Source organism: Nuphar pumila, chromosome 13 (assembly GCF_984573655.1).
Source record: "Nuphar pumila chromosome 13, dmNupPumi1.hap1.1, whole genome shotgun sequence".
Taxonomy (NCBI): domain Eukaryota; kingdom Viridiplantae; phylum Streptophyta; class Magnoliopsida; order Nymphaeales; family Nymphaeaceae; genus Nuphar; species Nuphar pumila.
The window spans coordinates 80,839,149-80,911,237 of NC_143261.1; the positions used below are offsets into that span (position 1 = coordinate 80,839,149).

Consider the following 72,089-nt stretch of genomic DNA (forward strand, 5'->3'; position numbering starts at 1 on the left):
GACTTTCCAAAACAAGAGGGACTGAACGATTGGGCCACCTTGGAAGCCCAACCGTCCAGCATGGTAAAGAGTCTCCCTTCCATATTCTGGAAAGGGAAGGGAGTTTCTAAAAAATGAAAATGAGCCAGCCGTTTTGAGTGCTGCAATAAAAGCAAGAAAAAAAAATTGAGGAGCCTTGAAAACTCCTCTTCTTTCCTCTCCCACGCCTATGCTCTCATAGCCCAACCGTGTGACCTTCCTCCTTCATCCTTCATGTTTTCCCCTTTTACCCAACCGAGGTTATCCAGTTCGTTCTAGCCTCACCTCCATTACCTCCGGTGAAGAGCTTATACAAGGCTATTAGACGCACACAAGGAGAAGCGAGTTCACCTTCGGATTCGTATCTTCAACGGAGTAAGGGCATTCTATCTTTATGCTTATGCTTAGCGACATGTAGTACTTGTATTAAGCCTACCAACCGAATAGATATGTAGAAAAACACATATACTTAGTCGTGGGTGTTAGCCACGACGGATCAAAGATCAAGCCGATCTTAGGTAGGCGAATAACGTGCAACATATGGGGTCTTGTTGGATGTCAGTAGTAGTACATCGATCTACTTTGTTGTGGTGTGATCGATGACATCTTGAGCATAATATAAAAAAAATAAAAAATAAAATAAAATTACAGCCTATAATGGTATATTTAATGTTTTATGGTGGAATGCATATTTCTGAAGCTCACGGACGAAGTGTTCGCAAGTGGCATACAATGGACAGCAATGAAATTTCAGTATGCTCGAGGACACCTTGAGCCATGTTAAGCCTAATCGACTGGAGGTCATATAGTATCCAGCCACGATATATCATACCTGGTAACGAATAATTACATGGACCAACGCAAAAACATAAGAGTAGACCAAACCAGCTGGGGCTGGAGTGTTGGGCAAGGTCGACATCGTTGCTGTCTCGCTACACTTTGGTCCTGACGTGTAGTGGGTGGTAAGAATTCCTACAAAAGAAAGGCAATTGGAAATGCATGTCTCCTTGTAGTGACGACTTGTAGGGTAAAAAAATAAAAATAAAATAAAATAAAATAAAATATTAAATGTTATCAAATTATAGTAAGAGTGTATTATACAAAACAATGTTATTGATTAAACACACATGCTCAATAGTTTTGCAAAAATACAAATTTGGCATATTGGTTGACACACACTCAATAGGTTAGTTTTTGTTTGGAAACCGGGTTAAATGATACAGAAATGCTTATTTCATGATTCATGTTATTGGAATGAGGGTGTATGTATATGTTCTCACAAAAAAAAATGCATTTTAATCGCATGCATATGAAAATAAGGTTAGGCTATTATTGTGCCTTGACAAAATGAGATGTTCGTGTTATAAATTGTTCGAATATAAGCTAAATATGTGATCTATATATGAATGTTATGATTATGTCCAGCAAATGGATCACCTAATGTAAATGCATGATATGGATATTTGCACAGTTATGATCATTTCATGTTCATGATTATACAAAAATTCAAAAATGAACATGTGGTTTCGCCGAATGCTGATAGTGCCATACGTGCACTTATGAATTGGTAAAGTTGGGTTATGCCATGTTGCGGCATAACCAATAGGGTACGATATGTATACCCTAGCACCAAAATCAAAAGTTAAATTCATACATGATGACATAAATGAAAATTCTAGGCTCTGGGTATACCTGAAAGACGGTATATGTTACCAGTTTCTATTGGGGGGGTTCTGGGTACATCTGAAAGACGATGTATGTTACTAGACCCAATCAAACAAGAATGAAAATATATGCACACCTAAAATAAAAATATGGGATTCTGGGTATACCTGAAATGGTATATGTTACTGGTTTCTCGGGATACTGGGTATACCTGACAACGGTATATGTTACTGGTTTCCCAGGGCTCTGGGTACACCCGAAAGATGGTGTATGTTACTGGACCCATGGTCTACCTTGGAGAGGGTAGATGGTACAAACTCCGTGGGACATTTTAGTTTTGTGAGAGCGAGGCGTCTCACTCGGTCCCCAATCCTCGGAGTTAGGGGACCAGGACTATCAAATCGTCCTAGGTGGTAGATCCAAGTCTTCTGCAGAAGTACAGGGTGCATCCTAATTCTAGTTCTAGCCATTGGGGAGTACTCTCTCGGTCGTGAACCGTCCCCTTTGGATATCCGTACGGCTAGTCATACGGGTTATAAAATAATAAACCTCCGTGTGGTCTCGGTCCGCAACGATGTCGAATGCCTGTGCGTACCCATAGGGTAATTAACAAGATGAAACATAAAGTTAGTGCATTAAGAAAAATCTTCAAGTAGTTGCATACTGCTTGATGTTGAAATTGTTGGAGTAAGTCCTGTAGAGCATGATTCAAATTGGTTTTCCTTTACACGGAAACTGTGATAACTTATGAACAATGTGTTGAATAGTGATATTTATGCTTTATGCACACTTTACATGAAATGCTTTAGTTAAGTCCGGTGTACATCCACATTTGTTTAAAAGTTATTACTTAAATGAATGTGGTTTATGCATATGATGAATCGTGCTTTGATGTTGATGGAATATATCATGAAATGCTTGACTTTATTGACCTGTACATTTATCAATTGTTAAATGGTTATTAGTTCTATCTAAACTTGTTGCACATATACTTGTACCCATGACACTGTGCACATTCATATGGATATTATGCTTCTTACTCAGACGTGGTAGTCTGACTCTTTCTGAATTAATGTTTTTCAGGAAACTGTATGACGAGCAATTGCAGTCGTCGCTACGACAGTGCCATGTGACCATATCTTCTTCGGATGTCCTGAGTAATATGACTTGTAATAAATCATTAATTGTAAATGATAACTTGTAATATTTCAATGCAATAATTTATTTTACTTAAATGCCTTGAGTCTGTTCTATTACTTGTAACCCGCCCAAATAATTTGATGAAGGATTTAATAAAGCTTTTCCGCTGTTGTTTAGAAAAAAAAAATTTTATTCCAAAATTTTCAAGTTAAATATTTGGGGCGTTACAATTATGGTATCAGAGCAGGACAAGAATATATGGTTCATGGCCTTCCAACGACCATGCAAGAGCTCTGTAAGTATATAGTATTTGAATTATGTTTTTAATTCCTGAAGAAATAGATGTATTGTATGAAAATCAGGAACCTAGATATATTGCTAGAAACATCATTCAATATTTGTTGTGATCAAGCTATGTGGGAGACATGTGCTATTTTTGTTGCTCGAGTAGATGGCGTGGGAAGCTAGGCATGAAGACTTTTTTAAACCACTGAATTATCTGAGTCAATTGGGATCTTAGGTCATATATCACTTCCTACTTAATAGATTTTTTTTTAACACTAGAAGATCCAAAAAGGGATTTTATATATATATCCTAAACAGGACTCTATAGACTCTAAATACGACACAAGGTTTAAATTTTCAATTCATTTTAATGTTTTTATTTGGAATAATACATGTAACAGTCACTGGTATACGGATCTTGGTAGGGATTGTGCATACCCTGAATAAGACTATAAATAAGACACACGGTTTTAAATTTCAATTGATTTTGAAAATTTTCATTAAGTATAACACACGTAGTAAGATATCCCAATCCAATTGTTTAATCCTTGTAACGAATTTCGCGGACAAAATTCTTTTTAGGGGGAATAGATGTAAAACCCACAAATTTTTGATAATTATCAAACTAAATAAAGGATAAAATTCTTTACATTAAATACGATAAAATGATATAGAGTCGATTCAAATGGATCTTGAATCCAAACTAGATCAACTAGGATCCAGTATTTGGATTCGGGTGCGATGAATGAATTCGGATCCTGGATGGATCCGAAACCCAATTAGAATTCAATTAGATCTAAAGGGATCCAAATAGGGTCGAACCATAATTAAGATCCAGAAATGTAGTTAGAAAGTTCATAAGATTTAAAACATAATTATTATCCAACTCATATTTGAGATTCATCGAGAATCAATACGTATATAAGAGAATTTTAGTTGCAAGAATGAGCAACTAAAGAAGAGTTGGTGTATTGGTCAAGATGATGTACTCACAGGGAAGAGAACCTTGGTTCAAATCCCTCTGTGCGTCGAGCCATTTTGACAAAAATATTTTTATTACTTTTGCTGAAATTCGAAAAGACCTTAGAACTTCTAATTTAAGAGGGCTTAAATGAGGAATGACATTTTCAAGAGGGTGGTGGCTGACTGATTTTCCAAATTGGAAACCTAATAAAGGACATTGAAGAGGGTGAGAAAAACGTTTTGGGAAGACCACCATGCCCACGATTTTAGAATAGGGAGAAGGAGTCTTAAATGAGAATGGCGGTTCCAAGAAAAGAAATAAATACCATTAGACGTCTATAAGTGGTTAAATAAAATTTCGTTGCAAAGATAAGCAACGAAATTGAGTGTGGCGCACTGGTGGGGCTAGTTACCCCTTGCAAAGGAGGTCCTCAGTTCAAATCCCTTGTGCGCCAGGGAGCCTTTTTTCTAAAAACGACTTTGAAAAATTTTTGTGCCTTTTGAAATTCAAAAGGGAAATAAATGGAGACTTAAATAGGGGGGGGGGGGGGGGCGACTTTCCAAAACAAGAGGGACTGAACGATTGGGCCACCTTGGAAGCCCAACCGTCCAGCATGGTAAAGAGTCTCCCTTCCATATTCTGGAAAGGGAAGGGAGTTTCTAAAAAATGAAAATGAGCAGCCGTTTTGAGTGCTGCAATAAAAGCAAGAAAAAAAATTGAGGAGCCTTGAAAACTCCTCTTCTTTCCTCTCCCACGCCTATGCTTTCATAGCCCAACCGTGTGACCTTCCTCCTTCATCCTTCATGTTTTCCCCTTTTACCCAACCGAGGTTATCCAGTTCGTTCTAGCCTCACCTCCATTACCTCCGGTGAAGAGCTTATACAAGGCTATTAGACGCACACAAGGAGAAGCGAGTTCACCTTCGGATTCGTATCTTCAACGGAGTAAGGGCATTCTATCTTTATGCTTATGCTTAGCGACATGTAGTACTTGTATTAAGCCTACCAACCGAATAGATATGTAGAAAAATACATATACTTAGTCGTGGGTGTTAGCCACGACGGATCAAAGATCAAGCCGATCTTAGGTAGGTGAATAACGTGCAACATATGGGGTCTTGTTGGATGTCAGTAGTAGTACATCGATCTACTTTGTTGTGGTGTGATCGATGACATCTTGAGCATAATATAAAAAAAATAAAAAATAAAATAAAATTACAGCCTATAATGGTATATTTAATGTTTTATGGTGGAATGCATATTTCTGAAGCTCACGGACGATGTGTTCGCAAGTGGCATACAATGGACAGCAATGAATTTTGAGTTACATCCTCTAACGTTATACTTAAGATGTATGGTGGAATGCTAGATTGCTGAAGTTCGCATCAGGTTCCTGGTGCTTACCTGACGCCAAGCTCACATCTAAGCAATTGATAGTTGTTTTATCCAACATTCCTGTTTTATTGGTTGATTAGTGAAGATTTCTGGTGAAAGTTAAAACTGTATGTTTTTTTTTGAGAAAATGCATGTTTTTCCTCTAATGAGTGCTTGTGTCGGAGTAGCATTGGAGCCCATATCTTACCAAATTGATATTTGAAGATAGAGTAGGAGAATGTTGGGCGTCTGTGGGGTATCATCATACTATATTCACTTTTTTGTTGCTTGGCTGTCATTAGGTGTCCTGATGGCTAATTAATTTAGCTAGTTATTCCAATCCCATGTCTCCATGTAGATAATCCAAACAAGGAAGGATGCTTAAATATGGACACCGGATTTAAGCAGATACTTCCTTACGTGCATGCTACCTGTGTGCGTGTTTTATTGCTATGGATAGGCATCTTATGAGCATCATTAATGGTTATTCTTTTCTCTTGGCTGACCTTTAACTATTTATTCAAGTTTCTTATACCATAAGTAGGGGTTTTAAATTTTGCTAAGCGACTGGGCTCACACATAAGTGCAGCCGATGCAACTTAGATAAGTGCAGTAGATCCAGGCTGACAACAATAGTTATGGTAGGGACGCTGAATCCTGCAGGGGACACGGTTATGGTCTGCCCGATAGTGTGGCAGAAAGGAGTTTAGTCAAACCACTTTTGTTGTTGCATCCAGTACCGAGTCAACAGTTTCAGTATGCTCGAGGACACCTTGCGCCATGTTAAGCCTATTCGACTGGAGGTCATATAGTATCCAGCCACGATATATCATACCTGGTAACGAATAATTACATGGACCAACGCAAAAACATAAGAGTAGACCAAACCAGCTGGGGCTGGAGTGTTGGGCAAGGTCGACATCGTTGCTGTCTCGCTACACTTTGGTCCTGACATGTAGTGGGTGGTAAGAATTCCTACAAAAGAAAGGCAATTGGAAATGCATGTCTCCTTGTAGTGACGACTTGTAGGGTAAAAAAAATAAAAATAAAATAAAATAAAATAAAATATTAAATGTTATCAAATTATAGTAAGAGTGTATTATACAAAACAATGTTATTGATTAAACACACATGCTCAATAGTTTTGCAAAAATACAAATTTGGCATATTGGTTGACACACACTCAATAGGTTAGTTTTTGTTTGGAAACCGGGTTAAATGATACAGAAATGCTTATTTCATGATTCATGTTTTTGGAATGAGGGTGTATGTATATGTTCTCACAAAAAAAAATGCATTTTTATCGCATGCATATGAAAATAAGGTTAGGCTATTATTGTGCCTTGACAAAATGAGATGTTCGTGTTATAAATTGTTCGAATATAAGCTAAATATGTGATCTATATATGAATGTTATGATTATGTCCAGCAAATGGATCACCTAATGTAAATGCATGATATGGATATTTGCACAGTTATGATCATTTCATGTTCATGATTATACAAAAATTCAAAAATGAACATGTGGTTTCGCCGAATGCTGATAGTGCCATACGTGCACTTATGAATTGGTAAAGTTGGGTTATGCCATGTTGCGGCATAACCAATAGGGTACGATATGTATACCCTAGCACCAAAATCAAAAGTTAAATTCATACATGATGACATAAATGAAAATTCTAGGCTCTGGGTATACCTGAAAGAAGGTATATGTTACCAGTTTCTATTGGGGGGTTCTGGGTACATCTGAAAGACGATGTATGTTACTAGACCCAATCAAACAAGAATGAAAATATATGCACACCTAAAAAAAAATATGGGATTCTGGGTATACCTGAAATGGTATATGTTACTGGTTTCTCGGGATACTGGGTATACCTGACAACGGTATATGTTACTGGTTTCCCAGGGCTCTGGGTACACCTGAAAGATGGTGTATGTTACTGGACCCATGGTCTACCTTGGAGAGGGTAGATGGTACAAACTCCGTGGGACATTTTAGTTTTGTGAGAGCGAGGCGTCTCACTCGGTCCCCAGTCCTCGGAGTTAGGGAACCAGGACTACCAAATCGTCCTAGGTGGTAGATCCAAGTCTTCTGCAGAAGTACAAGGTGCATCCTAATTCTAGTTCTAGCCATTGGGGAGTACTCTCTCGGTCATGAACCGTCCCCTTTGGATATCCATACGACTAGTCATACGGGTTATAAAATAATAAACCCCCGTGTGGTCTCGGTCCGCTACGATGTCGAATGCCTGTGCGTACCCACAGGGTAATTAACAAGATGAAACATAAAGTTAGTGCATTAAGAAAAATCTTCAAGTAGTTGCATACTGCTTGATGTTGAAATTGTTGGAGTAAGACCTGTAGAGCATGATTCAAATTGGTTTTCCTTTACACGGAAACTGTGATAACTTATGAACAATGTGTTGAATAGTGATATTTATGCTTTATGCACACTTGACATGAAATGCTTTAGTTAAGTCAGGTGTACATCCACATTTGTTTAAAAGTTATTACTTAAATGAATGTGGTTTATGCATATGATGAATCATGCTTTGATGTTGATGGAATATATCATGAAATGCTTGACTTTATTGACCTGTACATTTATCAATTGTTAAATGGTTATTAGTTCTATCTAAACTTGTTGCACATATACTTGTACCCATGACACTGTGCACATTCATATGGATATTATGCTTCTTACTCAGACGTGGTAGTCTGACTCTTTCTGAATTAATGTTTTTCAGGAAACTGTATGACGAGCAATTGCAGTCGTCGCTACGACAGTGCCATGTGACCATATCTTCTTCGGATGTCCTGAGTAATATGACTTGTAATAAATCATTAATTGTAAATGATAACTTGTAGTATTTCAATGCAGGAATTTATTTTACTTAAATGCCTTGAGTCTGTGCTATTACTTGTAACCCGCTTAAATAATTTGACGAAGGATTTAATAAAGCTTTTCCGCTGTTGTTTAGAAAAAAAAAATTTATTCCAAAATTTTCAAGTTAAATATTTGGGGCGTTACAGACTCGCCAGCAACACTCTAGAATGGTGGCATAGGCTAGAGGGGGACATGACGTTAAAGTTGAGAGACAAGTATGGTGTCCATGAGAGTCGAGGGGGGGGGGGGGGTATATGCTACGATTTCAAAGTTATAATTTTTTTTCAGACTTATAAAGACTGACTCATCTAAGTCGCTGCTGTTTCAAGAATAGATGAATTTTTGGATTTTTTACCCAATACTCAACCAATTCAATGCTATATAAAACGATCATAACTTGGCCAAGCGACTCATGATTCATGACTTAGTGGAGTCACCTGAGTTTGGCTCTGAATCAGACAATTTTCGGTATATAATGAGTTAGATTATTTTTTTACTCTAATAGGTTTCGATCTGAGTTGACTCAACTGAATCTCGAGTCAATTCGGCAAGAAATCCAACCATGCCTAACCTTTCAAAAAATTGCTCAGATGGGCTCTTTGATTGTTCTCTATTAGAATTAGAAAAGGAAATTGTCAACTCCAACATAAAATTACCTATTTATCCTATTTTTATAATTACCAAATTGTCTATTTTCTATTTCATTTTAATCCAACCTTCAGAACTCATTTAAGACTTCTGTGTTGGGGCTCCAATCTTCCATCCCCATTGAGGTTTTGAGAGCTTTTCCACCATTGAGATGACTACAGCTAGTAGATATGATTTTGTTAATCTCTCTCTCTCATGTGGTTTCAATATAGGTGATGACAACCACATGGTTAGGGATTTCTTCTATAGGAAGTTTGCTACGCATTTATTTGGTCCCTTGTACAAACAACACTCTACCACCATCGTTGGATCATCCATGCCATGGATGGGTTCCCCATTTTTCTATCATATGGGGGTTGATGACAAAAAACCAAAAGAAGTGTTAGTGGGTTCTACTCAGTGCAGGAATGAAGGGAATCTAAAGTGAATCTCGAAGGTAATGCATGTTGAAGTTTAGTGTTGGCTGGGTCTTTGACCATGTTTATTTTTGTCTTAATTTCAATCCTAATTGGGTTGGTAATTTTGGTATTTTTTATTTTATAATGGTAGTTATTCATTATAGGAATTGTTAAAGTAGAGAATTAGTCACATGGAGTCATGTAAGTCATTTCTCATTTGAGGACATATCCTTTATTGACTTCTACCTAGTGTATGGACCCTTGATTATGAATAAGGCCCTGTACATAGGTTGCCAATATGAATGCAATGAGTGTTCCAAGAAGAACACAACAAGACTAACATTCCTAGAGAATGAGATGGACACCATGAAGTAAGGTAAACTCTTTATTTATCATTATTTTCAAAAGGTAAAGAATTTTTTGATGAGTTAGCTTCATTGGATGAAAGTTTTAAATATAATAAGGATAAGAAATGCCACTTGTTAATTTATGGAGTTAACAAAGAGTACACTGTTTTTTTAATTAGTATAGTGGGTTGGCCTAAACAACCAACTTTGCTTGAATTGAAAAATTTATTAGTGAATCAAGAATCACTCATGAATCAAATGAATGGCGTTGACAAGTCTTCTAAGAAAGAAGATGAAACATTATTTTTCGAAAAAGAAAAAAACCTTTTAATAAGTTTTCAAAAGCAAAGTGGGAAAATAGAGGCACTACAAATGATAAAAAGAGATTTTTTTATTAACGCAATAATAAATAAAAGTCACAGTTTAGAGGAACTTGTTATAGATGTGAAAATAAGGGTCATGTTAAAAAAGATTACAATGTGAAGATTAAATAGGGAAACTATGTTTCTTATAGTACTATTCGAGGGAGAGATACAAAAGGATGGGCATTTACTTCAACAATTATTGATGTATGTTCTTTTGAGTTACTGAAGTCATCAGGCATTGACTTCACTTTTGATTGGATCACTGATTCTGGGTGTTCTGATAACTAAACTGGCCAACAAGAGTTGTTTACAAACTTGCATGCATATAAAGAGATATATGCTATTATTATGCAGATGATACAATCTATCCAAGTTGACAGTGTGAGCGACTTGGTTTTGACTATGTCTTCATATACTTCTTGACCAATGAAAGATATATAGCGACTTGGTTTTGACTATGTCTTCATATACTTCTTGATCAATGAAAGAGGTATACTATGTACCAAGTATGAAAAAGAATCTTATCTCAGTTCCTCATATTATTAATCATGGTTTTCATGTTGTATTTGACCTTAATGATGTGAAAGTATATGACAACATTAGTCTCTGGTGATTTGGTGATATCTAATAAAAAGTTTGATAAGCTGTGTTATGTTTGCTGGTAACTCTTATGTAGATCATACTTTAAAGCATGAGACTACTAACTTATTGCACAACATACATGGTCATGTGAGTTATGATAGACTTAGATATATGCAACATCATGGTTTGGTATGTGGTATGCCATTGTTCGAAGCCAAAATAGAATAATTTGTGTCGGTTGTCAATATAAAAAGTTACATAAATTTTTTTCAATGAGAGAAGCATAAGGAATTTTTGACTATTTGAATTGTTGCACATATGTTTGGAAAGGTATGTACACCCTTGCACACATGTTGCAGTATATGGTAACATTTATTGATGATTTTAATAGATGGACATATTCTCTTAAGGTAAAATTTGAGGTGTTTGAAAAGTTTTCTGATTTCAAAGAATTGGTTAAGAATGAATTTTGTTCTGAGATTGGTTGCTTGAGATCAAATTATGGTGATGAATATAAATTTCACAAGTTTGCCACTTCTAAAAAAAGAGAGATTCACAGGCAATTTTCCTATGCTAATACAACAAAGCAAAATGGTGTGGCTAAACGTCAGAATAGGCACTTGGGTGTAACTATTCGTAACATGGTGTATGCAAAGAATATAAAACATGAATATTGGGTTGAATGCATGCACACTGCAATATGCATAATCAATAGAACACCTCTTAAAACCATTGGGAATACCTCTCTATATGAGAAATTGTATAGTCACAGGCTGACTGTTTCACACTGTGTTTGGTTGTATGCTTCATTCATGTTACAGATTTTGAGAGACATAAGTTAGATAAGAAGGCTGTCAATTGCACATTTGTTTGCTATGATAAAGAAAAGAAAGATTGGAGATGTATTGATCATACTACTTGATGTGCCTATGTGTCAAGACATATAGTCTTTGATGAGTAGTCTTCTTAGTGGGATTTAAGTAGTGTCCTTGCATATGTGTGCGATGCAAATGTCATGTCAGATTCAAATGATGCTCCTTCACTAGAGTAAATAAAGCAGCCTAGTACATGAATCCTCATGTATCTCTTAGTTTTTTTCTAAGAATAATAAAAGTCCATGGAAGTCTAGTATGCATGATTTAGAAGCTAAAGAAAAAGCTAAGGAGAAAGCAATAGTAAAACAAAAATATAATGATACAGTATGCTTCGACACCCATTAAGCCAAAGAGGTTGTTAAGGCTCAAAACACCAGTTAACAAATATGAAGATTGAAATTATTCTAATTTCTTTGTAGTTCATTGTTATATGTCTCATACTATAGAAAAGTTAAAACCTGATTTATTTGAGAAAGCTAAGGGCATTGATGTTTGAGAAGATGCTATGTTCAAAGAGATGAAACCACTTAAGAAGAATGAAGTTTGAGATCTAGTATCTTTACCAAATGAAGTTAAACCCATCTCATGCAAGTGAATGTATAAGGTAAAGCACACAAATGATGACTCTATTGATCGGTATAAGGCAAGATTAGTTGCTAGAGGATTTTATCAAAAAATTGGTATAGACTTTAATGAGACTTTTAGTCCTATTGTTAAATTGACTTTTGTTAAAGTTCTTATATCTTTGGCTGCTAATTGTGGTTGGTCCCTATGACAGATGGAAGTTAAGAATGCTTTCTTATATAGTGATCTTGATAAAGATATTTATATGGAGCAACCAACATGTTTTGTTGACTCTTCTCATCCTAAGTATGTGTGCAAACTTAGGAAAACATTCTATAGTATTAAAGCAAGCACCCATAGCATGGTATAGAAAAATGACAAAATACATATTATTTTGTATTTATGTTATTTCTTCTACTGATTCTAGTTTGTTTGTGAAAAAGATTGTTGTTGTTACTTATTTATGTTGATGATCTTATTGCGACTTGTGATAATGTACATGAGATTCAATTGATTCATGATCAATTGTCTATTTGTTTTGAGATAAAGAATTTGGGTAAATTAAAATATTTACTTGGCATGAAAGTGACTAAAGTCAAGAATGACTATTTTCTTGGCCAAAAGAAATATGCATGTGATTTGGTTGCCAAGTATGGTATGAATGGATACAAGTTTCTAAGAACACCGACGAAACCTAATTTGAAGGTAAGTAAAGGTCAAGGGAAGCTGTTAGAAGATTCTACCATGTATAGGCAGATAGTAGAAATGTTAATATACATGACTATTACTTGGCTCGACCTATCGTATGCAGTTAGGATTATTATTCAGTTTATGCATAATTCAAGAAGACCTCATTTGGATGCAGTTAGAATGATTATTAAATATATCTCCAGCACTTGTGATTAAGATATTTACAAATGGTTCATCTCCCAAGTTAGTAGGCTTCACATATTGTGAACACCCCAAATTTTTCAAAATCTTTTAAATATTCCCTTTTTGCCCCTGATATCATTTTCTGAGCAATTGAACCACTTTTAAAATTTAAATTCCAGTTTATTTCTCAGGTTTTACTGAAATTAAATTTGTTTTATATGTTTGACTCAATTTCGGATCCAGATCCATTGTCCAGATCCAAATCTTAGTCTCGTTGTCCAACTTTTAAATTAAAATTGCAGAAAATACCAAAATAGTTTTTAAATAGCTCGAACAGTCCATCCGACATCCGTTTGGATCCATCGCATTATATTCCTCGATTCGAGGTTTAAGGCTCAAATATTTTCTCCAAACTTGGGTTCAAACCCATCCTTCTGAAGAAATTTCCCCGAAATGGCCTGGAATTCTCGAAAAAACACTTTTGTAAATATTTCTCAAAAAAATACAAAAAAATAGTGTTTAAATCTTTGTTTTCACGTAAAACCTTAGGATTTTATTTCAAAAAAATGGAAAATACAAATAGAAAAGAAACAAAAATTGGTTTTGAAAACCACTTTTTAAAAAAAAAACCATTCTTTTGCAAAAACCCTTTTGAAAAACACCCTTTTGAAAAATCGGGTTTTGAGAAAACTTCTTTTGCAAAAACATATTAAGGAGCCCCCTCTTTTGCAAAAACTTGAAAATAAAGGGCCCCCCTTTGAACTCGTTTTTTTAGGGTTTCAGTAAAAACCCTTCGCAAGAGGATTGAATAGGAGGACCTTCTCCTTCTCGCGGGTGATCCATGACGCCTTTCCCCTCCCTCGTCCATCACCAAACCCTCTTCCTCCTCCACTCATCCCTAACAAACTCCAACCGAATCCTCCTTCGCGAACCTCATTCTCCCCTATATAAGAACAGTGCATGAGAACCCTAAAAGGATCGCTTCCACCCCTCCATCCTCCTGTGTATACAACTCTTCTTCATTTCCTCTTCTCTTCTGTCCTATTTTCCCTTCCTGCTTTATTTTCTCCACCATGTCTTCATTCAGCCCCAGCAATACAGGTTAGTCCTGCAATGAAGGGCCAAGGTAAGTGTCGTCTCCTTCATTTTTGCTTTTTATGTTTCCTTCACCTTAACACAACCATCGTGGTGTCGTTTTGTTTATTGCAAAACTAACCTACGTATATGCAAGATTAACAGGAACGAATGTGTTCCAACAAATTTTTCTTTCTTTCTTCTTTCTTTTTTTTACTTTTCATTTTAATTTATGTTTGTGTTACGATCTGTTCTTTTTTTTGCCTTGATTCCTGTTTTATTTCCAGTTGCTCCGATTCTTGCTTGATTTCTCGATTTTGATTTTGTTTTGATCCCCTGTTTTAATCCCTCCCCATTCCTTTCTTCATACAGGAGTATTATTATCGGTATTTTCGTTTTGGTTTTACATTCTAGGTTATATCCGATTTATTTGAATATCCGAAATCCGCGGTCTATCTCAGTGGGTTTTTTTTTTTCACAGAGGTTTGGTTTCCACCACCAATGTGTAGAGTTAGTATGGCGACTACCTTTGCTTGATTTGGAAATGTATGCATTTCAGAGGTTTCAATAATAAAGATTTTGAGTGTTTTGGTGTTGAATCTCATCCAGAATCGTCCAAACTGCCTCTAGGATTGGAGGCTTTCTTGTTTCTTTTTTTATTTATTTTATTTTCTTGATTTTCGATATTCCCCTTGAATCTGATCCTGTAACATGAGCAGGATCATGTTAGTTCTGTCGCGCAGATTGGCTAGTTGGAATCTGTCTAGCAAATGAGGGTTCTAAATTAAATAACATGTTCTTCTTTGGTTTATGATATGATCTTCTCTCGAACTTGGTATATAATATGAATTATGGATTATATTGTTCTGATACGTGGTTTAATTAACTGGATGGGTTGACAGTTGTGCTTATAATTTCATTTAGACAATAATTGGATTATATGTTGGTTCTGTCTCTCATTCTTGCTTTAATATAGCAAAACCACATCAGTTTAGACATGTAGACTTTTCGGTGAATGCCTCTACGCCTTTGAACATGAGATATCATGCTTGCTGACTTTCTTCTTGTTCCTCAGATCTATTGACACTGGTTTCACTGCCTGCATTTTTTTTAGAGGCAATAAAATTTTATTCTCACCATCTTTTTCTGTGGGTAGCAGAGACAACTTAGAGCAAATGTATAATTGATTCTGTGGAATTGGGCACTTCAGGTTCTATTTGTAAGAATAATTTGAGCAATAGTACCTCGTACAAATCAAACGTAACCATGTCAGTTTCGATGAGGGACCTGGATTCTGTTTTTCAAGGAGCTGGACAAAAAGGTTATTGCAAAATTAACAGAGGGGAAGCAATCCATATAGGGATTCAAAGCTTACTCGGCTTCTCCAATCCTCTCTTAGTGGCCATGGTTTTGTATCTGTAAGTATTATCTTCTTGGATTTTAGTTTGCTATATTCTCCACTAAGGCAGGTCCGATTATGCTTCACTACAATGCTCTCAGAATATCACCTCCACATGTCATTTTCTCACTAATATACATGTCCGGTAACATCCCCCAGCACCCCTTGCTTACAATAATCACACCCTCACCACTGTGATCCCTCACCATCCACAGGTTTAATTTCATAGTTGAAATTGAGCAACACTGATGCAATAGGTGAAAGTGCACTAGGATCGAGGCAACGAGCACTAGAGGGGGGGTGAATAGTGCTTTTAAAACTTTCTGCGGAATATTGAATGATTTTGCAAATCTCAAAGCAAACACACAAAAAACACAAGATTTTATCCTGGTTCGGTCTAACCCGACCTACATTCAGTCCCCAAGCAAAACCCGCTTGAGATTTTCCACTATCAACCTTGTAAACTACAAGATCACACAGACCATAACCGGTCCCACTTTCAGTAACAATCCTACTGAAAGCAAACAACTCCTTTACACCAAGGAGTCCTTCTTTTTACACAAAAGAAATAATAACTTACAATACAACCTATGAGCCTTCCTTTTGAATGCAAATGAGATGCAATTGGCTTTTGAGGTTGTTGAAACACTCTACTCACGAATTCACTATCTCTTAAAGTGATTTGAGTGAAAAACTGAAGTGAAAATATCACGTGAGTGAGAAAAAAATACTTGAATGAATAGGAGTGAAAAGCAAGAAGTAATTCAATATAATTCTATTGAATTTCATATTTTTGAGTGTAGAATGCACTCATATTTATAGTTCAAAGATTCCATACGTTGAGAGTATGAAAGGGTGTCAAAACAGTCCATTTTGAATGATCAAAACATTTGAAAAATGAAAAGACACGCCTTTTTGAAGTTTCAGGAAAACGACAAAATTAGTCGACTGAAACATCAGTTAGTCGACTAATAGTTAGTTATTAGTAGACTGACAGTTATCGTCGGTCGACTGATCTGTTAATCGAGCCGTTTGAAAATCTGAACTTTTGAAACTTAGTTGACTTGAGAAAAGTTAGTCGACTGATAATATCATCAGTAGACTGAAAAACCTTTTAGTCGACTGCTGCTAAAAACTTCTGAAAAACAAACATTCTGTTCGGTCGACTGATAAAAAGCATTAGTCGACTGCTGCTAATTTTCCAGAAAACAGACATTCTGTCCAGTCGACTGATAAAAACTTCGGTCGACTAATTTGACAAGAATGACTTTTTAGAAAATATGGCGCGAAAGGATTAGTCGACTGATAAGTCTATTGGTCGACTAATAAACATGAAAATTTAAGAAAAGAGTTTTCTAAAAAGATTTTCAAAAGAGTTTCTTTTAGAAAAGTTTTTCTAAAGACTTTTAAGGTGAAATGCAACCTAAATATGCACTCTAAGTAAGACTCTTACAAGAATCTAAGACTTTTAATGAATTAAACATTTGCACACTAGTCTTCAAGGATTCTTCACCGAATTCTTCAATTTCTTCATAGCCTTAGCTGAAATGCAGTTGATTCCACTTGGTCATCATCAAAACCTTGTACTTGAAGTACCATGTATGACTTCATTGTCGTAACAATCTCCCCCTTTTTGATGATGACAAACTTAATCAAAGATGAAGCATTTAGATGCATAGATGGAGATTTTACTCCCCCTATCAATATGCTGCAAAATATTAAAAGTTAGCATATTTAAAGCACATATATCACATATTGATTGGTTTGCATTTCCATTCATCATTTCTTCATGCATTTAGAAATACATTCATTCAAAGCTTTCTTTTTCTCTTAATTTTGCATTTCTCATGCAAGATCTCCTGTAATGTAATTGCTATCATCTTTTTCTCAAGATCTCCTGCAATTTCAATGTAATGCTATCTTTATCTTTTTCTACTTGTCTATCTTTATCTTTTTCTCCCCCTTTGTCAGAATAAAAAAGAGTAAGGGCAAAAATAGCATAAGCAAAATAGAGATACAAGTTTAAAAATATTACAACCCATAAAGTATGTTTTTCAAAGATCAAAGATCAGAAAAGAGAGTTTAGCAAATCCTTAATGGCAGTTACATCCTTCTGAATTGAATCAAGTTGTTGAGTCACATCTTCACGAAAAGTGTGTTGATGCAGCTCCAAAGCTTTCAGTCTCTGCATAACTTCATCATGGTCTTGATTTGTCGAAAATTTCTTTCTTTTTGCATGAGATGAAGGTGTCGCAGAAGGTGAAGGTTCAGAAATAGATGGTTCATTAGGATCAGATGGTTCAGTTTGATCAACATTTAAGGGAGGCAGATATTTAATTTTCATTCTTTTAAAAATTGTTTGATCAAAGAACTCTTTTTGCTCAATGTACTTTTCATTTGTTAAAGGAACTTTAAAATGTCTAAAAATACGGGTTAAAAGACAACCATAAGAAAGAAATGGTTTTTGTTTCCACAAGTTTGTAAAATACACATTGGCCCAGTTGACAGAAATATTTCCAAATAAAACATAAAGAGTCGTAGATAGATCTGTGAAATAATAGTCAAAAGAACCAGTTTTGGGTAGAACATTGTGGGCAAGGATTCGTCCAGCAATGCGTGCACGAGTTTGAAGATTAGTATTTTTAAAAGGAGGGAAGTGAGGAGCTTCTGAAAGAAGAATTTGTTCAAAAACTCTTTCATCATTCAATTCAATAGTGTTGAAAAGAGTGTCTGAAAGTGGAATTTCAAGAATTTCTCCAAGTAATTTCGAATCAAACTCAATTTCAACATCACGAACAAGAGAAGACAAAACTCCAGTTTCATGATTCATTTGTAAATTCGTGTAAAACAAGTGAATAAGAAAAGGATAATGAAGGGTATCTGCACAAGCATAAAAAAGATGTGAAATACCAGGAAATAATTCTCTTATTTTGTAACAAGAAAACAAGTGAAATAGAACATTTCGGCCTGGTAAAATAGGTAGTGCAGAAATTGATCCAAAAGTGTCATAGAGAAGAGGATTGCGAAGTAATCTTAGTGAAAAACCATGTCTTGAAGTAGGTGTAGGAGGAGGAGAACCTAAACCTTTTGCAGATGCAGACTTCGTACGAGGCATGGTTACCAAAATGTCGGCTTCCAAATGACGTCCGGCAAAGGGAAAAAGCTTTCCGGCGATAAAAAACGAAGGACAATGTGGTGGCTAACGGCGAGGAGAAGTCGGCCAAAAGGGGATTCCGGCAATGCGCTGTCACGGCAAGAGAGTTCCGGTGTTTCAAGATCACGGCCAGAAGATTCCGGCGTCTCCCTGTTATGGTAAGAAAATCCCGGCGATGATGGAGTCTAACGGCACTCCGAGGGTTTTTCGGAAGAGAGAGAGGCAAGAGAGAAAGAGGGGTTTTCGTTTTTAAGAAAAACGAAAAGGTATGAAATGAAACGATGCCTCTTTAAAAAAAAAACGGGTTTTAAAACACATCCAAGGGGTGTCGGGTCCCTTCATTTAAAATATTTAAAAAAAAATTTAGTCGACTAAAACTTTATCGGTCGACTAAAAAGTGCGACTTTTTCTAAAAATATCATCAGTCGACTGGAAATATATCGGTCGACTAATATGGTGCGATACATTCCAAAATATAAAACATCAGTCGACTAGATTTTTATCGGTCGACTAATATAGTGCGATTTTAAGATTTTGTTCAAAAATCAACATTTTTATAAATCCAAAAACAAGCAAATACCTAGTTCTCTCCTAATTCTCATAAAATCTTCATTTTTAAGAGGTTTAGTGAAGATATTGGCATGTTGTTCTTTAGTGGAAATAAAATTTAACGAAATATCTCCTTTTAACACATGATCTCTTAAAAAATGATGTCTAACTTCAATATGCTTAGTTCTTGAGTGCTGAATAGGATTTTTCGAAAGATTTATAGCACTAGTGTTATCACAATAAATAGTTGTTGTTGAGTAATTCAAACCAAAATCTTTTAAGGTTTGTTTCATCCAAAGTACTTGTGAACATGCTAAACTAGCCGCTATATATTCTGCTTCAGTTGTTGAGAGTGACACTGAATTTTGCTTTTTACTAAACCAAGAGACTAAGGAATTCCCTAAGAAATGACAAGTTCCACTAGTACTCTTGCGATCAGATTTACTTTCTGCAAAATCTGCATCACTATATGAAACTAAATCAAAGGAAGATGATTTTGGGTAAAACAAACCGAAATCTGAAGTATCTTTCAAATAACGAAGAATTTGTTTTACTGTAGTTAAATGAGATTCCTTTGGATTAGCTTGAAATCTTGCACACATACAAACACTAAACATAATATCAGGTCGACTAGCAGTTAAGTATAATAGAGATCCGATCATACCTCTGTAGAGCTTAGTATCTACACTTTTACCATTTCATCTTTATCAAGAGAAGTAGTTGTACTCATAGGATTCCTTCTTGATTTCGATGAGTCCATCCCAAATCTCTTGAGAAGTTCTTTTGTATACTTAGCCTGATTGATGAAGATTCCTTCTTCAGTTTGCTTTATTTGAAATCCAAGGAAGTAGTTTAATTCGCCCATCAAGCTCATTTCAAGCTCTTCCTGCATAGCTTTAGCAAATTCTTTACAAAGAGAATCATTAGTAGAACCAAATATTATATCATCAACATAAAATTGCACAATAAGAATATCTGAATTAAGATTTTTAATAAATAAAGTGGAGTCTACTCGACCAATGGAAAAACCAGATAGTTCTAGAAAATTTTATAGTCTTTCATACCACACTCTTGGTGCTTGTTTGAGTCCATACAAAGCTCTTTTCAATTTGTAGACTTTTTTTGGATATTTCTCATTTTCAAAGTCTGGAGGTTGCTCTACATAAACTTTTTCATTGATGTGTCCATTTAAAAATACACTCTTAACATCAATTTGATATAACTTGAAGTTCATGCAACTAGCAAAAGCAAGCATCATACGAATTGACTCTAATCGAGCCACTGGTGCATAGGTTTCATCAAAATCTATGCCTTCTTCTTGATTATAGCCTTGTGCCACTAGCCTTGCTTTGTTACGAATGACTTCACCATTTTCATCCAGCTTATTTCGGAAGACCCATCTTGTTCCAATTACTGGATGATCCTTTGGTCTATCAACTAGATCCCAAACATCATTCCTAGTAAATTGGTTAAGTTCTTCAGACATGGCTAAAAGCCAAAATTCATCATCACATGCCTCATTGATATTCTTTGGTTCTAATTTAGATATGAAAGCAACATTTGCAATATATTTTTCTAACTGCCTTCTAGTTTAGACACCACTCTTTATTTCACCAATAACTTGTTTATGTGGATGATTAGGAACTTCTTTCCAAACCGGTTGAAGAGGAATATTTTCTTGAGAAGTACTCTCTATCAAGGGTTCTTCTTGAAGTATTGCTTCTTCTTCTTCGCTTAGAGGAATAACCTGCTCACAATTCTCATCAAATGCAACATGTAAAGATTCTTCAATACAAGATGTTCTTTTATTGAAAATACGATATGCTTTACTTCTAGAAGAATATCCAAGAAATATTGATTCATCTGATTTTGAATCAAACTTATCAAGATTATCTTTGGTATTTAACAAGAAACATTTACTACCAAAAATTTTGAAATATGAGATCTTTGGTATACGATCATAATACAATTCAAAACATGTTTTATGTAAAATTGGTCGAATAAGAACACGATTTAAGACATAACATGCTGTATTAATTGCTTCAGCCCAAAAATATTTTGGTAAATTTTTATCTTGAAGCATGGTTCTAGCACATTCTTGCAAAGTTCTATTCTTTCTTTCAACAACTCCATTTTGTGGAGCCGCTCTAGGAAAAGCAAAGTTGTGAGAGATACCATGTAAATCACAAAACTTTAGAAAAGATTCATTTTCAAATTCACCACCATGATCACTACGAATTTTAATAATAGATGTAGATTTTTCATTTGTAATTCTTCTACAAAGTTTAGAAAATTCTGAAAAATCATCATTTTTGCTTTTTAGAAAAATCACCCATGTAAACCGAAAATAATCATCTACTATAACAAAAGCATACTTGCTACTATTCAAACTTTGAATTCTAGATGGTCCAAATAGATCTAAATGTAAAAGTTCAAGAGGACGTTTTGTTGAAACTATATCTTTTGCTTTAAAAGAACTCTTGATTTGTTTATCCCTTTGACAAGCATCACATAAGTGATCCTTTTTATATGGTATTCTAGGTAGGCCTCTTACAAGATCATTCTTGGATAATTTTGAAATAATTTTAAAGTTAACATGTCCAAGTCTCTTGTGCCATAACCATTGAATTTCATTTGAAACAATAAGACATTTTTCATTAAAAGAGGGTAATTCATCTAGATAAAGTTTATACACATTGTTTCTTCTTTTACCTTTAAAAATGATCCTTTTAGATTGAAAATCAGAAATTAAGCATAAATCATTTTCAAAAGAAACATGAAAACCTTTATCACATAATTGACTAATAGATATTAAATTATGCATTAAACCATCTACTAAAAGAATATTTTCTATCAAGGGAAATTTTGGATTACCAATATTACCAATACCTATCACTTTTCCCTTGTTATTGTCACCAAAGGTGACGGTTCCTCCATCCTTATTTTGGAGGGTGGAAAATAACTCCGGCCTTCCAGTCATATGTTTGGAACAGCCGCTGTCCAATATCCATTTGCTCCTTATGTTGTGTACCTACAACAAAATCAGAAAACAGAGCATTTGACCCCTTTCTATTTTCGGGTCCATGAGAGTTAGTCTTAGGAACCCATATCCATTTGGATTTTGGTTTCCTTTGATAATAAGTATTCTTTCTATAAAAGGATTTAGAATAAACATGTCTAGAACAATCATATCTAGATGCATTTCTATTAGAACTAGAAAGTTTAGTTTTATGAGCAAAAGCTTGAGAATAATGTCTTTGATTTTTCACCACATAGTTTGGTCTATTTTGAGTATCAAAGAAGCTATATCCCAATCCGGTTTTATTAACCGAGCATCTTTGAGAACCAAGAAGTTTTTCTAGATTCTCTTGACCATTTGTGAATTTGGTCACTATAGAAAGAAGATCTTTTGACTTTTCTTTAAGACTAAATATTTCATTTTGTAAGAGATTGGTTCTAACTCCAATTTCTTTTATCTCAAGTGCTTGGCAAGAATTTTCCTTCTTGAGATCTTCTATTTCTTGAAGTAACACTTTATTTTGAGAGTCAAGAGTTAAATTTTCAGTTTTTAACTCTTTATTTTTAGAACTAAGGCTCTTAAATTTAGCATATAAATCATTAAATGCTTCAAATAACTCATCATAGTCAAATTGACTTACCGAATCTTCTTTGCTACAAAACACATGTTGGCGACTTCTTCATTTGATTCTTCATCGGAAGAGGAGTCACTATCATCCCAACATGCTTGAAATGCCTTTTTCTTCTTGAATTGGTCCTTGGGCTTGAATTTGAGAAGAGGACAATCTTTCTTGATATGTCCTGCCTTTTTGCAGTTAAAGCACTTTACTTCACTGAGAATGGAAGAATTTGCTTTCTTTGCCTTTCTTTGAAATCTTCTCTTTTTGATGAATCTTTTGAATTGTCTTGTGATGAGGGCAATATCTTCATCTTCTTCAGAATTTTCTGAGTCAGAAGTAGCCTTAAAAGCAAGAGATTTCTTTTTAGGCTCTTCTTCTTGTCTGTCTTGAAGTTGGACCTCATATGCCATTAGGTTACCAACTAAGTCTTCAAGAGTGAGAGTATTGAAATCATTTTCTTCTTCAATAGCAGTAGTTTTTTTCTCCCATTCAGAAGTTAAACACCTTAGAATCTTTCTGACTAAATCCACTTGTGAATATTCTTTTCCAAGGGATTTCAAAGTGTTAGTTATATCGGTCATTCTAGTTACCATGTCCGATATAGATTCATTTTGCTTCATTTTGAATAATTCAAATTTATGAACTAAAGAAGCAATTTTAGATTCCTTTACCTTTGACGTACCTTCGTGTGTTACGAGAAGAGTATGCCAGATTTCATTAGCTGTAGAGCATTGAGAGATGCGATTAAACTCTACCTTGTCAACGCCACAATATAAGGCATTCATTGCCTTGGCATTAAGTGAAGCAGTCTTCTTTTCATCATCGGTCCATCGGCTGAAATTAGTTGATGGAGTTTGGTACTTTTTTGAAACAACTCTCCAGATATCGAGATCCATGGATTGCAGGAATATTGTCATTCTTACTTTACAGTATCCATAGTTTGTTTCGTCGAAGAGAGGAGGACGAACAGAGGAGCTTCCTTCTTTGTGCTGAGATGTTGTAGTTGCCATGCTAGATGATGGTCAAATCAAAGTAATAGCAAACCTGTGCTCTGATACCAAATGAAAGTGCACTAGGATCAAGGCAACGAACACTAGAGGGGGGGTGAATAGTGCTTTTAAAACTTTCTGCGGAATATTGAATGATTTTGCAAATCTCAAAGCAAACACACAAAGAACACAAGATTTTATCCTGGTTCGGTCTAACCCGACCTACATCCAGTCCCCAAGCAAAACCCGTTTGAGATTTTCCACTATCAACCTTGTAAACTACAAGATCACACAGACCATAACCGGTCCCACTTTCAGTAACAATCCTACTGAAAGCAAACAACTCCTTTACACCAAGGAGTCCTTCTTTTTACACAAAAGAAATAACAACTTACAATACAACCTATGAGCCTTCCTTTTGAATGCAAATGAGATGCAATTGGCTTTTGTGGTTGTTGAAACACTCTACTCACGAATTCACTATCTCTCAAAGTGATTTGAGTGAAAAACTGAAGTGAAAATATCACGTGAGTGAGAAAACAAATACTTGAATGAATAGGAGTGAAAAGCAAGAAGTAATTCAATATAATTCTATTGAATTTCATATTTTTGAGTGTAGAATGCACTCATATTTATAGTTCAAAGATTCCATACGTTGAGAGTATGAAAGGGTGTCAAAACAGTCTAATTTTGAACGCTCAAAACGTTTGAAAAATGAAAAGACACACCTTTTTGAAGTTTCAAGAAAACGGCAAAATTAGTCGACTGAAACATCAGTTAGTCGACTAATAGTTAGTTATTAGTAGACTGACAGTTATCGTCGGTCGACTGATCTGTTAATCGAGCTGTTTGAAAATCTGAACTTTTGAAACTTAGTTGACTTGAGAAAAGTTAGTCGACTGATAATATCATCAGTAGACTGAAAAACCTTTTAGTTGACTGCTGCTAAAAACTTCTGAAAAACAAACATTCTGTTCGGTCGACTGATAAAAAACATTAGTCGACTGCGCTAATTTTCCAGAAAACAGACATTCTGTCCAGTCGACTGATAAAAACTTTGGTCGACTAATTTGACAAGAATGACTTTTTAGAAAATATGACGTGAAAGGATTAGTCGACTGATAAGTCTATTGGTCGACTAATAAACATGAAAATTTAAGAAAAGAGTTTTCTAAAAAGATTTTCAAAAGAGTTTCTTTTAGAAAAGTTTTTCTAAAGACTTTTAAGGTGAAATGCAACCTAAATATGCACTCTAAGTAAGGCTCTTACAAGAATCTAAGACTTTTAATGAATTAAACATTTGCACACTAGTCTTCAAGGATTCTTCACCGAATTCTTCAATTTCTTCATAGCCTTAGCTGAAATGCAGTTGATTCCACTTGGTCATCATCAAAACCTTGTACTTGAAGTACCATGTATGGCTTCATTGTCGTAACAATAGGTTGTATAGAATTCGCAGAAAAAACTTCCCTGTGTGATGAGTTAAATATCAACTGTAATCAAGATGCCATTCACTTATGAAATCTGGAGTTAAACTTACATATTTGCTCCTATTCTAAGCACCAGAATAGCCAATTGACCATTAATATGAACATCTGTTTAAGAGGGAAATGTTAGAATCTACGTGCTGATTACTCGAGTTCCCTCAGGAACAATAAAGCTCTGCTGTATGTCGTCCCCTCAGGTAAGGAAATTGCTTTGTGCAAAAACCATGCTTGGTCCCTTGAATATCAATACATATTATTCCTTGCTTTAGCACAGGGAAGGTTTTTCTTTCTTTCAATCAGCTGTAATATAAGTGCAGAGATCGGATGGAGATTATGAGGATTATGAAAGGGTTGGTCGAATCTTAGCCTGGCATGGCAATGAAGGTTACCTTGTTGGCAGATGGGATTCATAACCCATCTTGTCATTAGCTAACTATTTTATTTGGGCCTAAATTCCAACAAGTCTTGTAACAGGTGAGAAGCAAAAGGCTAAACTCTCAGAGTTGACTAAAATCAGCTTGCTATGACGGCGGGAGAAATCCTGACAAATTGATCGAAGCTACATTCAATGCGTGTCATACTGGAGTGGTGTTCTCTATACTAATATCTTCGCATCTAATACCTCTACCATTTTGGGAATCATTAGCAGGACATTTGGAGCCTCATAATTGGCATTCAAAGTCCTCCAGCTCATGGTGATTTCAATTGTTTCCCCACAGAAATTCACGTTTGACAGGTATTTTTCACACCTCATTTCCTATGATTTATGCTGGTATTCATTGATACCATGTTCATTCATTTCTCTATATCTCATTAGTTATTTATTTCCAGTATTTTATTTGGCATACTACTACTTCTGACATGTTTAGATCATTAACTTAGGCATCATTGTATCATACTATTTACTCCCCATTGTATCTGATATGTTATTGCATTCTGCATTCTGCAACTTAAAATGGTTAGTATATGATAATCTTAAACATGTCATTGGTATCAATTAACTCAGAGCATGAAAAGTATTATTTGGGGAATCGCCCATAGGTGACATTGGGTTACCTCATTCTGTAAGAATTGGTTGTTAAAACTGACCTAATGGCTGGAACCACCTTTGTGAAGCCCATTAGATTCAGGAAATCGACCTACTGCGAGAGGTGGATTTAGAACATTATGCCAAGTGCATTCAGTTTGTCGGAAGAGACTGCCAAAATCTGGTAACAATTTGTGTTGAGCAAAATTTTGATGAAAATCATCTGTCATAAAAACCCTGTTAAATCCCGGCTGCCATTGGAATGATATTGTTATTTGAGAATATGTTGAATGTTCTATCCGGTGAATGTCAGCTTTTTGAATCTGATGTGAAGTTTAAGCGATCTGATTTTTGAATCAATGATCAGATATCTGTATCCGATTCTTGCCACTTTTTTCTGTTGACATCGGAACTCAAGCAGTTGGCCTATTTATCTTTCGATGAACCGTTGATTCATGGACCGACTGAATTTCAAATTTATTATTGATTAAGTGTTGATCGTTTCAATGTCTGAAATTCATCTATCAAAATTTCCTTCTGATCCACTAAACAAACAGAGTTGGATCTGTTACATTGGACCTTGATCATAAGCATGTTAAGCAAGTCATCATAAGCACTGAGTATTGCCTGGCGCTTTTACTTGTCTTGTCTAAACCGTTGCTGAGTTTCGCCAGGGGAGTTTCGTTTATGCCTGCAACAAGGAATACAGATGTATTAGATTCCCTGTAATATGTATCTGGATTTCAAAGAAGACAATAAATGCTTTGAATGGCTGTACATTATTTCGGCAATGCTTCATGTTGCTACAGTCACTTGCGGTAAGGCTCAATATTGCTGTGTTGCTACTTACAGCCTGACCCTTGTGATTCATAATGATATCACCATAGCAGCTTCCCTATACTGTAAAGCAAATGCCCTCTTAGCATGATATCATTAACACTATCACACAACTTCACTTGTTATCCCTTCTTATTTATATATCAATTCAATATATATGACTGTATTGCATTAAATAATATATATATATATATATATATATATATATATATATATATATATATATATATATATATATATATATATATATAATTCAGGTATATACCTTCCATCATACTGTCTTAAAGACTCCATCAAGATATCTCTTGTGATGTGTTGTCCCTTGTTTAGGCTAACTCTTGTTTTGCAGGATTTCTTCTTTGATTTAGAAAGCTTTGACATTTTCAGATTCAGTTCAAATAATGTAATAAGTAGATATTAATGAAGAATTCTATCTTTCCTGTTTTAGATAGAATGAATGAGCATTGTAAATATCCTAAATTGCTTGTTTTTATGCTTTTTACCTTTATTTTCCAAAATCTCACGATGGTGAAACACGAATGGCACATGCACCATTTCGTAAGAGATAATTAAATCCTAAGTTTATGATTTACATCAATGGCCATAGTCAGGATGTAAACAAAACTTAGGATTTTTATCTTTTATAAGATAACATTGGGTCCACACTTGATCAGTTTCAAAAATCATCATATTTTCAAATATTTCTTTCTTTTATTAGAGTTTAACTTAGAATTGGCTCAAAATATATACCAATGGCCATAGTCAGGGTATATTGAGAGTTAATTTCATTTTAAACTCTATAAAAGCACAAAATATGTTTTATTATTCACCTGAATTTAAATATAGATTATTATATAATACATTCGATGACCATAGTCAAGGATGTATTATGTTCTCAATCTTATTTCAATTCATGTAAAGAATGAAATACGATTCTCAAAATCCAATTTCAAAATTTAAATTCATTCATCATTTAGGATAGAACTGCATCATATTTTCAAAATTCTTTTTTAAAATCCAAGTGATCTCAAATATCCTTCTTCAATCTCTATTTCAATTCATTCTTCTATCTTATTTCAAAGATTTAGATTTCAATTTCAAAGTCCAATTTGACTTTGAGATTTCAAAAATTCAATTTTATATTCAAAAATTCCAATTCAAATCAGATTTCAAAGTTCAATTTGACTTTGAAATTCCAAAATTCATCTTATATTCAAAACTCCAATCAAATTCAAAATTCAATTTAAAACTTTGAAATTTCTGATTCATCTTCTGGTTCCAAATTCAAACTTCAAATTCAAAATCTAGATTGACTTTGAAATTCATTTGTATATTCAAGATTCAAAATTCTAAATTTCATTTTCCAAGTCTAATTCAAACTTGGAAATTTTTTATTCATCCTCTGGATTTAAAAAACTCCAAATCCATTTTAGGATCCAGGATTCAACTTTCATATTGGATCTCAGACTTCAGATCCAATTCCACTTTAGGATCCAGAATCCAATTTCACTTTAGATCTCAGACTTCAGATTAAATTCCATTTTTAGGATCCAGAATCCAATTCCATCTAGGATCTCAGACTTCAGATCCAAATCCATTTTAGGATCCAGAACCCAATTTCATCTTGGATCTCAGACTTCAAGATCCAAATCCATTTTAGGATCCAGAATCCACTTCCACTTTGATCTCAGACTTCAGATCCAAACCCATTTTAGGAGCCAGAATTCAATTCCATCTTGGATCTCAGATCCAAAATCCATTTCAAATTTCAGATCCAATTCAGATTTCAGATTCAAAGATCCAGACTTTGGATTCGAATTTCATCTTGAAATCCAGATTTCAAATCAAGTTCTATTTTCAATTCCAACTTTCAAAAACCAATTCCATTTCATTTCCAGATTTCAAAATCCACTTACAGATCATATCTGGATTTCTTAAATTCATTTCTATACCATTTGGATATCTCAGATCCATTCTAAATTTCAAACTTCAAAATCTAAATTCAATTCCATCTCAAGTATTCATTTCCTTTCCTAAATTCAAGTTCAAATTCAAAGTCCATTTTCGACTTTAAAACTTCATTTCCTTTCATTTTAAAGCTTCAAGTCATTCTTTCTCAAAATCAAGATTTATTCTTCCAACTCTGATTTACTTCAAAAACTTAGAACTTCTCTGATTTATCTCAAGTTCTAAGTTAGATTCAATCATTTCTTCACTCCTTTACCAAGTTCATCTCAGAATACTTGGAAATTTTCAAAACATCTTTCAAGAGAGCATACATCCTTGCATTGCACAAACATGATTCTTTGTGCATTTAGATCTTTAGGATAAATTCTTAGATAATATTTAGGCAAAGCAAAAGGCATAAATTCGATCCTTGGTTTGATTACCCCTGGTAAAGGCGCCATGAACGGTCGAACCTTGTACCGACGAGCGAATCCCGTCTCTCCATTTTCCCGCAATATATTTCAAAACAGAGGCGAGTAATTTTCTAAATATTTTCAAATCAAGGTCAAGTGAGACCGCGCAAAAGAATTCCTCTTCTCTCTTATTTCCTTTTCTCTTCTCTCTTCTTTTCTCTCTTTTATTTTTCTCCCTTCAAAAAAGAGGAAAATAGAGGTTGAAAAAGGAAAAGAGAAGGAAGAGAGAGAAACCACAAGAGAGGAAAATTTTTGCGATGATCACACATATGCAAATTGGGCAAGTGATGTTGATACCTGCATATCTACTTCAGGCTTTTATTTTAGTCTTGGTTCAAGTGTTGTCTCATGGTGCAGTAAGAAGCAACCTACAGTTGCACCTTCTTCTATAGACGCTAAATATAGAGCAACTATGGCAGTCGACATGGCTTATGCATCTTTTTGCTGATCTTAAACAAAAAACAATTTTTCTTGTCTTACTTAAATGTGATAATAAGAGTGCTATTTAGCTTGCATATAATCCAGTATTTCATGTTAGGATGAAACACATTGAGATTGAGCATCACTTCATCTAAAAGTTGATTTGGTTCCAATTTCTTCACCTAACTGAACGAGTTGCTGATATCTTAAAAAAAACCATTGGCAATGATTGAGTTTGAGAAGTTGCATGGTGAATTCGACATTGCAAGTCTAGAGTCAACACAAGGAGAAGTATTGAAGTTTAGTGTTGATTGAGTCTTTGATCATGTTTATTTTTGTCTTAGTTTGAATCCTAATTGGTTTGGGTAATTTTGGTATTTTTGTTTTTAATGGTAGTTGAGTCATTATAAGAGTTTAAGTAGAGAATAGTCAATTGTTACGTAGGAGTGATATGAAACCATGCAAGTCTTTTCTAACAGGCAGACATATGCTTTGTTGACTTCTACTTAGTGTAATAAGCCTTCATTATAAACAGGAGCCTATACTTAGGGTAATAAGTGTGCTTATGATGGTTATGATTTAATGAAAATTGAATTTTTGGATTGAAGGTGATCCCTCTTTCCTTCTCTCTCATATTTTCTCCCAAGTCCCTCTTATTTTTGCATAATTGCATTAGAGGCTGCTCTTGTATATTATTCAATAGCAAAAACGGTCTTCCTTGAGACACCTAATAATTTAAAGAAAAAAAGGGTAAAATTATGATTTGTTACATTTAACCAACAATAGTCAAGGCTTAATTTTAATTAATCGGATGGAAACTATTAGAGGATGTTATCTGAGTAATATTTCAAAAGGTTAGGTGCCTGTTTTAAAAGTTTGAATAATGAGTTATATGTAATTTCACCATAAGTTAAGTGTCTATTTGTAAATTTCCCAATCTTTAGTTTAGATTTCTCTTGAGGTGACTTGAAATTCGCCAATTGACATGACATATAAAATGAATCATTTTTCACAAAGATGCACTGATGGTCTCTCTCTTCATGTCTCTGGTAACACAAGTGGACACGCCGACATGGACACTAACTCATACAGACATTTTTTTTATATTATTTAGTATTTTGAATGTTTTAAAGTATCATTTCAATACAAAATGTATTTTTGACATTAAAATATCAAAAAAATATTTTTTTGTTGATTGAAAAAATTTAAAAAGTTTGTACCCTTGTATCATAATTTCTTGAGTACACGTGTCTTTGTGACCTAGTCTCTCATTCACATAATGTTGTTTCTGATATTCAATTCTTTAAGCAGAGCAAAGGCCATATTCAGGGTACTAGATTATATTAAAGGCTGAAGTTCCTTAAAAAAAAAATCGGTGGCAATTTTAAATGTGGAAACTGCAAATTGTGGGACCTTTTGCAACATGTCAGCACATGCACGCAAGTTGTGAAATTATACAATCTTTTCAATTGGATTTGTAAAAACGCAAGGATTATAAGATTATGAAACTTGCACATGCAAATTTGTAGTGGCCTTGCTGAAGAGCCTCTTAATGAAGCCATGCATAATTGCTACCTAGAAAAGGTTCATGTGAGCTCAAGCCCACCCTGTGAAATGAGTTTAGAGGAGGCCTAGACTTGGACATGAGTCACACTAACTTATGAACTTGCTTCGCACATGTCTTGCTAGGTCTCTTCCATTTCTCATGCATGTTGGCAATGCATGATCCAACCCTACCATAGGAAATCTTCAAGCCTTTCTACTAGTCCTTTGTCATAGATATTGTCGAGAAAAAACTTACATTTCTGATGCATGGTTCTTTCAAGATGACACATTTTTTTTTGAAAGGCAAGCTGGGGTTAGGCAGACCCTAGCAATTATACAACGATACCATTGGGATTTGAACTTGCAACATCCCAACATAAGGTGACGTGCACTAGCTGCTCCTACCAGACAAGTGGACCGCCACCCCCCGTTGGTTCTCCGAAAATGACATATGGTTATACACATTAGATTAAGTTATCACTCTCATTTTAAGATCCTAAAACACTCAGGGCCTATTAAATTATATGAAACAATATGGCATGTACCAATTTGAGTAGCACTATAAAAAATATATTGAAGTAGGGTTAGGAGAACACTTTAACATACTTTCTGATTGGCATACTTGTTGAAAAAAATTACTCAGTGGAGTGTGGCAATTGAGCTTGAATCAGGTAGGTTGAGACACACACGTTAGATGCACTATCTTTCAAAGGACAGTTCATCTCTTCTGAGGGGGGGAAGAAAGGGTGAAAGAGGGAGCTTAGGCAGCGGCCCTGACTTTGGTTTCTCTCCTCCTCATTCAGAAGGGATGATCACTTGTAATAGTTGCTCCACTTAAGATCAAGTTCTTGGTGCAATGAGTATTTATGCAACTTCACACATAGGATACAATTGAGCTTTAGCCTACTCATCAAGATCGGCCTACGCTCTACACTAGGTGAGAATGCACAACTCGACATGAACTACCTTGAATAACCTCTTGACTCACTTAGAACTAAGCACACCCTAAGCTCTACACGATAAACTCTTGACTGTGTTTGCCTAAACTCACTACCGAGAGTGAGCGAGCAAGGAGCACATAGAGAAGAGATTAAGAGAGAAATGAAGAGAGTGCGAGAGAATTGAGGTATATATAGGCCCTAGCCCTAACAATTAATAATAAATGGCCTAGGTTGGCCAAGTGGCTAGTCAAGAAAGGAGTACTGGCTAGAAGAGGTCAATGGATAAAAGGGTAATATTTTGATTTGAAACAATCTTATAATGGTCAAGAAAGTCAGGAAACCAGATCGCAGGATATGTTAGACAAGTTCATATCAAGTTCAAAGAGTAGGTTGAATGAGTCTTGGAGTAGCTAGTGCACGTCACCTTGTATTGGGAAGTTGCAGGTTGAAAATTCAACAATATAATTGTATTTGTAGGGGTCTGCCAAACCCCAGCTTGCCTTTAAAAAAAAAAGAATTCAAGAACAAAAAAATAGATCAAAGTCCAAGGATTACCAAGACCAAATCAAACCAAACAGAGCCAAGCTAAAACCCAAATCTAAAGCCAAAGGCAAATTCTAAAGTCCAAAGTTAAAAGTTAAAAATTCTAAGTTCAAAGTTCAAATTTTAATTGACAATGCCCCTATTGGGCAAAAAAGGGTAACACTCTAGTCCAAAATGATCTTACCGAGGTCAAGAAAGTCCAAAAACTAGGTCGGGGTTAATGGTCAATTATAAGAAGTGCATTATGAACTGTTTGACCATAAATGCACCATGCAAAAGGACGTTGGACAAGTTCATGTCAAGTTGAAAGGGCTTAACAGATAGGTTGACCGAGTCTTTATCTAAAAATGGATGGTCAAAGCTTATACAATAGATCGATCTTAATCTTGCAGATAAAAATGTCTCAAGAGCCAAAAAATAGGTCACAGTCTAAAGATGACAATGACCAAGCCAAGCCAAGCCAAAACCCAAATCCAAAGCCAAATTCCAAAGTCCAAAATTTAAAGTTTAATCAACAATGCCCTCAACGAGCCTTGCCTATAAATGCAACTCTACACTATCTAAGACTAAACTTTTGAAAGAATTGAAAAACTCTCTTAGTTAAATGTAGAGAAATGAGTAGGCAAAATTATGATCTAACCCAATAATTTTGAGACAAAACCCTAACAACACTCATGCATTTTGAGTAACAGTTTTTTTTTTGTTATGAGAGATAAATCACCTTGCTCACCAAATCCATTAGTATAAACCCTAGGTTCCCCTTGCCCACTAGGAGGCCTATGCGGCTTCCACCTTGCGAACACCCTGTCAATTTGGTGGCATTGATGAGTCAGCTTGCATTTTGAGTAACAGTTTATATTTTTGAGCAAAAGTTTCAATACCAATACCATACAATTTCGTAGTACTCGTGCCCATTTTCCGACACACACACACACACACACACACACATATATATATATATATATATATATATATATATATATAGAGAGAGAGAGAGAGAGAGAGAGAGAGAGAGAGAGAATAAATATTAAAAACTAGTGTGTGAGGGTGATGTGCTGTAAAATCTGTCAAAATGAAAAAGCTAAGGGTTAAAACCTTTTTGTGATAGAAAAGGATCTCTTTACTAATTCATATCCGTTCATTCTGGGTATGAGGGCATTCATGTCGGTCCTCCCTCACTTTCCTTTAAAAATCCAATCAATCCAACTAACGAACTGAAAGGAACAGAAGGTGAACGATGGCGATCTGAAGAGGGCCTCAATTGGAGGCCAAGGGAATAAAAATGCATGCCCCTTACTTTTCCATCAAATAATTGGAAAGCAAAGATGCCCTTGATCTTGCTTTTTTTTTTCTCTACAGTTTGGTTTTATTGTTTCTTAGAGAGAGAGAGAGAATAAGAGTTCATAGAGAGAGAAAAAGAGGATGTGGATCACATGAAAGGGAAGGCACATCACACTTGATTGTGAGGTGGATGGCTTGGATATTCCCCATTCTTTATTTTTAAAAGGGTTTAGGGAGAAAAGGGACACCAACTTTTGCCTAGGTTCCAAATATTCTTAAAGATTTGGATTCCCACAGGAGAAGGACCCAGAATCCTAAAGAAAATTTTTACTAGAAAATCATTAACTAGTGGTATATATGCAAATCATTTGAGCAAGAGCTTTTCATAATGAAACACACCAGGGTTGGAAATGAGATCAGTTCGTGGCTTCGTCATAAAAAGCTAGTTCAAATAATGAAAGAAGTCCGGCAATCTGAACACAGATAACGAGTGTTTAGCTGGCCAGGCTTGTTAACTAGTAATGAAGGGATAACATTTACTACCCTCGTGGGTAAGGAACCCCTTAGTTAGAACTTAGGGAGAGGTTGTTTTGAACAAATCTCACTAGTAATGAATATTCGGCTCGACTCGGCGCGTGTAGGCGGATAACATTTGCTACCCTTGTGGGTAAGAAACCCCCTAGTTAGAATTCATAGAGGAATGTTGTTTTGACCAAATCTAACCTCATGGATGTGTTCAATAGTAGGAATCAACCTTTGGATTATAGTTTTTCAATGTAAAAATATATTTTATTGATGCTTGAAAATTTGGTACATTGTAGGTTGTTGATTTTCTTAACCCTTATAAAATCTGACATAAAAGTCTAAAACAATATGATCCAAAGGTCAGTTTTTGCTGAACTTAATATGTAGGTCACATCTGGGAGGGTGAAAAAATACAAATATGGCATTTTTTCACTAGGGGGTTTCTTACCCACGAGGGTAGCAAACATTACCCCAGTAATGAAAATATTTTATATATACTTTGTCATGAAATATGGATGGTTGATGTGTCTGACTTGCATAAGTTTAAATCCTGAAACTTTGAAATCGATGTATTCGTTTTGTAAATGTACCAATCTGAGCTTGGCGTAGTAAGTTCAGAGTTTAATTTCTGTACTTTTAATTTTAAAAAATGTTGCCTTGTGCTTTACAAGCCAGCTTGAGATCTGCTTGTTTAACTCGGGCTTTGCTCACCAGAAAAAGGAGTTGGGTTTGAACACCTTTGCTCTGTTTGTTAGGCTTTTTTTTTTTTCACAGAGAGCTGGGTTTAAGCAGACCCTTACCAGTTATGCAACCATATACCATTGGATTCGAACTTGAAACGTTCCAACACAAGGTGACGTGCAGTAACTGCTCAGACAAGCGAGGCCCCTGTTGGTGTTTTGTTCTGCTTGTTTACCAGTCCCATCCACCACCAATAATGCTTAAAAATCTTCAAATAAAGGGAAAGGTAGTTTTGTTTTGTTCTATATTTTTTTTTGGGACCCTCATTTCAAAGCTCAAAGTGTTGTCCCAAAGTTAAATCAATCATGCACATGATCTTTCAAGGATAGAACATAACCAACCAAGGAGATTTAGGGTTTGAGAAAGACAATGTCATGATTTGACGTTACAAAATGGAAAGCTGTACGTGAAAATTCTATAATTTTATTTTGTTTTATAACAGAGGAGAACCATTAATATTTTCTTTTGCTATAGAAAGGTACAATCAGTTGAATCATGCCTTGTTCGCAGAGTCCATGAGCATAAAACTCTAATCTGTTTGCAGCATCCATCAGCCTAAAGACTCTAGATCTTTCTTGCCCCACAAAGAATACCAGTTTCAATCTTGTGCTGAACAACTGGTTTAGAACTTGTGATGCCCCCATCAACTTAAAATGTCATAAACTGCCGATCCGGCCCGCCATGGGTCGGGTTTGGGTCAAGGTTTTAGGCCCTAGTCCATTAGCTACCGGACCGAAATCTGGCCTCTTATATACGTGGGCTGGGTCTGGGTTCACCCAATGGGCCTAATATATTTATTATTTTTTTAATAATAGAAATTTTTAGTGAAAGATGATACAGATTCAGACTTTTAGTGAAGGATGGTTAATTGGTTTTGGTTTGTAGTTTTAATTAGAATAACTGCAATCATTTTTAAATAATTTTTTTTTTTTTTTGTTTAGGTTATGCTGCATAATGTGTGTTAAAGCATATAAGAAACCATGTTGTGTGGCATAGGAGGACTATAATTCATGATAGTGTTTTATGTTATTTTGAAAAATAGATGTCTATTTATTAGTTCAAATGTTATGCCATAGAAGAAATATCGTTATGAACTTTTGATTTGGATACTTTGAACATTATCATATGTGAAATTTTGAATTTTGTGTTTTTTCATTTATTTTATTTTTTTGGTATTCTAAAAATTAATTTATTAATTATATTAAAAAAAACCTACAAATGGGTTTGGGCTGGGCCCATTTCGCTCCACATTGGCCCATTGGGCCGAGTGATGAGCTGCCCCTCAAACTCGAGCCTGTTAGGAACCAGGCCAATAACCGGCCCATTAGTAAACAAACCAGGGCACACTTAAAGCCCAGTGGGCAGAGCTCGAAACGGGCCCGACCGGCCCGGCCTGATGCTCACCCCTACCTACAAAAATTATTTTCTTCTTCTTATATTAATTGTATGTTTTTTAAAAATGGGTCAATGTTTGTTGCCCTCATGCGCTATGTCACAAAGACATGGCTAAAGGGACACTAATACACTATTTTATGCAATTTTTTTTATTAAGAATAGTATACAAGGGGCCACCACATGGAGGTAAGTTGGAGTATCCCCATGACATAGTTAATGGGTAAGAAACCCTCTAGTAAAAAACTGAAATATTTTTTGAAAAATGATCGCACTTTATGGCAAAAATGATGCATTTTCCAATAAACCTTATAATTTTTGAAAATTTGCCTGATGTCTAAATTTGTAAATGACTGACTTTATTTTAACCTTCGCACAAGCAAATTTTTTGAAGTTCATGCGACATATCGGTACATTCTTTGGGTATCATACCCTCACTGTAATTGAAACCTAGAAACTTCACAAATATTTTACTAAATTCGTATATATATAGTATGAAGTTTGCATAGGATTGTGCATATCTCATTTAAGCAACTAATCCTCAAAGAGATCCATAAATAAGTGGTGATCTACGCATATCATATGTTGCAAAGTTCTATAAAATTCGCATGCTCATTGAATATTATATAAAGTTATTTTTGTTTATTTTATTTTTTTATTGTTTGTTTTTAAAAAGAACTATAACCCTTTTCTCCCTAGAACCCTCAACATTTTTCCTCTTCTCTTGTGGTGATTTTTGTGATTTTTTTATTGCATTTCGATGAGGTGGTGGTATATATCCTTCACATCGACTTTCCAAGTTAGGTCAAAAAGTGATTTCCATAGTCCCTTGCATATTTGTGTTATTTCATTCTGAACCTTTTATTTTGTTTGTAGATATGATCATTTAATAGCCTCATGTGTATTCCTGTTTGGTTGTTGTTGTAGATATTTTTTGTATGTTTATCTATGTTTTATATAATATTTGTCACCGAATTTAATGTTTAATGTTTACTATGTTTAGATTTTTTTTACAGTATGTTGGATGCTTTGCAAAATGTATATTTGTTAAGAGATATTTAATAAATTTTTTATTTGCTTCTTTGTATTTATCTAGTATTTTTTAATGAACTGCTACAATGTTTTATATCTTCTATGTATATCTTAGGTAGTTCACAATAAATACTTATAAATATAAAAGACAATATAGCAACAGGAAGGGATCCAAACTCCCATCCCTACCACTAAGCAAGGACCCAGTTGTGGTGCATGAGGTATAATCAATGTCCCGAGTCATGTGTGTATACAACCCGTGGTATAATTTTATGTATATATTTATATTCATTTTTCAATTTGTGATGAGAACTATCGTTTAAAAACTCATAGTGTTGACCTAGCGACTTGATTGACTTGGCCCAGATCACCTAGTCATTGGGTCAAAAAATGTGTTGAAGTTGTTTTTTACAAAACTCGACCAAGTCTTGGGTGAGTCAGTCGAGTCATGGGCGAGTCATGCATATATATAGATATATAATATATATTATATACAATTATATATATTATATGAAATATAACATAAATATTATATAAAAATATGGTTATATAGGTATTAATAAAAGTATACATTAAATATATTATAAAATATCATATAATGCATATTATATATAATATATTGGTAAAATACTATAAAATATAGATAGTATATACATATATTTATATATTTTATATAAAATATAAAGTTAACATGACTCAGTCGAGTCATCGAGTTGACCCGAACAAGTCACGAGTCATTCAAGGATGAGCCGAGTGACAAGTCTCTAGGTTTTAAAATTATGATGAGAATATGCTATTAACACATAAAGCAAAGGGTAGAAGACACCAGAATCGAAAGAGCATAAATTTTATGAAGAAACTTTGTCGGTAAGTGACACAAGTATTAGGTTTGCACATTTGTTTATTTGTTCCTTTATTACGGTTGCATGTACACTCATTTGAATTTAACAAAAATGTATCACATATTGATCATATGTAGCATCTAGTAAGATTCATAGAAAACTCAAAGTGGCTCACAAGAAGGACATAACAGATGGAACATAACTGTGAAAAACTATTTGCCTTATCCAATATTTATTTGTGAGTCTCGAAAGCGAGGTTTCTGATGTTTTTCTACCGACTAATAGAAACTAACTGGTAAATATTAATTGTTAACAACGAATGGTCAAAACTAAATGGATGCAAGATTGGACTCCTTCATGCTTGAAGACCGACCAATTATTATAGTGATATCATTTAAGGCCATGTAGTCAACATAGAACCTCTATGTACCATCCATCTTGTTCACCAAAAGCACCGACGATGAGAAATGACTCACACTAGGGCAGATGATTCCTTGGTCGAACATTTCTCCTATAAGTTTTTTTATCTCATCTTTTTGGGAGTGGGCATACCGATAGGGATGTACGTTCATGGGTCCCATACCCTCCTTCAAGGATATACGATGGTCTTGGGACCGTCTAGAGGACAACCTATGAGGCTCACCAAACACATCAAAAAATTCAGCCAACAAATCCATCATATTAGAAAAAATGTCCAAGGGGACCAGGAATTTTTTTATCTCTATCGCTTGGGCAGTGAGCAAGTAGGCACTTTGGGTGCCTCGTAGCAACTTTAATGCCCCCTTATGCTGCACTTTTTCCACTGCATAAGGTCTAACAGCAGAAAGTCTCACCTTCCCTCCATTCTTTTGAAAAAACATTTTCATATTAGAGAAGTCACAAGCTACTTTTCTCAAAGTTCGTAGTCAATGTATACAATAGAACAACATCTATAATATGAATGGGTAAAACATATAAGTCCACCAAAAATTTAACCCCTTGAAGCTGCAAACACACATCAGGATAGACCTCTAAACACTTGAGGTTAGTCCCGTTGCTAACCATAATATCAAAGGAAGTGTACTCCTTGAATTTGCACCCGATTTCTCAAACTATGTTCTCATGGATGAAATTATGAGTGCTACCAGTGTCGATGAGAACATTTGCCTCCCATGAGCTGAGGTGGTTATGGATCATGGAGTTGTGCGTTAAGATGTTCGAGAGCGCATAATAGGAGATGTTGTGTTAAGGCACTTACTTGCTATTTATCTCATCTGGTAGTTGATCATCTGATGATTCTTCAGCTTCAGAGTCCTATTCTACCACTTGGAAGATGTGAAAGCGCTTGCATGTGTGACCTTTGAACCACTTTGCGTTGCATTTGAAGCACAACCTCTTCTTGATGTGTTCCTCATGTTGTGCTTGTGAGATGGGCTCCACTTTAGGGGGCTGATGTCACCTCCTTGGATGAACCAGGCCTTGTTTGGCATCCCGAGGAATGGTTGCAGCCATCGATAGGTCGGTTCGACCTTATGTTTTGTAATATCTTTTGCTTCTCATCATGAAGCTTAGCCACCCTATAGGCCTCCTCTGGACTCCTCACGGTTGTGGCTAGGACCTTGATATAAAGATCTTCATGCAACCTACTGATATAAGACCTGAGCAAGGTCTCAATGTCGACTTAGGGCAAGAGTGTGCATAGATTCTCGAATTTCACTTGATACTCGTCCTAGCTGCCCTGTTGCTTGAGATTTTTGAGCTTTGTATGGTGATTCACCAATATCGTAAGTGAAAATTGCTCGTTAATATGCTTGATAAACTCCTTCCAAGAAGGCTTCTCATGTATGATGTCTAATCATTCGTACCATCAAAGGGCGTCACCTTCAAGGTGGGCAACCACTTCGGCAACACATACCTTAGAGCCACATTGTGACATATGAAAAAGTGTTTGAGTTTGAAAAATCACTCATGCATGTTCTCACAAGCAAAATAAGATACTTCAAATCCAGGTTTCTTACCCATGCCTCATGCAAAGTTATGAGGTGGCTCCTTGAGAATCAAGTCATTTGGTCCTTCTATGCACCCACGAGGTTTGCAATCAACTGCTTTGGTGGCCTGGTTGCCTCAGTGTGTTGAGTAGGAGGGCTCGATATGATCTATGAGGTCTGCAATCAATCACTCTATATGCTCCAAGTGGTTGCCCAACATACTCAAGAGGATCAAACTTGAGATTCTTGGATCATGGGACCTATGATACATATATTAGGGGTGCAGAACCTTGATGGACACAGTGAAAAACAAGTCTAAGGTTTCTCATAGTTGCAGATTGGACAAAATATTGAAAACAAGGTTAAACGATTAAATCGGGTAGGTGCAGTTTGAACTTGATAAGTGTTTCATGTGTGGTTTCGGTCCATAACTAAAGGGCCTGGTTCATGGGTTCTAGGGTCACCTAGGAATGTATATATGGGTTTGAGATATGTTTTAAACACAAAAAAATGTTGTTGATGATAATAGGTTATTATATTAGAGAATTCAGGTATTTTGGTTACCTAGCAGGATGCAGTTTTGGGTTTGGGGGCCTAAAAAATTAACAAAAGCTATTTTAGGGCTAATGAAAGGTTGTAAAGATACAAGGTATATAGCAGGCTGAGATAGAGTTTTCCATATTCTGAAACTCAAACACACGATCTGCATTGTGGAGATGTCACTCAGCTCGCCAATATAGCAAAAATGCACGATCCGGGACATTGGGAGAGTTCAGGCTCCAAAGAGGAATGCACATCCAACCTAGGGGGTCTGGTTCACTGGAAACCAGAGAGGTCGTGAGGGAGAAGAGAGAGAGATGGCTAGAGAGAGTGATTTTATGAATTGTAATTCCTTAATCAATGCATAAAAGAGAACCCCAGACCTCTATTTATAGATGAGAGGCCTGAGATAGAGTCCCTATTCAATCACCCTATCCTAAGTCATAAATAATCTTATTGAAAAATAAAAATTGAACAAAGACTCTAGAGTCCTTCCTCTTATAGGTCTCCTTCTCTAATAGGAATTTCTTAAAAGAACAAATCAACTAAGGACTCTTTCATAATTAATTAACTGAACTAATTACCTCTAATTAGCTTCTAGAATTGAGGAATTCCTTATAAGACTCTCCAACATGACATGCCCCCTTGGTAGACCTCACTCCTTAATTGGCTTGCCTCCTATGCTTGACACGTGTCCTGCTTCTTATTTTCTTGCTTTAGACTCTTGATCTTTGACTTGTCACCTATTAGAGAAGTCATGTGAGCTGCCATATCATAAACTTGAGACCAACATTGTGCTGGTCGACCTACATAGAGCTCCAAAGGTGGTGTCTGGATCTTGGGCATTAGATTTGAATCGACTGTCATATTCTGGATCGTAACAGAAATCCACATTATATTCATCTTTAATATTTGTGATGTATAAAAAAATTCACAAATTCGTCAACAAAATCCACATATAAAGAGCATATTCGCAATGACATGATTTGTGAAGTTAGTAATTTGCAGACTTTTTTTTTATAGTGTGAATTTCACAGAAATTCACAACATATTATTTGCACAAATGCTGACATATTTGCAGATCTCCTTAAAGAAGTTCACACTATATCTCATGAATTTCATAACAGAATGTTCGCACTATATCTTGCAAATTATATATATGTAAATTTAGTACGATATTTGTAAAGTTTCAAGGTTTCAGTTTAATAAGAGGTTTGCAAATTTTGTTATGCAACTTCATGAGGTCGACAAAACTAAATGTGTGAATCTACATTTAAGTGAGTGCTTGCTATAGCTGATGAGCTCACCGATATATTGCATGAACTTCAAAAAAATTGCTATGCAAAGTTTAAGATGGTCCTTTTAAAGCCGAACATTTGCGAATTTAGACATCGGGTGGATTTCAAAAACACATCATTTTTGTTAGACAATAGGGTCATTTTTTTAATATTTTTTTTATCTTTTTAACTTTTTTTGCACATCTAACCTTCCAGATATGATGTACATGTTTGGGTTTAGTAGAAATTGGTGTTTAAATCATGCTATTTCTATATGTTTGTAAGATTTTATAGGAGTTGAAAAATCAATGACCTATAATGTACCCACCTTTCAGCCTTCATAAAATCGGATTTTTATGTCAAAATTTTTCAATCTTAGAGAGTTGATTCTTGCTATTTTGACCATACTGAACACATTCATGGAGTTAGATTTGGTCAAAGCCTCACTATTGAGTTCCAAATAGAGGGTCCCTTACCAAAAAGGATAACAAATACTTTCGCCTTGAAAATTGACCATTCATATTTCGGACTTGAATGAGGAACAGTGATACAGTTCTGCTGATGAATAATGGTGTCATTTTCTCTTTTCTTATACAAGAATATTAGAGAAGAGAATCTTCTGGGCATGCCTAGAAAGCGCCAAAGCACATATATACGGACATTATGCCCGTCCGAATGGTGCTATGATAAGAGAACCTCATGAAGAATGCAGGAAAGGTGAATGGTCCAATTAATAAATAAGCAAAGTGGGAGTCTAAAGCAGAAGATAAAAGAGAATTTGTCATGTACAAATGCAATATACAAGATGCCCAACAAGGACTTCACACACCTGGCTAGGTGAGTCAGCCTAAAGCCTTTGGATATTCGGGAGGCCGAATCCGGTGCAATCACATTTAGCAACTGCAACGTGCCACCGCCCCAAAACATACTTCATCTGCTGTTGGGCACCACGTCTGAGAGAGGCTGTACAAACAGCAGATGACGGGTGATTAGGTGCAGCCGCAGCATTTGTGCAGTGTGATTGCACCTTGCCCCAATTCCATCTTTGGGGCGTAAGTTTCAAGATGGAAGCCAACAGACAACCATCCTTTGTTGAAAAGGGAGGGGGGGGATTGGAGTTTTACAGTGGGGATACTGAAATAGGGGCACACTTGATGTGGCACCTCTTGGCCCATAATGAGATCTGAACTGCAGCCGTGGTTTCTCCTTGTTGTATATATATATATATATATATATATATATATATATATATATATATATATATATATATATATATATATATATATATATATATATATATATATATATATATGAGAACAACTATGTTGTAGGAATGGAAAATCAGATATCTTGTGGTTAAATACGAAATTCCACAATTATCTGCAGGCAAAACAAGCAAATAATTGGCTACCAGCAAGTGAAGAAATCAATCTAGATAAAGACGTGATAAAGAGAGAACTTGAAATAGCAAGAACACCCCAAGGGTTTGAAAAGAAAAAATATAAGTGGAACCGATTTATTATCTTTCTTTTTCGATAATGGATTGGTAATTGAGAACCGATTTATTATCCTTCTTTTTCGATTGGTAGCGAAGAAATTAAACATGACAAATATGGAAAGCACCAAAGCTTGGTGAAGACAATATAGAAACAAAAGAAATAAATGAATGATAATATTCCACCAAAGAATTTCTAAAATGGAGCTGCAGTTAAAATCTCTCCTACCATGTAAGAGCACCATATCAAAAATATGCAGAAACCACAAAAAAATTGATGAAAACAAGCAAGCTATTGAGAAAGGGAGAGGAAAAACCAAGCTGAAAAGGGGAACAAACATGTGAAAAGAAATAGAAAAATAAAACAGACAAGTAGAACACGACATTGAAGGTAACCCACTGGCAGGTAATGGAAAATAGCAAACGAATGAAAGACAAAAAATGAAAGTTACACAAAAATCATGTGATAATAGGTAAAAAAAATCGGAATGTAAATGAGAAACTACTGCTAGAAAACATCCAGACCAAGGACGAGAACAGCAGCACTCTGCTAGCGGTAAACGTAGGTTCACAATAACCAACGGGGGCTTTGCTTGTCTCGTAGGAGCAGCTAGTGCACGCCACCTTGTATTGGGACGTTGCGGGTTCAAAACCCAATGGTATAGTTGTATAACTAGGAGAAAGACTAATCCCAGCTTGCCTTTCAGAAAAAAAAGTAGGTTCACAACAGAACAAAGAGAACCATGTGGCGTACTGAGAACAATGACAAAAGTGAACTACTAACTTTAATGCACACATTCTAGAAATGTGCAAAGCAGCAAAAAAGGTTGCAGCACATTGTTCACAAAGTTTTCAATGCAACATGCACAAAGAAAAGAAACAAACAAAAAGCTAGACGAACGTATGGTACAGTAGGTTGCAATGTGGAACAGGGAAAAAGATGATCATACTTATAACCCAAAACGCCCATGTCATTCCCCAGTCTTGCACAACCTTTCTTAATGCAAATCACTATCATACCATATATACCCACACAAGAAACTTAAAAGTAGTCTCTTTACAAGTACAAAAAACATACCCACACAAGAAACAGCACTTTCACACTGACAGAGACCCTATGCACTGATCACAAAGACTTAATCGACAATAAACCATACCAACAAAACCCTTACAATTCAGACTACCCCAAACTGAAAAATCCAAAGAGGCTGAGTATGCTAAAACTGCCTATTCTCGCAGAATCAGGAAGAACCATTTCTCCTGTCACCCCACAAAACCACCATATTTTGCTTCCTATTAAAACTTAGAGACCACACCATCACCACCACCAACAGCATTCCTGGGTTTCACCAAACAGATCAAAGGATTCTGCATCTCCAAAGACATGCGCAAACGTTCGGAGAGATCGAAGGCTGACGATCCTTCCTTAGGGAGCCACTCAAAATTCTGAAGCAATTGAGCTAGCCACAGATGAACACTGGTTAATCCCATGGCCTTCCCTGGACAAACCCGCCGGCCAGCCCCGAAAGGCGCCAACCTCAGGTCAGATCCGAAAACACTGACTTCCTCGCCTGCCATGAATCTCTCTGGATCAAATTCATCCGGCCTCTCCCAGATCTTCTCATCATGTGTGATGGCCCACATATTCACCATTGCCATTGTGCCTGCCGGAATCCGGTGGCCACCGACGTCAACATCATGGATAGCCAGCCTGGCCCAGGAGAGGAGGGGACCAGGTGGGTGCATTCTGAGTCCCTCCTTGACAATAGCTTGGAGGTACCTGAGCTTAGGCAGGTCCGAGTCGTCTACACCTCTGGCTCTGCCCACCACTGAGTCTAGCTCACACTGGGCTCGCCTCTGTATCTCAGGGTGCAGCACCATGCGAGCCAGGATCCACTCCAGCAGGATGGCCACTGTGTCCGTACCACGGAAGATCATCTCCTGTGGAGACAGAATATTTAGAGAGAGAGAGAGAGAGAGAATCTTCCCATAAAAAATACGAGAATCAAGTCTAATCTAATGGCAAACAGAAAAAAATAGGTTGTTTGCATTACAAAGAAGCCGCATTCTTTTAAGCTTGTATTGCCACACACAACACTAGGAAGCCACGTTTTGTCACTGTCTATTTGTTTCAAGCCACTTTCATGGGAAAATGCTGATCCGGGCAATAGATTTCTTTTCCTTAATTTCCCACCATGACAAACACCAAATCACCAGCGAAAAGGAAAAATAAATCCGTGGAAAGGGTTCAAAGTATAAGATGAGAGCTGCTTTAGGAAAGCAGCGAACATTGCATTGTGGAGCCCGCAGAAATGGCACGGGCACCTATGCGTTTCTGCAGACACTGCCACTTTCCACGCAATGCAAACGTGCCCAAAGAGAAATGACCTTTCCTTTCCATGGGAACTAAACAGAAATGGCAATCTTCTAGATCCACGCATCAAACATTTGCAAAACTTGGAAGGAAAAAAGTAAAACAAAGAATAAAGAATTAATGACAAGAGGACATAACGACAACCAACCAAGACACGAAACATGCAATCAAGCAATAACAACAATAATAATATTTTGAACAAAGGAAAAAAACGGCCAAGAAGGAAACCTTTTTTACACAAGACAATGTTTTCAATAGAAAACACGATATTTCAGCAAAAGCATGTGTCGAAGAAAGGCTATCCACTAAAAGCTTTGATCATATGTACTCTAACTGGTATCAAAACGTTGTTGCAAAATCATCGTTTTTCTCAAGGAATATTTGATGAAAGATGGTTCACACTACAATAAAAAGCCTACCAAGATGAAAATTACCTACCAAAAAAACGAACATGAAATAGAAAAAAATTAACCCTAAAACCTATCACTATTTGATATCAATGTTATTTTTAACCAAGACCCACGTAACAGAACGTACACTAACTATTAAAGGAGAATCTCCAACACAGAACCCATCACTTTCTCCTCAACTGTTCCATGAAAACAACGTTTCAAGAAACATCCAGCGAATAAGAATGAACCAAGCGAACCGATGCAAACCAAATCATTCCTTCACAAAGACAAAAGAAAAAAAAATACTTTTCTAACAAAACCCTCCCCTGCAGGAAACAAGAAAAAAAGTTATCACACAAAAAGCTACTCGTGGAAAATCACCCATCAAAATTTGAGCACGATTTATCCACAAAATCATCACTTAAACAAAATAATACCCACACCATTCAGAAAAGGAAAACATATAAAGAAATGCTTTACGTACCCAAAGAACAGCAATCATATCAGAATCAGACAGCCTATTCTCTCCCTCCAAACTGAGCAGAACATCCACAAAATCACCATTTTGCTCATCACCGTCTCCACCAATCTCCTTCATCCTCCTTTGCTCCCTATGCTCCTCTATGGTCTTTCCCACGAACTCGTTAACTCGGGACACCAGATTCCGGCAACGCTTCCTCACCCCCTGAAGATCCAACCACCTCAAGAAGGGAAGGTGATCACCCCAATTGAACACTCCCAGCAATTCATACCCTTCCTTCACCATATCTGTAAGTCGGTCGCCATCGCCGGAGAACTCGTAACTCCGACCAAAGACCGTCGCCATGACGTGGTTCAGAGACCCCAGGTGCAGAATTCTCTTCACCCTCACCTCACCACTGCAACTCATTGAGGCCAGAACCTGCGTCACCATCTTCTCGCCGAGGACCCGCCGGGCTCCGGCCGCGGAGTCGATCCTCCGGCGACTGAAGAGGTGCGAGGCGGCAATCCTGCGGAGCTTGCGCCAGTAGTCCCCGTACGGCGCGAACCCCATGGCTCTGTGGAAGAGGAGCTCGTAGGCGGACTCCTTCACCGGCCGGTTGGCGAAGGCCGGGCTGCAGAGGATCTCCTTGGCGGTTTCCGGCGAGCTTGAAATGACAACGCGAGTGAAGCCGAGGCTGAGGGCCATGAGGTCGACGGAACAGAGAGAGCGGGAGACGGCGGAGAGCCATCGGTGAGGGGTGGCGGAGGCCATGGCGGGGAGGCAGCCCAGGAATGGGAGGCCGACGGGACCGCGGAGGGCGGTGCGGCGGATGGACCAAGCGAGTCCGCCTGGTGGGAGGAGGACGGCGAGGACAGCGAGGGAGAAAAGGAGGATGAGGAAGAGGTGGGTGGGAAAGGAGAGAACAGAGGTGGTGAGGGATGCAGGGATAGCCAGGAGCCACCAGGTGGAGTCTGTAGCGGACATCATGGGGTTAGAGAGAGAGAGAGAGAGAGAGAGAGAGAGGTGCTGGTGGTGGTTTTCTGTGGAGGGATGGTGAGGATTGTGGGGGGGTTGGTTTCAAAGACGAAGGTTGAAAGAGAGCAGGAGAAGCTAGTTTGTGAAGTGCATGTTGCACGTAACGTCACCCTTAAATAGATTGAGAGAGAGAGAGAAAAGATGGATTAGTATTTAAATGCTCATATAGAGCGGAAAGGCGGTAACCTCATAAGGGTGTGAAAAAGCTTTAATCTCCCAAGAGATAGAACAATTTACCAATAAACTTTAAGAAAAAACTTTATTTTAGAAAGGTAAAAAATTAAAAGCTAAATTTAAAGAATTGAGATTTCATGGGAGCGAGACGAGAGAGAAAAAGAGTTACGGTCATATCGTAACTGAAGAACCGGTCATATTCCATCACCATCACCACCACCACCACCTCCACCTCCACCACCGAACATCTCGATCAGTTGATGGAGGTGTAGATAGGCCCAACCTTCAGTAAGATGTGTGATGGGGATTGAGTTGCTCCCCAATGCAAGAGGAGGTGGAGCCATGGGAGCGCGCATAAAGGGAGGAGGGCGCTTAAAAGTTAAATATTCACTGGTTAATTCACCAAGAGAGAGAAAAGAGCGGTTAATTTGCCGACCAAAGGGTTAAATCCGAGGGCTACTTTTCATTTTAGGGGGGTTTTGATTATTTTTTTTTCCCTTTTTACCGTCGATTAATGGTGGTGCTGCGCCAGCTGGGGTGGGCGCTTCGAGGGAGGGAAGAAGTCGTGGTGGGGCCCAGTTGGGCGGCTCGCAGGAGCGAGGACGGACTCTGACACGACGATCGAGCTCGCCGCCTTACTGGGTGCCAGCCTTCGAGGCGCCGACCTCGCCCCCACACCCCCAGTGGTGGGGCCCACGGCTAGGGGTGCGTGCAACTGGGTCGGGATCTGGATATCCGGATTTTAGACGGGTAGAGAAGAGAGGTGCTTGTCTCTGATCCACTCGATCATAAATTCATAAGTATAGATAGTAGACGGGGGCTCCGCGTGGTTGGTAGGAGCTGTCAGTGCACAAACATCATAAGCTCAGCTTATGAATCTACAATGCAGCTCGTTTAGGTAAATGAGCCGAGCACAAACATCATAAGCTCAGCTGGGCTGGTATAGGCTTGTTTTACATATTACATATTTATATATTATATGATATATATATATATATTATATTTATATATATATAATGTATATTATATATATTTTATACATATATTATATATATTATGTATACTATATATTATTATTTATATTTTATTTATTATTAAGCCTTAAAAAACACTTTAAAACCCATTTAAAAAAAATGAGTCATCTCGTGGTCAATTCGCACGAACAACCCAAGTTTAGCTCGTTTATCAATTCTATCGACGCGTGCTATCACCAAATACATCAAGTCAAGTATATTGATGTAAATTGGGGTGCTCGCTTTACGATAAAACTGCAAACTACGGTTACCTCTATTATAGATTTAAAAAAAGATATAGAAAACATGAAATAACACATAAAAAACTAAAAAAATAATAAATAACTTAATTTAATATTCTCAAATCAACTTCAACTCTCAACTATGAACTGCCTTTTACAGAAACACCATAACAATTATTTACTACAAAACAGGAAACCCTACCCTACGTTGGATCATGGATAAGATCTGAATACAAAAATAAACCTAAAACAAAAATTCAAATCCTAAATACGATGGATCCAATTGTATCATGAATCACCTGTGAACTTTGCTTGCACACAACTTTGCTTCTGCATCATTTTTCCCAGGTTCTAAAAAGACTCGACTTCGAGTCTTGTTTGCTTTCGTTTCTTTCAGTTTCACTTGACTTATAAAAATTACAAAGCTGATGTCATCTTTAAGAGTGTATATTGATGCACTGATGACAACAAGATTCATGTTATCAATGATTCAAATAGAGAGAGCATATGGACCTTGTTGCTCCCTAGTGGCTGATATAACATAATATTAAATGAATTCTCTTGCAATATTTGAGACAAGATAGAGAGGTTTAACTCTAAAGGCTTCTGAATTCAAATATATGGTTTCACATGAGTCAAACGGGTACTTCAAGGGTTGTTTAGGTAGTGGATATGTGTGCATGGGTATTGGATGGCATTTTGGTTGGTGTAGGTCCATTTAGGAGATTGGGTTAATTTTGACTTGGTTAGGATCTTGGGAACACAATGATTCATCAAACCTAGAATGAGTTAGGTCAGATACTGGATCGAAGCTTGAGGGGGATAAGTCTGGTTTAACTCTGATCTAGATCTAAAATATGTTTGGGTTTGGTCTTGACCCACTTCGGTTTAGAATTAGAGCTTCATCCAGGTCTGATTAGGTCTAGTTTGTGTTTGGATCTCATTATTTGAACCAAAATCAGAGTTTTATACTCAATTCACAGGTAGGACACCTTGGACTAGATCTATAGTACCTAGGACTGAGGTGTTCATGATCAGAACCGATGGAAACCGGCTTGGACCAAGTTTTGAACGTGGAAACCGATTTCTGCACTAGACCTGATGCCCTAACTACAACTGGAACTCACTGGAGGGATTCTTGTGCGTGGCTGGCTGCCACCGGGGAGGTGGTTGCCTAGGGACGATTATTGGAGGTCGCCCCTCGCCCGCCCGCCCGCCCCATCCAGCATTAACCCATCGAACGACGACAATCCGATGGTGGGAAACCCAAGCACAACGGGTGGTTCCTATGTGTAGCCTGGGTCCATCGCTGGGAAGGTGGTGGCCTAGGGCCAACTGCTAGGGGCTGCCCCTTGCCAGCTTTCCTCGTTCGGCGGCAACCCATCGGACGACAACAATCCGACAATGGAAAATCCAGGCACGATGGGTGTTGTTCTCATGGAGGGTCGAACACTGAACCACAAACCACCATTGGGTCCAAAGACTGGGTCAAAAAGCTCCTGTCAGCTCTCTACCTTCGACAAGGAGAAGCTGAGTGGATCGAGGTTGGAGAAGGTTGTTCCTCTAGTGCACAAGAGGTTCGACTGATAGGGAAATGGGAGTGAAGCCGTCGTGAAGGAACTCACCATGATCGAGAAAGAGCATTGAGTCCTTGCTCTCTCACCGCTCTACACCAACGAGAGGCGATCTAAACCTGTCATCATGGCAGTTTGTTGGTGGTTGCGGTCATGAGACGTTGTTGAGAGTTACAACCTCCATTTCTTGATCATTAATGGCTGCCTTTCCATGAACCACATCTGATCATCACATGAATGACTTAACATCTGTTCCATCTTAGAGAGTTGTTGATCAAATATCGCAAGCGTTTGGTTCGTATCTGTCACCGTCATTCTTAGTCTTTGCATGTCAACTTTTTGATTGATCACTTTAGTAGGAAGATCCATCATCGAACCTTTGGCTTCAACCACAATTTCTTGAATATTTTCTCCTTAATCGCCTTCTAATATCGTCATGAGATCAAAATCTTGATCTTATACCAATTGATATAAATTGGGTGTGCTCGATTTATGATAAAACTACAAACTACGATTACTTCTACTGTGGATCCAGGGAAAGTTGTAGAAAACAAAAAATAACAAGAAAAAAACAAGAACTAACTCAATTTAATATTCTCAAATCAACTTCAACTCTCAACTCTGAACTACTCCTCACAAAAACCCCATAACAATTATTTATAGCAAAATAGGAAACCCTACCCTACATTGGATCTTGGATAAGATCTGAATACAAAAACAAACCCAAAACAAAAATTCAATCTTAAATGCTATGAATCTAATTTGATCTTGAATTGCTTGTGAACTCGGCTTGCACGCAGCGTTGCTCCTATACGACCTGATCAGACTTGACCCTCTCTCTCTCTCTCAACATTGTATCTGATTTGCTATCTTACGCTAAATGAATCTAGGTTTAGTACTACCTTTTCCATCCGAATTTGCCTCCGAATAAGATTAGCTAGGACCCAATATGGCAATAATCTACCCTGCCTCCGATCCAAATCGGACCGTTAACTCACTATCTCTTTTTTATAAAAAAAAACCCTTATGAAATTTTTAGTGAAAGAAATAAAGCAAGTCTTTATTTTTTTAAAGGTAAGTTGTGTAAAATTCGTAAAAAAAAGTCAAACTCGGGTCAGATTTGGATCCAAACCCAGGCTACCCCCCGTGCTTCTATATAAACATGGGAGGGGGGGGGGGGGTCTCCTTTAAGCTAAAGAGCCCCCGTCTCTCTCTCTCCCACCCTAAGTTTTTCCTCTCTTTGAACCCTCGCTCCGCTTATTCAACCTCAACCCACCGAGGTGGCCACCATCGTCGGTGACCTTCCATCGACACCCCCCTCATGTGAGTCTCTCTCTCTTTCTCTCTCTCTCACCACATTTAGCGAAGGAGGGGCACAACCCTCCCCCCGCTCTCTCTCGCTCTGCTCTGCTCTTGATGTCAGGGGTGGGGTGGAGCCCCCTCTTTTTTTTGCTCTCCTCTAAGTTGATCAGGAAGGGGCACAACCCTCCCCACTCCTTGCTCTCTTTCTTGATTGATAGGAGAGGGGCAAAGCCCCCTTCTCCCTACTTCTTCTTCTTCCCTCTAACAGTAAGGGAGGGGTGTTGTCCCTCCTCCCTACTCACTCTCTCTCTTTGGGTGGGGCCAGGTTCGGCCTGGCAGCCGAACCCAACCCACCCTACCACTCTCTCTGTCAAGGTTGGGGCCAGGCTCGGCCTGGCTGTCGAGCCCACCCCACCCTTCTCTCGGTTTGGGTTGGGGCCGAGCTCATCCAGGTAGCCGAGCCCACCCCCCTCCCTCGTTTCTATTAGGCCAGTAGCCAGAGGTTGTGCCCCAGCCCCTTCCTTTTTCCTCCATCTGGCTGGCGGGTTGGAGGCGGCCCCTGCCCCCACTCTGTTCAATCGGGCCGACGAGCAGGGGTGCAGTCAAAATATGAATAAAACTTAGGGTTTTCATCTTTTATGGAATAACATTGGATCCACACTGGATCTCTTTTCAAAATCATCATACTTTTCTAAACATTTTCTTCCTTTATCAGAGTTTAACTTAAAATTAATTCAAAATATATATCAATGGCCATAGTCAGGATATATTGAGAGTTAATTTTATTTCAAACTCTATAAAGACACCAAAATATATTTTATTCTTCATGCTTTGGTCTACCCCTTTGCGGCAACTTAAGATTTAATCACCTTTTATTAGAATGGTGTATGTGTCATTCATCTTCCCATTCGTGAATTTTTGAAATAAAAGAGAAAATGATATGAAATAAGCATTTCTAGAAAATATGCATGCTCATACATTCTAATCTAGTGCGAGAAATATAAATTCTCATTATAATCTAGCTATTACATCATTTAATGGAATTGGAGTTACATTAATCTCAAAAAGGAAAATGACACCCTTTACACATTTCCTGCAAAAGTCAAGTTTAGCACAAGGTAGAAAATGCACATGGAAATGAATCAACACTTTATATACAAGATAATGGAATACTCACATGTCTAAATGAAGAATGCACATGAGATGCATAAGGCTAAGTGCATGCATATGAGAGTGGATCTATCTAAATGTACATAAGAATGTATATGAAGAAATATATATGAAGGCAACCCTCTTATCCCTGCTTCTTCTTCTCTTTCCCTCTGATAGTAGGGGAGGGGCATTGCCCCTCCTCCCTGCTTGCTCTCTTTCTCTTTGGGTGGGGTCAACCTCGGCCTGACAGTCGAGCCGAGCCCACCCTACCTCTTTCTCTGTCAGGGTTGGGACTAGGCTCGGCCTAGCTGCCCACCCCACCCTTCTCTCAATTTGGGTTGGGATCGGGCTCAGCCAGGTAGTCGAGCCCACCCCACCTCCCTCATTTCTATTAGCCGACAATTAGGAGCTGCGCCTCTGCCCCCCCTTACCTTTTTGGCCTGAGGGAAGGGGTGCAACCCCTGCCCCCTTCCTTTTCCCTCCAATAGGCTGGCAGACAAGTGGCACCCCCTGCCCCCTCCCTGTTCAGTCAGGCCGACGGGTAGGAGCATGCCCGCCCTACCCATTCTTCTTCCTCTGTCAAGTCTGTGGGTAGGGGCGCGGCCTCTGCCTTCTGCCTCTTAATATCGAGCCGATAGGGCAGGGCACGACCCCTGCCCTCCTCCCTCTCGTTGTCAGTCTGTCGGGCTCCTGTCCCCTCTTTTTCTGCTATTAGGCAGGGGTGCAACCCTGTCCTTCCTTCCTTTCTGTTTCGTCCCCTCGCGCGGGTCAACACCTTGTCTTTAATAAAGAAACACTTTTTATGCAGTACGCGCACCACATCAGCGCAATGGACTCTACGCGTGCACTGAGGCATGAGTCACTCATCACCTACGCTTGAAGACGTCAACAAGTCTGACAATCTTCGAGGTAGAGGAAACTTGTGCAAAAGATAATGGAAGTACTAAATTAAGCATATAACTTTTAAACTACAATATATTTATATATACATATATGTATATATTTATGCATTTAATTTAAGGATGCAGTTTTGTGATCCTTATCCTTTCCTTTACGTCATGTACTTTGCCACTGCGCTTTAGTGCACTGGCTACTGCTTATGCATTTAATTCAAAAATGCAGTTTTGTGATCCTTGCCCTTTTCTTTATGTCATTTACTTTACCATCGCGCTTTAGTGCACAGGCTGCTGCTTGCGCGTTTAATTTAAGGACGTAGTTTTGTGATCTTTGTCCTCTTTCCTTTATGTCATTTACTTTGTCGCCACGCTATCACATGCACATGCTCCTGGTTATGCCTTTATTTAGCCAAGGTACAGTTTTATACTTCATGTATTGCTTACACACTTTTTAGATCGATGTGCGGTTTTGCACATTGAGCCTTGCTTTATACATTACCATCTCGATGTAATATGCACATGCTTGCATTGTAATATATGTATTATTCTTACATAAAATAAATACAATCTCGTAGGACATGCAAGAGCATATCCTATCCTACATGTTCTCCACTCGCTCTTTTCAAAAGACATGGGTTTGCGCATGGACGCTAGAGTTTCAAAGAAAGAGGATTCCTTGCGAGAATTTAGCTTTCCAAATGCATAGTTTTGCAAAGCAAATTTTGTACACTTAAGGGTTTCCAAATTACAACTAAGTTTTCCCGAATTAACCCATTAAGAAGAAATATTTTTCAAGCTCGGTTTGATATCCGACATGACCGGGATATCCTCAGTTGGGAGTATAGAAATGTTTTGGGCAGAGTTTTTGCTGAGAAACCTGCATCCCTTTTATCATAAGCAGTATCGCAAGACATATGCAACATGTTGATACTACGATAAATGGATGAGAGATCCGTGACAATCTTGTACCGTGCAAATTGCATAAGGTTGTGCATGTGGTTTTAAAGGACCAGATCATATCAAAATAAATTATATAGTTGCATTGTTTCTTTTACGAAACATTGAGTTGAGGTTTCTTTAAACACCCCAAATTTTCCATCTTCATTTATGAACACCTTTCCTTCTGCCACCGACATCCACTCTCTAAATCCTTCAGGAAACCAGTGGGTCAACACTCGAGCGATGGCTATCCAAAGCTCAAATTTTATACCAAATTCCAACACTTCATTTTGCAATCAAAATTTAATATCTATTTTGGCTCGATTTCAATCATCAATTCTTGCCTTGCGAACATAAATGTTCAAATCTTTATCTCTGCCAGGGGTCCGGGATTTCAAATCCCTCATCCAGGGTTTGCCTTTTGTATCTCATTGCATATCATTTTGTATCATCTCACATCATTGTATGTCATTGCATGTCATTATCAAGTACCAGCACTCTTGTTTTTCAAAATATTAAGTCAAGATTCAAGTTTTAAAAACTTTTCTTTCGAAATCAATTTTAAAACCTGGGTTTTGAATCGACATCTTGCCATTTGCCAACCCCCAGGATCTTATATTTTAAAATATTTTTCTTAGAAAATGATCTGGATTCATTTTAAACTCCATTTTAATTGATTTCAATTCTCAGAGGAGATCCATCTAGGAGGTGTCACTTCTGGATTCCTTCATTTCTTAAATTTCTCAAAATTTCAGAGTCCTAGTTGGATTAGGACTCTGTCTTTTGACCTTTTTAAGCCTTTTCAAAATTTCATTTTTGTTTTAAACCAAAAGTAACCCTACCCCTTTGTCCATTCCTTTCATTTGGCCAAAAATTTTAGAGTTTCAGTTGGACTAGGACTCTATTCCAGAGTTTCAGTCGAACTAGGACTCTATCTCGATTTTATCCTTTATTTATGTTTTCACTTATTTTTAAAAACTTTCTCATCTGACTTTCAAAAGAGCCAAAATCTTAGAGTCCCAATTGGATTAGGACTCTTTTTCAAAGTCCCAGTCGGATCAGGACTCTGTGTTTTACCGTTATTTCTACCTGTTTTTTAGAAAACCTTTCAAAAATCTCTTCATTTATCTTTTCAGAAACCAAATTTCAAAATTATTACAATTTTATCACAGAGTTTCAAAATTTCGGGACTCTATCATAGAGTCCCAGTTGATCAGGACTCCGACCCCGGTCTCATATTTTGCTCATTTTTATCAGTTTAAGAGCAGATCTTTCAAAATCTTGTTGTTTTCCTTCAAAAACCTCCAAAAATAAAGAGTTTTAAAATTTCAAGACTCTGTTTTAGAGTCCTAATCGAATCAGGACTCTATCCTGTTTTCATTTTCTTATTTCATTTCTACTTGTTTTCAAAAGTCTTTTTTAAAATCTCATCATTTGCTACCTGAAAAACCAAAAATCCTCAGAGTTCTAGTCGAATTAGGATTCTTTTTCAGAGTCCTAATCAGATCAGAACTCTGAATCTAACTTCAATTTCTATCTTATTTTTACCTATTTTCTAAAACCCTCTAATTTGTTTTCTCAAAAAACCCAAACTTTAAGAGTTTTAGTCGAAATAAAACTCTGTCCCAGAGTTCCAGTTGGATCAGGACTCTAATTCTGATTTCAGTTTTCATCTGGCTCTCACCTGTTTTATGAAAAGTTTTTGAAACCTTCTTGTTTGTTCAAAATTCTGAGAGTTCTAGTCAAATTAGGACTCTATCCCCAGAGTCCCAGTTGGATCAAAACTCTGTTCTTATCTCATTGCTTGTTGCTATTTTTACTGGTTTTCGAGAATTCTTTCATCTTTTTAAAAAAAAAAACAAAAAAAATCTAGAGTTTTAATTCGATCAAGACTCTGTCTCCGAGTCCTAATCCGATCAGAACTCTATCCTAATTATTGTTTTTACCTCCATTTTTATTTTCTCTACTTGTTTTTTTTTTAAAATTAGTCCATTTTGCAAAGTTCCAGTTGATTCAGGACTCTATTTCAGGGTTTCGGTTGAGTTAGGACTCTAACCCTGACTACATTTTCCAACTTATTTTCACTAGTTTTGAGAAAATCTTTCAAAAAGGTCTTCATTTGGCTTTCAAAAACCTAAATCTCTGAGTTTTAGTTGGTTTAGGACTCTGGTCCAGAGTTTCAGTTCGATTAGGATTCTATTTTCAAAACTTTTGATTTTCATTCGGTGATTTTAACTTTATTTTAAAAAACCATTTTAGACTTTATTTCAACTCTTTCAAAACCCTGATGTGGGGCTCACTCAGTTGGCACCACATCTGGAGGAGTCCTAATCCATTCAAAAATCTCAAAACCAACCCCATTCTAAACCCCTTTTTGAAAGCCTATATTTTCAAGTTTTAAATTCATTTTTTGAAAAATCAAGTGGGGCCCACTCTGGGTGGCGCCACATCTGAGGGTGTCAAGGTTACTCAGTGTCCTAGTTAGGTTAGGAGTCTAGAAGGGTCCAAACTTGATTTTAAAAGTTACATTTTTTTACTTTAGGGTTTTAACCTTGATTTTAAAGTTTTAAGAATTAGGGTTTTGAAAAAAGACCAAGTGGCATCACATCTGAAAGAGTTAGGGTTAGTCCATGTTCTAATTAGGTTAGGAGTTTGAAAAAAAACCCAAATTGATTTTAAAACTTCATTTTATTTTAGTGTTTTCAAAACATATTTTTAAATTTTAAATTTAAACCTTTAAGAATCAAATGTGGGCCCACAGGGGTTGGCACCACATTTAGATAGGTTTTAGGGTTTAATTAGGACTTAGTTAGATTAATTAGAGCTAGGGTTAGATTAGAAAATTTTCAAAAAATTTCCCCCTATGTGCTTATCCACACCCAATTAGGAAACTTTTTTTCTTTCTAAAATAGCTTTTTTGAAAATCTATAAAAAGAGGCAAAAGGGGAGGGGGGGTCGACCCCTATGCCCTCTCTCTCTTTTCTTGCTGCTTCTCTCTCCTCCCAGCCAGCTTTCCTTCCTCCATTAAAGCTGCAACAACCCAAGGTGAGACTTTTATATTTTATTTCATTGTTTTTATTAAATTTTTATGCTTTTTGCCATGGATTTCACCATTGCCGCCCATTGGTTATGAGATTCCAGCCATGTTTTCATTCAAGAATTTCACAATCGATTCAAAAAAGTGATCTAAGGTTGTGTATGGATGATTTTCATGATTTCAAATCATTGAAATCATTTAAACCATTGTTTTCTATGTTTAAGCCAATAAAAAGATGAAATCCGCCCGTTTAACAGGTTGAATCTCTCTTTTCAAAGGCTAAATCGAGTTCTAACCATGCTTTCACTGAGTTTTTTATTTTATTTCACTATATTAATATTTATTTTATTCACTCAAGCATCAAATCCAAATTTGTGACATTATTTGCATATTTTTCTTATTTTTTTCACGTTTAGATTAGGGGTTTTCAAGCTTTATCGCTAATATGTAATTTTCAATCTGGGGCACACGGGAACAACAATATTTCATGTGTACTTTTTTGTCAGAAAAATTTGGTTTCACTAGGGTTGGTTCATGGGTTTGTCAGTGATTTTTTGTAAAAAAATCGGATTATTTTGAGTTCTAAAACTTTGCCAAAAAAATAGAAAACCGAACCATGATTTTTAAACTGTGAAATCGCTATTGGGATTTGAGAACAACTTGCAGAGGCAATATCTCTCTTGTTAGAGATTCGATTGACAATCTGTAAGTTGCAGTAGTTTTGCCTTGATGTCTAGTATTTACTATATTGTTTTCATATTTTTATGCATCTGTCTGCTATTTTTCCTTTATCAGAAGGCAGAATCATATTTTCAGAGCTTGTTATACCTTGTTTAAACCCTAGATCAATTTGTGTTGATCGTATCTCCCTAACCGGAGATCCGATTGATGATCCGTAAAAAGACAAATCTTCCACTATATATCTATTGTTCACTGCTAAAATTTCATAAATTTTTAATGTGATTTATTATATTTCCTTGTACCCAAAATTGGATGCATGTATTTCAACTCATTATATATTCATCATAATTGATTGTATATTGCCGGAACGATATCTCTATAATTGAAGATGATTTTTCTGATCTGTAAAAATGTAAATCTCTATTTTTTTGTCTAGTATCTCTCTATAAATTTTTATGAATTTTCATGGTGATTTGATATTGTGATCTAAGGCTTGACACTATGATAGGTATATGCCCATGGGCAAAAATTACATATTTTGGGATTTTATTCAATTTTTGTATTAAAATAATGTTAAAAATATATTTTTTCGAATGCAATTTAATTTTAGGACTATCAGAACTATCCATGTTGATTTTTGTTAATTTTTGAGTTCATTTGATATGTTATTTGATTAAATCATGAAAAAAATATGCACACGGAATCCCGATTCGAGTAAAACACTGTTAAAAATTGCTCTTTTTATGACATTTTGAATTTTTATGCATGTTTTTCATATTTTTAGGGTTTGATCATGTTTATAATCATGTTAGGGTACTTCATACCCGATTTGGCTTTGATTTGAATCCACTTGAACCCAAAATCTAAAGTTTTACCAAAATATTTTCTGAAAACCTTGATTTCAAGGCCATAATCTTGTTTTTAGGGGTATTTTTGTCATTTTTATCTAAAATTTGAATTTTAAAGTTGTTTATTTTTATTATTTCTTCAATTTTATATCATGTTTTATTATGTTTATCTTATAAAAATATGGGAAAAAGCTTATATCCGGATAAATCTAGTAACTTTCAGATATTATTGAATAAATTCAGAAAAGTCGACATATCTTCACTAACAAGTTTTCTAGTTTTGCAGGGACACTTAAGACTATATTTTCTTTTATTTTCCTTTATTTAAATTCAATTAGTGATGTAAATTAAATATAAATTTGGAATAAGAGTTTAAATTCCTACTTAGAATAGGTTTGCATGTGCATATAATTTATTTTTTTAATAAATGTTAATTGTGTGATGGATGATGATTTATGCATATTTCAATCCCACAATGGTCTACACAAATGGCAGATGCACTAGCTTTTGGAGTTGATAAACTCGATTGAGTTTGTATTTATGGCCATAGTCAGAATATGAACAAAATCCAGATTTATCATCTTTTTTTAAGCCACAATCAACCTACACTCTTAGGCTATTTTAAAAAACCATTATATATTTTAAAGTTTTCTAAATATTTTTTCCTTTTAGAATTAAATGGATTAGATTCAATCTATATTTGTAGCCATAGTCAGTGATATGAGGAAAAACTATTTTATTGAAATTCCATAAGGCACATAAACTTCCTTTTCAAACAATTTTCTCAAAAGTTCTTTAAAAAATATTTTCTTTAAAATTGCATCCATTCATCTAAGTTAGATTGCATCATGAAAGGATTTTCATAGGGCCACACGCCCATCCCTTTTGATATATTTTCCAAGTTCATCTCAAAAAAATCAATTTTCTCAAAGTTATTTGAATTTTCTTAGAAATCGATTTTCACAACACATCAAGATTTCTTCAGAAATTGATTTTCTTTTCTTCAGAAATATTCTCTCAACAGAGTTCACGATTTTTAAAGTATCATTTTTCAAATATCTCCAATTATTTCAAGCATACATCATGTTTTCAAATTTGCATTTTCTGAAATTCATAGCACATGCCTGATTCTTTATGCATTTAGGGAATAAAATATCAGTTTGGACAAGTTGATCAAAGCAAAGCACATAATTGATCCTTGGTTCAATTACCCCTGATTATGGTGCCAGGAATGGTTGAACCTCGTACCGACAGGCGAGTCCCATTTTTTAAAATTATCCTGCATTTTAAAACAGAGGCGAGTTATTTTCGAAAACTTTTTCAAAGGTCAATTTGACTTGCAAAAGTAAAATTTTGCAATGATAACAGTTTCTTTTGAGAAACTGATACCCCTCTCATCGTAGTCGTACTTTTAAACAAGCATGACATGTTAGTACTATGATGATTGGATGAGAGGTTTGTGGTAACCTCAAAGCGTGTGAATATCACATTATTGAAATCACATAATGGTGATGATCGCCTTCACAGGAAAGATGCTTGATCTAGTTTGAAAGACCAAAGTATGTAGAATGAGTCATCCGTTAAATAAAACCTGACGCACCCATTCACCCCTTGTTTCCGTTAAGGAAGATGATAGATTAATATAAAAACTCTGATGGACATGTTGTTAACAACCACCCTCGAGCAAATGACTCGGTATACCCAGTCATCAGAGTTAGGGGATGGGACTACTGAAGATTATTCTAGGTGGTAGAACCCACGGACTTCTGCAGAAGTTGAATGCATCCGTTACCACGTATGCCTTTGAGGAATCCTCTCTCGATTACCGACCGTCCCCTTAGGAGCTAACTCAGCTAGCTATTCGGGTTATCGAAAATATATGGCATAATAAACCCCTAGATTAGTCTCAGTTGTTTCTATATTTTGTGCATGTGTGTACCCGCTGGACAGCTAATATCGAAACAAAGTTATCTTGCTCACATCACTTGTTGAATTGAGTATCATGTGTGAATTAATTGCATATGCTAGATTTGTTCATATTACTGTTGAATTATGTATCTTGTATGGATTAAATGCATATAATAGAGTTGTTCTATATTGTCTTTCTTGTGCACCTACTAGTTTTTCTTGAAACTAACCCATTTTATGGGTACATGAGATGATTTGTTTTATGAGATAAGTAATGATGCGATTGCAAGATGGCTTTAGGATCCTACTGTTTCTGCTGGCTTTCCGCATCCTAGATACATTTTAGGTTTTGCATTTTGTATAAGGGTTTCATCGAGATATCCCATTTTGTATAAACTTGAAATTTTCTTCTAATGCATCTGGTTTTTGAATGTTTTGCAAAGATTCAATCTATTATGAAATGAAGGTTTTTACGCTAATGCGCCCAAGGTTTTTGACTTGTCTTTTATTTTCAAAAAACTATTTCTACGGATTCACTAAAAAAAAACTCTAAAAAAAACAAAAAATTTTCTAGTCGTTCAATTATTTTGAAAGGTTTACAAGTTCAAAATTTTGGGGTGTTACAAGCTGGGGTTAGGAAGACCTTACCAGATATATAACTATACCATTGGGTTTTGAATCTGCAACGTTTCAACACAAGGTGACGTGCACTAGCTGCTCCTACCAGACAAACAAAGCCCCCATTGGTATATAGCAAGTCTTTTGAACCAATTATTTGTACAATTGCATGCCATACATGCATATATGTACCACCTCAATCAGCTAACAAAAACCACATTACCTAAAGCATGGCAACAATACGATCTATATATATCGCGTATAGTGATACATCACCATTTGGTTGAAAACCTATAAATTTATCGAAAAACAGCCAAAATGATAGGTATCACGATATATGGCGATAAGTTTTGAAAAAAAACCATGGTATTTCTTTTTTTTTCACATTTTGTCTTCCAAAATGATGTGAGCTTAGGAAGAAACCAATTTTTAAGGTATTCATTTGGGAGTCTAAATGATTCTTCAATTTATTGATATTTTGTCACACATTTTTGTAGAAGGTAATTTATTTTCTCTCTTTTATCTTTCTTTGTTTTGTTCTTTATTTTTTCATCTAATGAAATCAACTTAATGTCTCAAAGTTACTGTTTTCGTGTATATTTTAATATTAACTAAGTTACCGATATATTAACTTGTGACCATGAACTCTCTGACTGGCTTTGTGTGTTTTGCTTTTTTAAGTATAAGGTTGTTAGCAATAGAGGAGTGGTGAAGTCCACTCATCTATTGGATTAGGCCACCAAAGGGTGATGGTAATACTTTAAGTGTCTTTTATCATATGGGAAATCTCATACCAGCAAAACATGTCTAAACAAGGTTCTAGCACCATGCCAAATGTGGCAAAAAAAACCAATTCCACCCACCAGTTTCTTTTGCTATGGTGACTGAATTAGTGAGCACTATTCAGTCCCTACAAGAATTATTAGATTACATGGTAAGGGATTTCAAAGCAGAATTAATGTGGTACCTCAAAATGGTCATGCGGCACTTAGTCACAAATCTCATTATCGGGATACTCTAAACAAAGTAAAATCTTGTAATAAAATTTTTTGATTTTTTTAAAAAATATCAAGGAAATATTATTGATATCTAAAATTTGAAGATATATAAGAAAACATCAAAACATAAAAATATAAATATTACATTAATTAATGCAATACAATTGGGATAATGCCTATTTTGAAAATATCATGTTTTCTTTAGGTTCATCTTTTTTAAATATGAGATTTTTCCAAAAAATTGCAACATTTGTGACTACGGTTGAAGATAACAAGAAAAGAAAATAACTAGTTTCAAGATTATCAGCACCCTAATGCTTAAACAAGACTTGATGAAGACCTTAAAATTATCAAGTTTTAAGTATAGTTATAAAGGAACACAAATTTCATGAACTTGGTCATGTTATGCTTGGTGATAGACATGTCCAAACAAAAACTACAAAACTTGTTGATGCAAGCGTGGTCCGAGGGTTCAAACACTAGAAGGGTTAAGACTAAACTGGGTCAACTCGAATAGACAGGGTGATTGGATACAGATAGGGTCAAAGATAAAAATCGGTTCTCCCAACGGTGGATCAAAAAAATCCTAAATTTGGTGGGATAATTTCAAACATCTTAAAGTAGGTTTGGTTTAAATTTTAGGGTCAGAGAACATGAAGTTACAAATTTTTAAAGTGGAAAATCTAGGACAAGACATGGGTAAGCAAGTTAAGGGGGGACTTAGTTGGCTTTGAAAATTTGAGGGTTGATCAAGGACACTCTGAATCACTTTAGGTCAAAAATTCAGGACCAGACTCCCTACAGTTTGGTCTAGAGGATTTTTAAAGTCTGACAGGTTTTTCATAAACTACAGGGTTTAGGTAGGCTGAACTTGGTTACTACAGTTCAAACTAGGTTAGAGAATTAAGAAAGGGGGCTCAGACCTATAGAGACCATTGGGACCACGTGAAGGGATTCTCAAAATGTTTGAATACGCTAGATGGGGTCTACAACTCTAAGAGAGGCTTCTGTAAGCTAGAACACACTAGCACTATGAGCTTAGGGCACACAAACTTGGTTGGACCTTGGATAACACCCGAAGTCAAGCTTTAAATGACCTACAAGAGGTCAAGTAACCAGAGAAAGGGGAAGAGAAGGGTGATCCTAAGAGAAAGACAGAGAGAGAGATTACAATTTTTCATTCATGCTTAACAAGAGAAATACAAGGCCTTTTTATATGCATAGGAGGTCCTTATTAAACTCACACACAAGTTCCATAAAATATTAAAAATCTCATAATTTTAGTTAAGCTTTCTTGGACTCTAAGTTAACTAGGTTATTTCTAGAATTTTAACCTCCAGAAATAGCCTAGCCTCATATTCTCTCATTATCCTTCTTAACACTCTTATAACCCCACCTTCAAGAGGGCTTGACGCCCCTCAAGCCTGGCCAAAAATAGGGATAGATGCTCCATATGTGGGCCCCACCAAGCCTAGGTGTTGTAGCTTCTGAGACCCTAGATCTAGTTCAACTTGATTTGTATCATTCTCTTCCCCATGAGTTTTGCCTAGTCCACTAAGCAAGAATTTGGGATACTGCTTCCGAAGGTTATAGTCAAACTCCCAAGTTGGTACTCCTATCACAAGTTACAAAAGAAAAAATATTCAATTTTGTTTCTTCCATTCGCCGGGATAAGACATCAGTGACACGATTTTCTGGACCCTTCTTGTATTAGGGTTCAAAATTGTGCCCCATTATTTTGACGACCCATTTTTGCAGAAGCAGGGTCAAGACATGTTGTTTTATGAGATACTTAAGGCTCTTATAGTCGGTGCAAACTACGAAGTGCCTCTCAAGTAAATAAGATCTTCATTTCTCAAGCACCAATATGATGGTGAACATTTTCTTCTCGTATGTCAATAAGACCTTAGCACGGTTGGTGACACTTTTACTTATGAAAGCCAATAGGTGTCATTGCACCAAAATTGCACAAATTCTGATGTTACACACATCGATCTCTATAACGAACTCTATAAAAAATTCGATAAGGCTAGCACAGGAGCCTCACACACAACTCACTTGAGTTTCTCAAAAGCAAGCTCGAACCTGTTTAACAATGCAAATGCATTCTTCTTTAACATTGTCGTTAATAGAGAAACAATAATACCATAGTTCCTTACAAACCTTCGATAATACCTGGTAAGTCTAATGAATGCTTTTAAGGCTTTAATGGATGTGAGATTAGGCCAAAAAAGCATGGTCACAATCTTCACGAGATTCACACTTCTTATTCATCCACAATATGGTCATGGTAGGACACTCTAGGGTGTTCAAAGCTTAATTCAAACCTCTTGGCTACGAATTTTTACTCCCTTAGGGTGTGTAGAACCACCCTGACATGTTCCAAGTGATCCTCCCAAGTTCGGATATAAATTAAGATGTCAAAAAATTTGAGCACAAACTTGCGTAGAATTGGTAGGAACATATCATTCATGACTTTTTGGAATGTAACTAGAGAATTTGACAATCTAAAGGAAATTATTAGAAACTCAAATTGACCATCATGAGTCCTAAATGTCGTCTTTAGAACATCACCATTAGCCATTCGAATTTGGTAATATCCAGCTTGAAGATTGATCTCGGTGAAGAATCAGACCCCATGCAATTCGCCCAATAATTCATCTATTTCCAAAATAAGATGTTTGTCCTTCATGGTTACAACATTTAATGTCCTATAATTAACACTAAATCACCATGTATAGTCCTTATTTTGCACCAAGAACACTAACAAAGAATAGAGGTTCGAACTTGGCTAGATCACCCCGCTATCTAGCATCTCCCAAATAAGTCTTTCAATCTCATCTTTTTGGGAATTTGCATATTGGTATGACCTAATACACACAGGTTTAGCACATAAAATAAGGGTGATGTGGTGGTCTTGAGATCTTTGAAGAGGTAGGGAGGTTGGTTCAACAAACACATCTTCGAATTTGACATAAATCTCCTTCATTTCAGAGAGAACTTCCTCCACTTCTTCGTCACATGTTTGATCATTGTCATGGATCATGAAAAGTAAGGACTCTTGAGTAGCTCTATAAATTATGAGAGCTTCATCCAAGCCTACTTCATGTTCTCCCTTAAGCCTATGGGCCTTTAGGCATATTGTTTTTTCAATCTTGTCAAAACACCTCTCTTTTTTGCAAAAATTCCACTTAACCTTTCCAAGGTTACGAAGCCAGCTCATTTCTAGCACTGCATTAGCACCGTTTATGGAAAATATGTAAAGATTCAATTTAAAATTGGATAATTGGAGATCCAGCTTCACATCAGGGCATTTGAGATGGCTGTCATCCTCAACCATAACATCAAAAAGTGGTTGCTCCTTAGCATGGCAACTCATAGCTTGCACAAGGTCTTCTCACATAAAGTTGTAGGTCGACTCGGTGTCGATAAGCACTTCAACTTGTTGTTTGTGCAGATGCCCTTTTACCCTCATGGAGTTTGGGATAGCGACACTTGTAAGGGCACACTCTTGTTCTTTTTTGCTTTCATCCTTGCTCTCACACACTACGTACATTCGTAGTGATTTATATTTGTGCTCTAGAAATCATTTTTTTATCATAATGATAGCATAGACTCTTGTTGTGTCTATCGACCTTTTGGGTCTTACTAACAAATTCGGTCTTCACCTTGGAATCGGATTTTATTTTGGTTCCCTCCTTCTTGCTAGGTTTGTGGTTTCTTAGCCCATCGGAGGGTCAACTAGGTCTTTTCACAAAGGATGACTTCTTTAATTTTTTTTCTACCACCCTAGCCTTAAAAAATAATTCATCTATGGTCTAAAGCCATGAGCTCAACCCGTATGTCATCCTTAACTCTTCTCATGAATGCACCTATCAAGACAGTTTCAGATCAATTCTCGCACATGGTACATAGGTCATTGAATTCTACTTGGTATTATTAGACATACCTCTTTTGTTTAATGTTTTTCATTTCTACATCATGGTTTATATGTGATGAAAGTTCAAACCTCCTTAGGAGTTTCCTTTCGAACTCTAACCTGGTTAGTTTTTCATGGCATTGCTTATGCCACTAGAACCACCTTAAAGCTTTATTGTTGAGGTGAGCTATGACACATCCTAATTATTTTTCAGGGGGCACATTTTGACTTATAAAGTATTGTTTGACCTTATACATTCAGTCTTGTGGGTCTCGTGAAAGTAAGAAACAAAATTTTTATGGGCCATAGAAGTGAAATGCCAAATTTTGCATTATAAGGCACATTTCCCGCTCTCTTAGGTGCAATCCATGAACAAATTCTTTCACATTCTTGTCTTTTGAATTGGCATGTTCATGATTTGTTAGAGGTTGGCCTCGAGACCGGTCATGAGGTTTTTAATACCACTAAACTTGGTGTTGATCTCTTCAACAAACTTGTTGATGAACTCGGGATTCATCTTTAGTGTTTGGTCCTAGGTTTTCTTAGGTGGCATGGGGGTTGCTCTAATACCAGTTGATGCGAGTGTGGGTTGAGGGGTTCATACATGAGAAGGGTTAAGACTAAACTAGGTCAACTTAGGTAGACAGGGTGGCTGGGTATCGATAGAGTCTCAGAGAAAAATTTGTTGTCCTATTTGGTGCAGCAAAAAAATCCTAAATTTGGTGGGATGGTTTCAAACACCTTAAGGTAGGCTCCGTTTAAATTTCAGGGTTAGAAGACACAAGAACATGAAGTTACATATTTTTAAAGTAGCTGAAAAATTCAGAACTGGACATGGGCAAGCAAGTTAAGGTTTAGGCAATTCGGTTTGTAAAATTTGCTTCTAGACACTAGGGATTCAGTTGGCTCTAAAAATTAGAGGGTTGACTAAAGACACTTTAAATCAACTTAGGTAAAAAATTTAGGACCAGACTCCCTACGGTTTGGTCTAGGGTATTTTTCAAAGTCTAATAGGTTTTTCAAGGACTGTAGGGTTTAGGTAGGTTGAACTTGGTTACCATGGGTTCAAACTAATTAAGTTGTGGAATTAGGAAAGGGTGCTCCAACCTACACAGACTACTGGGACCACATGAAGAGCTTCCCAAAAGGTTTGAACACACCGGATGGGGTCCATAACTCAAAGAAAGGCTTGAGTCGGCTAGAACACACCGACACTACGTGCTTAGAGCGCACAAACTTGGTTGGACCTTGGGCAGCACCTGAAGTCTCAAGTTAGCTTCAAACGACCTACAAGAGGTCAAGTAACCAGAGAGAGAGGAAGAGAAGGGCTAGCCTGAGAGAGAGAGAGAGAGAGAGAGAGAGAGAGAGATTTCAAATTTTAATTTATGCTCAACAAGGGAAATACAATGCCTTTTTATAGGCATAGGAGGCCCTCGTTAAACTCATACACAAGTTTAATGATTAAAAATCTCTTAATTTTGGTTAAGCCTTTTTTTTGAACTCCAAATTGACTAGGCTATTTTTGGAATTTTAACTTTCAGAAATAACCCAAGCTTATATTCTCTCATTCTCATTCTCAGTACCCTCATAACCCCACATTCAAGAGGGCTTCACACCCCTCAAGCATGACCAAAAATAGGAGAAGATGCCCCATGTGTGGGCCCCACCAAGCCCAATTGCTCTAGCTCTTAGGACCCTGCATCTGGTTCAACCCGATCCTTATCAGTTATAACTTAGAGGGTGCTAAGATCCAAGCTTTTTGAATTAGAGATATGAGAATCTCTAGTTTAACATCTTGAAATCCATGATTTTTAAGGGGTTTTGGCGAAAAATGGGGATCTCAAACCTCTATTTGCAAGGAGGTTGGATCAAGGTGTGGGCCCCATGCCTCGATAAAAAAACCTGTGTTCTCCTCATAGATTCGAGGTAATCAAACACTATAATGAGAAGAGAAAACCCAACTCCTATATAAGATTACTTGTGACTATTCATGAGTAAGGGTGTCAATGGGTCGGGTTTGGTTCAGATCTAGGTGAAACCAACTTAGACCCTATTTTCGGGTATGGTATCAGGTCCTAACCCGGGTCTAATCGAACCCATTATAAGAGAAACCATACCTGGAGCTGATAGAAACTACATAAACCAGACCTGGGTAAAATAATATTTTTTTATCATTTTTACCTTGAAGAATTGTGGGTCGTTTGGTATAAAATTTCATAAACTATAAGTGAATCCATGTATTAATCGGACCTTCGGGTCAGGACCTAGGTCTTAATCCGGCCTTCTTATTTATCACCATACTCGGACCCTATAGGGTTTGGTCTGGATAAACCCTAGCCGGTGACTCGTGAATGCCGCTAAGTTGATAGGATGACTTGAGTTTGAAACCCATTTATGTTATCCTCTACCGTGATGCTAAAGTTGGGGAGTCCTGATCAGGTGCAATATATGATTGCAGAAAAATGTGTGCATTAAGTACCTGATCACCCTCCATCGGGTCTTGGGTCCCACACCTGAGAGGCCTGTCCCCAAGATGGAAGGTGATCAGGTGCTCTACAAACGACTAATGATTTTCAAATTTCTTTTTCCAATTTAAGAGTAATTTCTCACAACTCCCATAAGCTGTTCTATCCATGATTCCTTTTAGTTGTCACATTTCTTAGTGCATAAGGTGATGCAAGCTGTACTGTCTAGTAAAAAAAAATAGAAATTTCTGAAAACATCCCTAAAAGGCACTAGAGCAACATGAAACTCAGAATGGCATCACACAAGACGGCCTATTGTGATGAGCTTACAAACTATTTAGAGAGAATAATTGGCAACCAATTTTATATTAATTTAATAGGCACCTAACCAAAATTTGTTTAAAACGGCAAACGTGTGTGACATGATGCAGATGAGAAGGGGCCACATAAATTGCTCACTAGGGTGTGATAATGCACTCCAACTAACTAATAAATTTTTTATTCTTAGTATCTTTGATTCTATCATCACCATCATCATTAAGATTATCATGATCATTATGAGTGGCATTGAACACCCTAAGAGTAGGGTTCTAGGCTATATTCAACACTAATCAAATCAATGTTCATCACTAATGAATGATGCCCACATGCATCTTCATAACAAAATGAACAAGCTAGCCTGAAAAGGGAATGCTTATTTTTTATAGAAAGATGAAAACAGTTGTGTAATATTATCCTTAGCATTGTTTGAGAATTATATCGTTATTCAACTTTAATTCTTATTATAAGGTAATGATGAGTAATGATCGCCTAAACCCTGTGGTCATGTGACTCATGTCCGATGCACGAGCCTATGATCTTTAAGAATTAGTGTGTTTTAATTACTCTTAATACATCAACTTTTTCATGGACCATCTCAACCGTCCAAACATCAAAATTGATGATCTTGATATGTCATATTATTATGTGCCACTAACAGGGAAAAAAAAGAAAAAAAACCCTAAACGTAGTTATCTACTTAATTAGATGCTTAATTCGAAATTTTTTGCAGGACTTAGACCGCCATGACTAGGCAAATAATGAAATTGTATAACTGGTAGGGGTCTGACTAACCCCAGCTTTCTCTATCGAATTTTTTTTTTTTGATAAATCCAACATACATTTTAATGGCAACATTGACAGAAAAAATCTCTGAACATTTTCAATTAAACATGAAAATATTTAAGTAACAAGTGTTTTTTATTATAGTCAGAACTTTTGTTCCTGTTTTTATAAAAAAAAAATAGTAGATAATAATAATACAAGTTTATTAACAGTAAAATAGTAATAATATCATCAATATTATTATATTAGTAATAGTATTTTTGATACTGTTCTGAACCGGGATTATTATTAATAAAATCGCTAGAGTTGGTGTCTAAATAAATATGGAGGCGTTTTGCTTACAATTGAAAAAAGCTGTTAAAATCAGTTATTCTAAAATACGCTGTTATAAAAATTAGTTGATGAACGGCCATCATTGGAAGTATAGTATGGTACGGAAATGACCAACATGTGCTCAATATTGACAGAGCTCAAAGGGTAGTCAACAACGGACCCGCCCAATCAAACTGTTGTGGGTCCAATGTATGGTTTTACAATGGATCGGGTCCACTTACATAAACACCAAGAAGGAAGCTAGTGGACCAACAACGCTTTGGCCTGACCAATTCTTTTCACGATCGTCCTTCTTTACCACACCACGAAAAAATGGTGAGTGAATTCGACAATGTCGTGAGCAATGCTGGTGGATATCAGGCCAGGTTACCAGTCAGATGGATCTGACCCAGAATTTGGGCTCAAGAGTCACAGGTCTGCCAGAATGGCCCGGACCCTGTTGTACCCAAATATAAATTCAGGCCGTTGTCCAAGAGCAGTTGGATCTGAAAGGGAACCAATGTGTCCTGCAGATTGGTCC

General features: G+C 36.6%; 1 protein-coding gene across 1 annotated transcript; it reads right to left on the reverse strand.

Annotated features, from left to right (window-relative positions):
• Window positions 1-45,084: 45,084 nt before the first annotated feature.
• On the reverse strand, window positions 45,085-48,436 carry LOC149818866 (cytochrome P450 78A5-like). The gene is made up of 2 exons (XM_089985236.1): window positions 47,353-48,436; window positions 45,085-46,043 (listed from the first exon to the last, which is right to left on the reverse strand). The coding sequence occupies exons 1-2, from the start codon at window positions 48,316-48,318 to the stop codon at window positions 45,399-45,401; spliced, it is 1,611 nt and encodes a 536-aa protein (XP_089841362.1). The 5' UTR covers window positions 48,319-48,436; the 3' UTR covers window positions 45,085-45,398.
• Window positions 48,437-72,089: the final 23,653 nt, after the last annotated feature.

Bases quoted from the DNA above. Each gene is read 5' to 3' on its own strand.
- LOC149818866 (XM_089985236.1), bottom strand. From the start codon at position 48,318: ATGATGTCCGCTACAGACTCCACCTGGTGGCTCCTGGCTATCCCTGCA. The intron at 46,044-47,352 runs GTACGTAAAGCA...CTGTCTCCACAG, and splicing joins ATATGATTGCTGTTCTTTGG to GAGATGATCTTCCGTGGTAC.